This window comes from Peromyscus eremicus, chromosome X (assembly GCF_949786415.1).
Source record: "Peromyscus eremicus chromosome X, PerEre_H2_v1, whole genome shotgun sequence".
NCBI lineage: Eukaryota > Metazoa > Chordata > Mammalia > Rodentia > Cricetidae > Peromyscus > Peromyscus eremicus.
The window spans coordinates 4,055,915-4,128,003 of record NC_081439.1 but is presented as its reverse complement, the minus strand read 5'-3'; the positions used below and the strand labels follow the sequence as shown (position 1 = coordinate 4,128,003).

The window sequence follows — 72,089 nt, the reverse complement described above, 5'->3', positions numbered from 1 at the left end:
TTCTCTTGCAGTAAGTGATGATTAACACAGAACCCACTTTGATCAAGGTGTAGAGAACAAGAAACTGAAGAATATCCAGTCCTAAATAAAACATCTATATCACATCCCCTCCTCCCAAAGTTCAAAAATCATAGCAAAAGAGGGGAACAGAAAGATTGTAAGAGCCAGAGACAGTGGAGACCTATAAGGAAACAGTATTATCTGGACACAGAAGGGATTTGCATATATAAACTCACAAGTCGATGTATGAAATTGGTCCTCGTAGATACCTTGTGACTTAATGCCCTCATAAAACCCCAGATCAGAAAGTCTGACATACATTAAGATTTTCTCTTTGATAATAGGCAATATCTTCTCATCTTTCCAAAGGTAACAGGCATAGCTACATTTATACACAAATTAGGATGACCTTTTGAGATCTCAGATATCACAAACCTTTGTGAACCAAGTACAAAATCAAACTGTTACTTGTTCAATGAAGAATTCCTCTAAACCACAACCTTCAGTGACTACAAGGTCTCCATGACCACAAATATTCCATCTACATGGAGGAACCAAAGTGCTCCTATATTACTGTTGTTAGACATCCTGGCTGCTTCCAGTTTTTCACAAAGCTCATGATGCTGCTTCTCCTCCCCACCCCACCTCTTCCTTTCATTTTCTTCTCCTCCTCTTCTTTCTCTCCTCCCAACACCTTCTTCCCTGGCAGAAGTACAAAGTTCAGACTGGTGAGACAAAGACTCAAAGTCACTTAGGCCCCCAGCTATTACAGCAGTTCTATGTGAGATCATAATCCAAAAAGCAGCAGAAAGAATAGAATGGAATTAATGGACTAGCCAAGCCAGAGTTTCAATAATTAAACAGAAATAAGATAGTTCTATGTCTGCTTTACTGCACACCTACAGCTGTAAAAATTAGTTTTATGTCATGGTCATTTATCTAAGGCATTGATTATCTTTTGAAAATGACTATTACTTTAGGTTCACAGCAAACATAAAAGGAAGGTGCAGAGTTCCCACAGAGTCCTGTTCCTCCATGCAGTCATAGCCTTCTCTATTATCACTGTCTCCCACCAGAGTGGTCCATCTGTTACAACTAACAAACCTGCATGGACACATCAATGTTAACTCAAGTTCATAGTTTACATTAGAGTTCAGTCTTGGTACATTCTGTGTTATCATGCAAGTTTATAATGACATGAATTAATCATTACAATCTTATACATCATATTTCCACTATCTTTTAAAATCCTCTGTGCTCTGCTTTTTCATCTTTCCTCTATGGGAACCCCCAACAACCACTCATCATTTCACTGTCTCCATTTTCATGTGTCTTCATAGTCCCACCTTTTCTGGAATTTCAAAAAGTTAAATCATTTTATTTAATTTGAGTTGTTCATTTTTGTTTTTGTTTTTGAGACAGGAGTTTCAACAGAGAACTGTACTAATCTGTGGACACAGGGATACAAATTTAGAGAGAAGTTTGATTGTATATCCATTTAGCAAAATAGTGGCAGTAGATTCACCCCCAGAGCCTGTGAGGTCCCCAACCATGGTTTCTTGGCCAGACTTACAGAACCAAGCATGTGTTTCCTCCAATCAGAAAGTGGTTGGTTACCCCCATAATGTTTTAGGGTAGTTTGATACTACATTCATTTAGCAAAACAGTAGTAGTAGATTCACCCTTGGAAACTGGAGGTCCCCAAACATGAGCCTAGGCTGGCCTGGAACTTACTGTACATAGCCCACTGTGGCCTCAAATTCATGATCCTCCTGCTTCAGCCTCTCAAGAGCTGGGATTGCAAATGTGCAACACCATATCTGATACCAATATGTAGCCTTTTTATATTATCATCTTTTACTTAGTAACATGAATTTAGGACTTCTCCATTTATCTTTTTGTCTTGATAGCTCATTTCCTTTTGGTGCTAAATCATATTCTATTATGCAGTTGTAGAACCACTTATGTATCCATTCACCTACTGATGGATATCTTGGTTGCTTCCAAGTTTTAGAAGTTATGAATAAACTTGCTAAACTAGGCATTTACCTGTGCAGGCTTTCATATAAGTTTCTCAACTCTTTTGTTAAAAATCATGGAATTAAATTGCTGAATCATATGGTTAAAAAAAATATACTCATTCTGTTAGAAATTTCTAAACTATCTTTGGAAGTAGCTATACCATTTTACATTCCAAACATCAATGAATGCAAATTCCCCTTGCTTTGAATTCTTGCCAGCACTAAGCATTATCAGCATTCTGGATCTAGGAAATGTGATAAAAATGTACTGGTATCTCACTGTTGTTTTCATTTTTAATTGCCTACTGACAAGTCATGTGGAATATCTTTTCCTATATATTTATTTGTTAGTCTTAATTCCTTAAAACATTCTTTTCAATAATAGGGTCTTACCCTAATGTTCTGGTAGGCAACCAAGAGCACTGGAAATAGCCTGTATTGTTTCTTATATCTTTGGGAGAAGTCTCCAGGATACCTCTGCCCAACAACTTGAAAGATTGTATCCCATACGTGACACTGGGATTGTTATTTGGCAACCTATGGCTTCTGACAAGAGCATTAACTCCTGTTTGGGTAACTCCAGTAAATGTTTATGGTGTGTGTGTGTGTGTGTGTGTGTGTGTGTGTGTGTGAGAGAGAGAGAGAGAGAGAGAGAGAGAGAGAGAGAGAGAGAGAGAGAGAGAGAGACTTATTGAATAATAGATTTCCATATGGCTTTTTAAGACAACCTCGGGGTTTATTGTCCTTCCCCTCGACCTCTCTGCCCTGTCTGCCCATCCTTTTCCCATATCAACCTCCCTCTTTAGTCACAGGACATGGAATAATCAAGCTTGTATTGACCAGGAAGTTTCCTCCCTATTAGCCAGCTTTCACAGTACTAGAAGGTTCTGTAGAGGCTGCTGAGGAAAAAAAGTCATAAAAAGCCTTACCCTACTGTTAACTGAGTGAACTACAATAATGACTGGCATGAAAAAAATATGTCCATGAGTGCAATAGTGGCACAAACATTAGGGTGGTAACCAGTCACTTTCTGATTGAATTTAAAACCCACTCTACAGGATGGAATACATGCTTGGTTCTGTAAATCTGGCCCAGAACTCATTGTTAAAGAGCTAATATGCCCTAGGGGTAATCCTACTAGTATTATTTTGCTAAATGGTATCAAACTGACTTCTGAATTTGTATTCTTGTACCCATATGTTAGTACACCTTTAAGACCTCATGAGAGAAATTTCTTTTTGTGGTAAATAGCAGTTAACAGAGACACACTAATCAAATGCTCATAATAAGTGTCTGTGGAGTTTGAGGCCCTAAATGAAACATCTATATCACACCTCCTCTGCATCCAAGGCCCAAGCATCATCATGGAAGAGAGGGCAAAGATTTGTTAAGAGCCCTCAAGGTCAAGGAGGAGTCTTGCCAAACAGTATCTTCTGTACGTGACAAGACTGCTATACTTATAAACTCACAGCAGCTGTGCTTGCCTGCATGAAACCTTACAACATCAAGCCAATCAACATTCCTGCATGGACAAGGGTAATCTTCATAAGCCCCAACTTGTAACTGACAGTTGATGGCTTCTAAGGGAGGGAGAGTCAGTTTTCTTTATGAATATGGTCTCTGAAAAGTTGACTGCTCTCCAGTGAATGACCCTACACCCATGACTGTATGCATAACACAAATTTGACTCGGTGTCTTATTTTAAAAAGAGAGAAAGAGAGAGAGGATATAGAATTAGAAGGGGGTGGGGAAGCGGAGAGTAGATCTGGTAGCAATTAGGAGGAGAAATGGAGGTAAATGTGACCAAAATATATTGTATGAAATTCTCAAAGAATTGTTAAAAAAATATTATGCTAAATTTTAAAAGGTCATTTAAAAGACTGCTTTCCCAAAACTTGGTAGAGTCCTTTGATTTCTAGGAACTTTTTTCTCTCCTTGAGCAAACAGTAACCCTAGCATGGTGTCCACAGTCAGAGGCTCTGCTCATTGCAAATTTCCAATAAAGATAGAGCCAAAGGCAGCTGACTTGGGGAATTCTTTCCCCATCATGGTTTACTCTAAGGACAAGCAGCAGGCTGCATGCTTGTGCTGAATCCAAAAGCTACTAAAAGGAAAATTCTTGTATAATATTAGAGGGACCAGCCTTAATATTATACATCCCAGGGGCTCAGGAGAGAGGACTATTTTCGGGAAATAGAATCTCAGCACACCGAGCTCTATAGTCCACTTGCTTTAATTCCTCTGGCATAACATCCTTTATACACAGCTTCAGTTCTGTTCTCATGTCTAGCTCCTTTCTTGCCTGATTTCTCTCTATACTTATCTATTGCTCCCTCTAAGTTCTATCTTAATTCTCTCATCTTAATTCTGCCTCATCTAGGTCCTTTTCAGCTTGTTCTTACCCAGCTAGGACTTTCCCATCTGACTCTTCCTCGTCTTCCATCTCGTTCCTCTAGTACTCTCTTCTAGCCCTTCAATCTAGTTCTTCCCCATCTCAGTTTGTTCCTTTCAAGTTCTTACCCATCTAGTTCTTTCATTCTCTTTTCTCTTCTCCATCCTCCTTTCTCCACATTCTACCTAAGTCTCCCTGGAATCCAGTTATATCAAGCCCCTGGTTGAGCAAGGTCACCAGGCTTGAATTCTACAGGGTCATAAAGGCAGGTAAGACTTTTTCCTCTGGCAGTGACCACCAGGCTTTCTTTAACAATCCAAAATGGGAGTGGTAAAAGAGAAGGTCAACTGAGTGCTAATGACCGGTTAGCATATCACTGTTAGTCCTTAAAAGTGGCTAAGGGAGATATCTGATTCTAGAGAAAGCCTTTCCTGAAGCTGTTCTCCAAATATCTGGAATGTGTATTTCCAGAGAGTGATCAGTCCACACCGTTAGCCCTTCTTAGGGAAAAGTCAATTGGGAAAACTATGAAGGCACACATGATTTTCATAACAGAAGAGAGCTGATATATAACAAGTGAAGTAACACCAAAAGCTCCTTGAAATTTGGCTTCCTCTGGAGGAATTCCCTGATCCTTCCAGGTAGTGACTTTGCCATAACCAGCTGAGTTCTTATGATATGTTCCTACGACCTGCAGCAGAAAATGTTATCATTTCTTGCAAAATGTTTCACATGGAATTGAAGAAGTTAACATATCTTGGAATTTTATGCTTTTTCTGTGGAGAAAGATAGAATTCAGGGGTATCTTCAAGCTGGGCATGATAGCACATGTATATTGTCTGAGTATCATCTTTATCTACATGGTGAATTTCAAGCTAGTCTGGGATACATGAAATCCTGTATCAAAAAATAAATAAAAGATAATATCTTCATAGCTGATAGTCAAAATTCTGGATTTTAGAATTTATTTGATTTTTCTAAATGCCAATGTTTTAAAATTCCAGTTCAGAGGATCTCTGATGTTTTGGACATAGGTAAAATTAAGGACACTTCCTGTAGTGGATACCTATGCAAGATTCTCCACACCTTACCAAGCAAACAACACAAGTGTCACAGTAAATTCAGAAACCTGCTTCTCTTTTTCAGGTGAATGCTTCAGTCAAAACAGATTGCTTTTTTGGAATGGATGGAATTAGGTTGCCATTGGTTTTTTTCTCTTGGCTCTTCAGCCTAGAGATTCTCTCTCAAAGTCACAGACACATACTGAAATGGAAAAACAATTCTTCCAGATTCCCAGTTTCTTATTTTTCTGTTAATTCTTCCCAAAAGGTCTAGATAGAATTAAATGACTCCAAATTTCAGATGTCAAAGAAACAAAAGATTCTCTTATTCATTAGACTAAATACTAAAGAAATATTCAAGTGAATTGGTCAGTTTGTTTTTGAGGTTCACCTCTCTTGCTGTGATAACATACTCTGACTAAAAGCAGCTGAGAGGAGGAAAGCATTTAATTGGCTTACACTTCCAGGTCACAGTGTAGTATTGAGAGAAGTCAGAGCTTGAACTCAAGGCAGAAATCTGAGGGCAGGCCTGCTTATTATTCCACACCCCATTACCTCTAACTAGGAAACTCCCTCACAGCCAGGCAAGTACAACAAAAACCATGGAGAATGCTGTTTCTGTCCACACTCGCCGACCATGCTTAGACAGCCTTCTTATAGAGCCAGGGAGTAGTGCTGTCTACAGTGGACTGAGCCTTACTACATCAATTAATAACCCAGACAATCCCCCAAAGCCATGCTCAAAGGCCAAAGTGATCTTGTTAATCCCTCGATTGAGACTTCTTTTTCAAGTGACTCTAGGCTGAATCAAATTGACAGTTAAAACTAACTAGGACATTAGCCAATAACAGAAGAAACACTTAATTTCCTTCCAAAGGATTCTGCCACTGACTGAATTACTCAGTATCAGCTGTCAATTTATAATGAAGCCACAGTTAATATTTCTATGACTTCAGTTGTAAATGTCCCCCAAATCTCATGTGTTGAAGGTTTGCTCCCAAGTGCTATTGGGAAGTGGTTGAACCTTTAGGAGGTAGGGCCTAGTTAGAGGTAGGTCTTTGGGGGCATACTCTTGAAGTGTATGTTGGACTAGCTTCCTCTCGCTTTCTTCTCTCCCTCCCTCCCACCTTCTTTTTCTCTCTTCTGGTCACCATGAGGTGAGACTCTTTCTCCTACCTCACACTTCTGCCAAAACCAGTATCTCCTCCTTTTAAGTTACTTATCTTAGATATTTTAACACAGCAACAGAAAGTTGATTCAAACAAACTCTCGAGTCTAAGAGGGGAAAAGATAAAAAAATGAAACAAAATAAAAAAAAACCCACTAGAAACAAAAGAAGTTTCCAAAACAATGTAGCAGAAACTTAGAGTGGGGAAAGTGGTAATGAGCTTTTGATCAAGAAAACAAGAATAAGTGAATAAACACCAGGGAACAAAGTGTGTAAGGAAATCCAAATGCTTTCAATTTGCTCAGTGGAGTAGAAACACAACTGCCTTTGTGGGAACACTGAATTTACCCCCTGGACCTATAGAGAACCACTGCCCTAGCTTAGCAAGTCTGCTGCTCGCCTTCCTCTGTTGCTCTGACACAGAGTCCTCACAAACAGTGCTTGGTTGACTTTGACAGTTCCTATTGTTCCCACTGTTACAAGAGCCTCTCTGTTCAGGTTTTTCAGAAGGAAAGCACAGTCCATGTGCAGATAGTTTTAGCAGGAATTTATCAGAGTTGGAGTAAGCTCTACCAAAGTGGTTGAGGATGGGGGCATATAGCATCATAGTGGAATATGCAGTGTAGATTTTAAAGAAGTTTCATGGATCAGGTACCATAGTCACAGGGCAAGGAAACCTTGTTTCCCCTTCCCCAATCATGGTTGACCACATCTCCCTTTTAGAATTTTTCCCATATATGTTTATATATGCATATATATGGAAATATGTATTATATACATATATAGTTATATGTATATACATGTATATAAAATCATCCTTTTGGGACCATTTCAGAGACAATTGCAGACATAAGCTTCTTTACTTCTAAGTACTTCAGTGTGTGTTTTTGTAAAACAAAGATGTTCTCCTACATAAATGCAGTGTGAGCACCGTTGTCCCATTGGTTGACATTTCAACAATACTATTATTCAATCTCAACTTATTTAGAGTTAGACAATTCTTATGTGTATTATAGAAAAAAATTCTGGTCTGAGATCAAATCCATGGCTACACACAGCATTCAATTGTCCCATTACTTTAGTCACTCGTAATTTTGAATGCTTCCTTTCTCTTTCACAGTTTTGACATGCTGAAGGGTAAAGACCCATTATTTTGCAGACTGTCTCTCCATTTGGTTTGTCTGATGTTCCCTCCAATGGTGATTGAGGTGGTCCACTTTTGGCAGGACTGCTACAAATGTGATCAGCTGCATCCTTCCCTGTGCAGCATACCAGGAGGTTCACGGTGTCAGTTTATCCCATAACTGACAATATTACATTCTATCAGTTAGTTAAAGGGGCATATGCCTATCCATATGCCTCCTTGAGGTGACTCTCATATAAACAGAGCCCACACTCTTAACTGCTATGCTGTAGAAATACCTCTAGGTGATGGATAAATGAATACTGAGCCAGCCACAGAGGGCACCAAGAGTTATGAAGAGATTGTCACAAGGACCTTACAATATTATTTGGAAGATATGCATCCATCAAAAAACACATTTTATGGTTTCCATGGATATTTATATTTAGAGGAATGTGGGAGCAGATGTCACACTTGAGGTCTAAAGGGCTCACGGAGGAGGAAGATTTGAGAAGTTGTTTTTGTTAGGAAATTAGGACTATAGGTTTGATCTGAGTACTTCAGAGCTGGAACAAGCCATAATGAGGAGGTAGGAAGGGTGAGATGTAGTCTGGAAACTTTTGGAGGGCAAAAACAAGGCATCATTTTCTCATACGAGAGGACCTTTCTGAGGAGCTGCTGGCAGGATGGACAGGGCAGCCAAAAGGAAGCCAGAATTAGGGACTCAAGACCTCTTGGGAATCAGAAGGTGCAGTCAGATTCATGGGTAACCAAAGCCAGAGTAACTCAGAAGAATGTGACTAATTAAGCCCTAGCTTCCAAGCCCTGATTTCATTACGTATCAATAGCCTTGCCAGGCATGCTCTGAAGAAAGTGTTCATAGAAGTTCTAGATCCACCGACAATGGTATTTGGCATGATCAGCCATTCCCTGTGGGAAATCAAATGATTTAAGGTAGAAGAGAAAGGGGGTGTGGTTGGTAGAGGCTCGGGGGCTCTGTTCAGGAATTATTTATGGGGTCTTCACACAGGGATTTTATTCTGTGTGTGCATACCAAGATGATGAAGAGACAGTTTGGAAGTCTAGTTTTCATTTCACTGGCTACTTCTAAATTCAAATTAGAATCTTTTCAAAACACCATTTTCACTGCTTCTGTTGTAAGACTAGGAACTGGCACTTCTCTGAAGAGCCCTTTGCCTCTAATCTGGTTGAGAATTAAAGTGTTCTCATTAACTAGAAACCTCATTACAGTCTGCTCTAATCTGCAGCACAATCGGGGCACAGTGATTACCTTGAATTGTTGCACACACTTCCACCTACTTGTCTCTGTACTTTACGTTTCTATGAATATAATTCCATATCCTGCCATACCTAATCAATACCAAGTTAAATATAACTGTGTGCCCATAATTCCCTGAGTGAGATTGTTTGCATGGCAGACAATAAAATTTAGTACTGCTCTGGAGGCTGAAACAAACATGAAAACATATCCAAAAGAAATCACTGGCATTTTAATAGAATTGTAAGGCACTGAAATTTTTTACCAATTTTTTTTAAACACATTTTAAGGGTGATTTTTGCAGATTTAACAACGATGAGAACAACAAGATCTCTGTAAGGAAACAGTCATTCCCTAGAGGCTGTTGTTGCCAACTAACCACTTCACCAGGGACTTTTCTCTGGTAGGGAACTGATTTAAAAACAAAACTACAATGAGGTACATGCTTTTGTTTTATTTATTTATTATTTACTTTGGGGCCAAATATTGCTTTGGAAGCAATTCCCCAGAGAGTTTGATAGATTAAAGCAAAATCTCAGAATCAGCAGCCAGGCAGAAGGTATAAAGGCCTTCTACATGGTCTGTCCATCTGCACAGACATCCTTATTGCCTAGGAAATGGTTGTTGTTAGTGCTTAAACTGCTTCTGATATATTGTCATAGGAAACCATGTATCACTTTATTTCTGTCAGAGGATGTCTCAGCAGAGACTTTTTCTGGAGAATTCTTTGCATTCTGCCGCACTTACTAGTTGCTATAAAACATGTACATACTTTGGTTGGTATTTACATCAAATACATGGTTAATAATAACTTGGACTGAGAAATAACAATTTGTAATAAATTCATTCCTAACCTCATGCAATGGGACAATGATCTCAAAGAACTTGAGGAATGACAACCCTCCTCGTTTATTTCCAGTCTCTGGCTTTATATTACTATTTGGCAGTTCTGGAACTCCAGTCCATGGACATGAAGCCACTCCAGGCAAGTGTTCTGCCACTAAGCCATACTCTCAGTTCTCAGTCTCATTTAAAAACCAGTATGTGAGCTAGCGACCTCAAGAACATGCTTATTGAGAGTAGAGAAAACTGCTGCTCAAACTGAACCACCACACACATTCTGGCCCAGTAGGAGCCAAGCAAAGCACTCCCTCTCTCTCCACTGCCTGTAACCCCCTCTCCACACTTGCCTCTAGCTTACTCAAGTGGCAGGTAGGCAGGTATCAGATTCTAGCAGCTCTTATTCTTTTTGCCAGTGGACAGACTCATGACTTGTCAAAGTGCAGAATTAGTGTGGGTGGAGTGCTCAGCCTAAATGAGGCATCTAGATGACATTCTCTTCGGTCAACTCTGGGTAAACCTCACAGATGAGGGGATGGAAAGATAGTAAGAGCCAGGGATTGGGAAGGAGTGCTGCCTAACAATGTCTTCTGCATACTGTGAGACTATCTCACTCATAAACTCACAGCAAGTGCGGATGCCTGCACAAGATCAAGGAAGCCAACATTCCGGCATGGCTGCAGGAAGGATTCATGAGGCCCCACACCTAGAGGAGAAACTATTGGTAGTTGATGGCAACTGGAGTCAGCTCTCTTTAGGGGTGTGGCCCCTGGTAGGTTCACCATGTTCTAGCAGATGGCTTTCATACCCTGCACATTTAGGTAGCACTAATTTTGGACTCAGTGAGTTATTAAAAAAAAAAAAAAAGGACATGGAATGAGGATGTGGGAAGGGTCTGGGAAGAGTTAGAGAAGGGAAGTAGGAAATGGGTACAATCAAAATACATTGTAAAACATGTATGAAATTCTCAAAGAATGAATTTAAAAAAAAAACTGAAGCAATAACCATTTTGATCATCTTTAATAGAGAGTAAATAGAACAGGTTTTTATAAACCATCAGGCTATATAAGCCCCAGGTTAATGTTGGCCTCCTGCTGTGAGCGATTCAAAACTCATTGTCTAGAATGAGTGCCCTGCCATTACCACTGTTAGAAAGTAGCAATGCTAGTAAAATAACAATTGCTAAGAATTTTGTTTGCAGAGTTGCACTTGAATGAAACAAAAAGAAATAAAAAAGGAAGGACATGACTGCTCCAAAGGTATAGTAGAGAAGGTTTATTGTAGATAGTGCATAGCCAGAGGCAGGGACATCTGGGAGAGTCCAGAATGAGTGAACAAGGCCAGACTGAACTGGGTCATGTGAAGAGATCAGGGAGGGAAGAGGGGAAAGGGGAGAGGAGCCTTTGACTAACAGGGATGGCCGGGCCAAGGGACTGGCCAAAAGACTTACAGCAGAGCCAAAATGGCTGAATTACATAAGGGCTAGAGGAGCTTGGGGAAGGGAAGCCCAGCACAATACCTGGGCTGGAGCATTCAGAGCAGAGGGTAGGGTATGCCCCCCAGGAGTGCCCTGTAACAGGTAGAGACTGAGGGATGCTGGGAGAACCTGGCATCCAGTCCACTTTGATATGTTAATGGGAACCCCAGTTAGCCACTTGTCTTGGGTTTGAGACCTGACAGTACTATGGTTTAAATGTTAAATGTCCCCCATAGGTTCTAGGCTCATGCCTTTTAACACTTAGGTCCCAGCTGGTGGCACCAGGTTGGAAGGTTATGGAACATTTAGGAGGTGGATGCTCTCTAGAGAAAGTAGGCCTCTCAGGGCAGGTCATGAGGTTTTGTGTCTTGGCCTTGCTTCCTGTCATCTCTGTGCTTCCTGACTGTGGACACAATGTGACTGGCTACCTCAGACTCCTGACACCATGCCTTCTCCACCAGAATGCACTAAACCCCCTTTAGAGAGTACCTATAAGCCAAAATAATGGCATCCTCCCTAAGCTGCTCCTTGTCAGGGTTTTGGCCACAGCAGTAACTAATACAGCTGGCCATTCAGCAAGTTCATGGGGTAAGTTAAACCCTCATATAGATTCATCACTAAAGTCTTAACTGAAAAGAAAGGACATAAAAGAACAAAATGGAGGCAAAGAGACTGCCTTGTGGCTTTATTTGTTAATTTGTTTGGGGGCTTTGGTTTGTTTGTTAAGCTTTGTGCTGAACTTGAAGCTATTGTCTGTCCTTCTCCAGAACATTTGGCATGAAAACAACTGGGCTGGCAAGATGGCTCAGTAGGTAAAGGTGCATGTTGACAAGCCTCATAACCTGATGTTGATCTCCAGAAGCCTATGATACAAGGAGAGCTCCAACTCCTGTAAGCTGTCCTCTGACCTCCACCTGCATGCTACAGCATATACACAGGCATGTGCATGCACACACACACACACACACACACACACACACACACACACACGAGTAAATGTTTTTAAAGGATTAGCTCAATTCTAATAAATACTATATTTAAAAAGAAAGATGATAACAGTACATAGTAACAACATGAATTTAACCACCCAAATACCATGTTCTATATATAGTTCTCTTCCCAATCTAATAGCTCTAGTTCTTTTTTCATGGAAATCCTTCTAACCGATTTACTGGTTTGTCAAACAATTGAACCTATGGAATTATTTCACCCAAAATATACTTCATTGCTTTGGGTTTTGTCTAAAAAGCAGAAATCACAGACTGATATAAGTATCAAAGACAAGGAGTGCTGCTTCCAGCATGATAAGGTAAAGAGCTCTGAGGACCCTCCCTATAGAAACTGGAGTAACTGACTTTGCAGAGTCATCCTTCAAAGTCTCTGCCGAGCAAATAAAGAACATAAGCAAATAATGAAACATGCATTCCAAAATACCTTCTAAAACTGGGAAAGGACAGAGGATGTCTGTGTATTTGGACCAAGATCTGCCCCCATCTCCCATCCCAGTTCAAACTCCTGTGGCCAAATACATGGAGTCCCACTCTCCACAGCAACCAGACAGGGCTTAGCTTCCTGGGAGGGGCAGGATATGAATGTGTATTATTCTGTTTCTAACTACCTACTGCTGAAGATTAGGTCCTGATAAGTGCAGCCAAAAGGCAGGCTCTCTCTTTTCAGTAGCTCTTTGTGGTCTAGAGGTTCTGCCTTTGGGGGCAACAACACTGGGAATACTGGGACCATGATTCCTCTTTGTAGTCGACCACTTGTGCGTGTCTGTGTGCATGTGTGCATGCATGCAGAGAAAAATGGAGAAGACTTGAGGTTGCTGCTTTCCCATCTCAAGTACTCAGCTTCTAAAATGGGGATATCACTCAGAGGAGAAATTTTGCCCTGGGAGGACAGGCAGGAGACAAGCTGTAAATCAGATACTTGGAATCTCCGACTTCATTTCAAGCAGAGTGTGAGAAGTCTATTGGTAAAGAACTCTCCAAAACAGCAGAGGTTGTAATGCAAAGCAGTTGGGAAGCAATTGTTTGGTTCATTGGGAAATACAAACAAAACATCAGACTGGCTGGCTTGCTGCTGTGAACAGAGAAGGAACTAGCTGGGGGAAGAGGCAGCCTTCCTAGGGTCAGAACATGTTTCCAACACTGACTTCAAGCACCATGGCCAAACCAAACTTTTCTTCTTTCTTTCTTTCTTTCTTTTTTTTTAAGCAATAAAATAAAATAAAACATAAACAAAAACAAAAAACCCTTTTTATTCTTTTTATAATTCCACACATGCATATAGTATGTTTTGATAAAAATCTGTCCCCAGTTCCCTCCCCTTTACTTTCCTCCTTCTTCTCCTAGCATTATTTTTCCCTCCCAACTTCATACGTTCTTTTTAAAAAGTGCCTGCTGGGTCTACTTAGAGCTACCTGTATGTACACAGGTGTAGGGCTATCTACTGGAGCATGGATAGCGTCTCAGGGGCCATGCCCTGGAGAAAATTGACTCTCCACACTCCCTAGAAGCCATCAGTTGCCAATAGTTCCTCAGCTAGGGATACTGTTAGGATTCTGCCATGCTCCAGCTGCATGATTGCACATGCTCAGTTCAGGAGCTTGACAAGGGGTCTTGTGTCTTCGGTCATCAGTGTGCACTGAGGATTGCATACGCAGGTGCAGTCACACAATCTGCGCATGTGTGGCTTAGCTCTGTAAGCCCATCTGCGCCTTAAAGAGCCTTGACTCAGACCCCACCCTCTCTCTCTCTGTTCTATTTCCTCTTCCCCCCCACCATCTTTCTCTCTCTGCATGTGCTCCTTCCCCAGGCCTGGTTCTCTTCCTCCTAATAAAGCTCTGATACTGATACTGGGGTGTAGTGGGTAGTCATTCCAGCTTTGATCTGGAAGTTCCAACCCCCATTGAGACTTCGGCAACTGTCACGCCTACAAGGTGGGGCCAAGGGAGGCGCCTGGAGACCTGAGATCTGGATGGGCTGTGCTCTCACTCTGTCCCGGGACCTTGGACGGTGAAGGTGGGCCAAGCAGAGCTCCCGAGAACACTGCTGGACTGCCATACACCTTCCCCAGACCCCGTGACCTACCTATCTATCCCTTAACTTGTAAGGTACGCCATTAAATAAATCTCCTTTTAACTACGTGGAGTGGCCTTAATAATTTCACCAATACTGGGGTAGTCAGTCGTGGCCATGAACTTGTGGAGTGGTAACCAACACTGGTAACAACCAATGCTTATCATTCTTACAGATACAACTTTCATGAACACACACACACACACACACACACACACACACACACACACCCCGCAAGCAGAGTTTCTTGATGATGCTAGCCTATAGTCCCAGCACTTGGGGACAGGAGGATAACAAGTTCAATGTCAACACATCCTTAGCTATATGGTGGGTTTGAGGCCAGCCTGGACTATATGACACCCTGTCTCAAACAAAAGGAAAGAAAGAAACAAACATACAAATTATGGTCAAAAAACTTACATTTGATTGTATCTGTCTATCAACTTAAGCTTCAAGACATGGTTGATAACAATAAAGCAATTGGCTGGAAATCTCTGGAATTTAACAGATAAAAGCACTCAAGAAAAGAGAAAGAGGGGCCTGTAAAATTTCTATCACCTCAGGGTAACTTGACAGGCATGCCCCAAGCTTTGTGGGGGAGGAACAATGTCAGAGGCTTCACAAGAGGGAGTGGTCTTCACTAAAATAAGCCAGCCATTCACAGAGAAAAACAAAAGTCAAAGCCAGAACAAGAGCTCAAAAATAACAAGGAAGAAGGCTAGAGTTGAAGTTAGGGAACCAGTCACCGTGCTCCAAAAGTTGGGGGAGGGGGTAGTCAACTAAAAAGTCTACGTCCAGCAAAGTAAATTTACAGAGCTAAAAGTGAAACAAAAAGTGTTATCAAATAAATAAGAAGAGCAATGTTCTTCTATCAGACCCCATCTTAGTAGAATACTAGAAGCTCTTTTGGTAGAAAGCAAGTAACCTCAGCTGGTAATCCAAATTCATATAGGAAAAAAGGAAATAAAATAAGTACTGGCAAAAACAATTATGTAGTTATAAAACATAACATGAATGCATAATTCTTCACTTGATTTTAAAAACAGTTAAATAATGTGTGTTATGGGGAGTGCTCCAGTTTCTTCCTGTCTCAAGTCCAACAGCAGGCTGCAGTCTTTTGCTCCTAAGAGATATTCAGAGGAGACAAAGTAATAGATGAAGTAGTTAAGTGTTTAATTAGAGCAAACAAGAAAGCAAGAACACGTTCTTGGCCTAGGGAGGTTGCTCAGTGGTTAAAACACCGTTTATCCAAACCAAAGGACTAGAGCTTTGGATCCCCAGAAGCCAAGTAAATCAAGTAAATGAAGGGTGGGCATGGTAACCCACCTATAATCCCAGATTCAGAAGGCAGAGTTAGAGTATTGCTACATCAAGATAGCTAATGAGATTAATGTATCTGTGATCTCTGGGTTTAATTGAGAGACCTTGCCTCAAAAGATAAGGGCGGAAGAGCAATGAAGGAAGATTCTTGACCTCAACCTAGGCTTCCAACCCGAAGCTGGTTTCATTTGATTTCACTAGCGTGAACTATGATCATAATCTTCATATCTTGTTTTTGGGGGCCCTAAGCTAGCCATCTAAAGAGACCATCATCACCTATTATTATTTATTGAAACCAGACTTGCTGTAAGTTACTCCATATTGTGGATAACATTGGGTCTTCAGACTGTGGCTTGCCCTAAAGAGTCCACTATATAATCAAGTGTTTTTGTTTTTGTTTTTTACTTCATTTTGAAGCTAGAGGACAACTGCTCACCTGAGTGGATACATAAACAACATCATCTATCTATGTGGCCTCATCTATACAGTACAGACTGATAAATGACCTATCAAAATAAGCAAAACGAGCAAAGAGACTATCACCCTAAAAATGTATCAGGTGAGTTGAGACTCTTGTGGTACATGGGCATATTAAAATCATATCAGGGAAATAAGTCAAGTAACCTATTGGACACACTCAGCTGAGGAAAGGGTGCAGCCCTCTTATTGTGACTCCATGAAGAAGTGATCAAGCAATATTTTGATGGCAATGGCCCCCACTGACCTGTAATCTGACACCTGATTTATGCACTGTCTTAGATAGGGTTTCTATTGCTGTGATAAAATAGAATGGCCAAAAGCAACTAGGGGAGGTATGGTGGTTTGAATGAGAATGGCTTCCATAGACTCATTGGAAACTTCGTTCTAATTTAGTGGAACTGTTTGGAAAGGATTAGATATGGACTTGTTGGAGGACATGTGTCATTTGGGGTGGGCTTTGAGGTTTCAAAAGACTGGAACCATTCCCTGTGTGCCCTTGCTACCTCCTGTTGTGGTTTGAGATGTGAGCTCTCAATGTTCCTGCTGTTATGCTTTTACTCCTCTATCATGGACTCTAAACATCTGAAACCATAAGCCTAAATAAATACTGTCTTTTATAAGTTGCCTTTGTTATGATCATAGAAATAGAAAAGTACCTAAGACAATGAGGAAAGGCTTTATTTCAATTTATAGTTCTACATCACAGTCCATCATCCAAAGCAGTCACAGCAGGAACTCAAAGCAGGAACCTAGAGGCAAGAACTAAACCAAAAGCCATGAAGGAACACTTTTTATTGGCTAATTCACTCCACTATGGCTTGCTTAGTCTACTTTCTTATGCCATCTTAGGACCACCTGCCCAGGTGTGCCCAGGGGGCTCACAGTGATGTGAGCCCTCCCCCATCATTCATTAATCAAGAAAATGCTCTACAGACTTGCCTATGGCAATCTGGAGGAAGGCATATTTCTCAATTGAGGTTTCTCTTCCCAGGTAACTCTAGCATACATCAAATTGACAAAAAAAATTAACCAGGACATGCACCAAGGACTAAGGAGTGGAGAACTCCCTACTATCCCTGTGGCTTCAGCTCAGCTTAGCCCTTAGTGTTGATACAGCATATTCACCTGCCACCTACCTATCCTGTTCACCTGTCTGGACGTCCTGTTCCCATGCCTGCACCCAATCCTACCCTTTAACCTCTGCAGATGGACTCAACTCTGCAGCTTTTCTCTCAACTGTGATCCACTGTGATTTGCCTCTACAACAGCAGCTTCTTCCCTCTAAATGGTCTGGATTTCTTAAAGATTCTATGTACATTTCTATCAGGTTACTTCTATGACTACTTGAAATTCTGCTGTAGCCTCATCAACGTTTTTTAACCATTCTGCTACTCCCCTCCAAATACTTGGATGGATGGATAGATAGATAGATGCCCCGCCTGCAGGGCTTCAACAGGTTCTCGACCACCCTAAGGACGGAATGATAGAGACAGGAGATACAAGGAAATACACCAAGTCTAGATTCTGATCAAGGTGCAACTTTATTTTTCTCCAAAAGGGTTTATTTAGTTCCTGCAGGGTCGGGGGAGCAAGAAGCTGTCATCTGCATAAGGTGGGGCAAGCTAACAGGATGTTTGCATAGGATGTTTACAGGGTGAAAGGGTCAAGGGCTCTGCCTCAATGTCCTGTTGCTAGGCAACCTGATTGTAAGATGATCTAGTTCCCTGTCTTATGGGGGTCTGTATTTTTCCACTAACTAGAGATTCTATCCTTGTCCCTGACAGATAGATAGTTAAACAGACAGATAGATAGATAGATGATAGATTTTGTGTGATGTATACTACAAGAGTTAATAAGGTTGGCATCATCAGAGAGGCTTTATCCAGCAACTGATGGAAACAGATACATAGACCCACAGCCAAACATTAGGTGTAGCTCGGGAAATCCTACAGAAGAGGGGGAGGAAGGATTAGAGGAACCAGAGAGGTCAAGGACACCACAAGAAAACTCACAGAATCAACTAACCTGGGCTCATAGGGGCACACAGAGACTGAAATGACAATCAGGGAGCCTGTATAAGTCTGACCTAGGCCCTCTGCATGTGTGCTAAAGTTGTGTACCATGGTCTTCTTGTGAGACTCCTAACAGTTTGTGGGGGCCTGTCTCTGACTCCTTTGACTGCTTTTGGGATGTTTTTCCTCCAATCGTGTTGCCTTGTCCAGTCTTAATACAAGGGATGGTGCCTAGTCATACTGCAACTTGATATGCCATGTATGGTTGATATCTATAGAAGACCTGCCCTTTTCTGAAGAGAAACGGAGAAGTAGATGGGGGATGAGGGATGGGAGTGAGGGACTGGGAGGGGAGGAGGAACTAGAAACTGCAGTTGAAATGTAATACATGAGAGAAGAATAAATTAAAAATTAAAAAAAAGTAAGATTAGAACCAAAGAATCAGGTGGTGGTGGTGCACTCCCAGCACTCAGGAGGCAGAGTCAGGTGGATCTCTGTGAATTCGAGGCCAGCCTGGTCTACAAAGCAAGTTCCAGCACAGCCAGGGCTGTTACACAGAGTAATCCTGTCTCAAAAAAAATCACAAAAAAATGGAATAAAAGAACCTATGCCTACCTCAACCTCATTACCAAGGAAAGAGGGATTATATGACAAATTTAAACCACCAGACCTTGTGATTTTATTGTTATTGGGTATTTTCTGACATTGTAAAAAAATGTCAAGTACATTCATCTGCATTTCAGACATAACACATTTGTGACTCTATTAGGCAGTCTCTCCTGGAGCAAACCTTCTAACATATGTACACAACTGTGTTGTTATACATACAATATATAAAAATATGATATGTATGACAATAAGATCTGTACCAAACTAATGACATGGCTCTAGATGATGAGTTAGAATCCTTGAAATGAATGAAGAGATCTATAAACACCAAATAAGATGTGTCATAGAAGAAACACGATATATTTATTCTATGTTCTTCCTCTAGCTCCTTTAAAATATATGATAGCATATGAAATAATCTTGTAGCAGTGAAAAATCCTTTGGGAGTTATACTTGGCAAAGTTCTCTTTTGCTTCAGCTGCTTTTGCCCTTCTACAAGGTTATTTGTGCCTTTTGAAATGGCTATGTCCCTCTTGCCAACAATTCTGTATTCTGGAAGACCTGTACCTAAGTGATTAGATGTTAACTGTTAAATAATCTTTTTTTATATTTACAGAACATCTGGTGATGTTTAGATAACAGTAGCATGTGTAATGCCACTCCTCATTCATTAATCACCTGTATCTCTGACACAAAGCATGTGAACTGTTTTGAGGTTGAACTTGCAGAAGTAATATATCTCTAAAAAGAATTATGTGATCTCTCCCAGAGGTTGAGGTTCATTATATGATCTGAGTAGAGAAGAAAGAAAAAAAATCACCCTGTGTGGCAAAGGCATGTTGTCTTCCTGTTTTTATCTTCCTTTCCATCCCTGTGAAAATTCTTTGTGCTTGTGTGCCCCAGAATCTACCAAGATGGAAATTTAGGGACAGTTGACATCTCTACTCTTTCCAAGGTGCCAGTACTTGAATAAAACTGATTTCTTCCCACCAACTTTATATTCTTGAATATTGATTTTTCAGGCTGCAAACAGCCTAGAATTTAGTTTGATAGCAATATTTATGTCTATTTTGGGGATTATAACACATGTATGCATGTAATATGTGTAAAAATAATACCAAAGTGGGAATAGAGAATACAGTTTTCTGTAGCTTTCTGGAATTTAGTATAAATCTGAAATTAAGTTTGATAAGATATAAATGGTTGTTCTTGGTTACCTGATTACCTACCAGAACTAGGTGGTAAGACCCTATTGTTGTAGAATATTATTTTAAGATGTGTTACATTTGTTTATGCTGTAGACCATTTGTTTAATGATGCAAAGATATGTTGCATTCCTTTATGTTGCATTTGTTTAATTCTGCAAAATTATGTTACTTTGCCTGTCAAAAAATCTGATTGGTCTAATAAAGAACTGAATGGCCAGTAGCAAGACAGGAGAGAGGATAGGCAGGGCTGGCAGACAGAGAGAATAAATGGAAGGAGAAAAAGAGGAGAAAGAAAAGGAGGAAAGGAGGAGAGAAGGATGCTAGGGGCCAGCCATACAGCCACCCAGCCACCCAGCCACTCATCCACCCAGCCAGCCATGAAGTAGAAGTAAAAGTAAGATACACAGAAGTAAGAAAAGGTAAAACCCAGAGGCAAAAGGTAGATGGGATAATTTAAGTTAAGAAAAGGTGACTAGAAATAAGCCAAGCTAAAGCCTGGCATTTATAAGTAAGAATAAGTCTCTCTCTCTCTCTCTCTCTCTCTCTCTCTCTCTCTCTCTCTCTCTCCCCGTGTGTGTGTGTGTGTGTGTGTGTGTGTGTGTGTGTGTGTGTGATTTATTTGGGAGCTGGGTGGTGGGCCCCCAAAGAGCCAAAGAGTAAAAAACAACCAACTACATTTTGGCACCCACATGGGGTTCTCAAATTTTCATAGGGCCCCCCAAAAGAACAAAGAGCAAAAAGCAAAGGATTAAAACAACAACACCTATTACTAAATATATCCCACACTTTGGTTACAGGACATAGAGAAATCATGCTAGAACTGAACTAGGATCTTCCTCTCTGCTGGCTAGCTTTCATGAAGCCTGAAGTTGTTATTATTGGCATCTGGAGGAGAAAAGTCAGCTGTTAATCCTGCAAGCTATAATATCAACCTGCCAAGTAAGATATGTCCAGTGGTGCAATAGTAGCATGATTGTTACAGAGTAACCAACTGCTTTCATATTGGATTTGAGACCTGGTCTGCAGGAAGGAATGCACTATCTTGTCCTGTGTATCTGGTCAAAGGCACATGGCTGGGGAGGTCCTAGGCCCTAAGGATGAACCTACTACTTTTGTTTTACTGAATGGACATGTTGTCTAAGTACTTTCTAGATTTTTATGTTTACATCCATAGAATAGTGCTTCTCTCTGCCTTGAGCAGTGAACCTTTTTTTTATTTTTTTTTGTAGTGAACAGTGGTAATACAGAGACTCATGGCTGATAAAAGTGCTAGGAGTAAGTGACTTCTAAATACTCACCCTAAATTGAGTATCCTTATCACTCTCTCCAAGACTCAAGGGAGATCCTGGAAGAAAGGGCAGGAAGAATGTAAGAGCTGGATGATGGAGAGAAGGACTGTGGAATGCTGCTTCAGGACATGACCCATGCACTCATGAACTCACAGAGCTGCAGTTACATGAGACTTGCATAAGACAGGACTTGTCAACATTCAGTCATGGGTGGGAGCAAGGGCTCAAGGATCCCAGCCCCTCCCTAAACAGTTACTAGCAGTTGATGACCTTTGGTGAATGGGGATCATTGTCTTCAGTGTAGCCACCGGGGAATTACACATGGGCCAGTGAAGAGTTCTGTACCTACGCCCACATAGGTGAACCTGGTTAAACTCAGTGGGTCACAAAACCAAACCAAACAAAAAACATAACAGTGGGAGGGGGTCTTCTTGGGAGGAGGTGAGGTTGGCAGTGGTGGGAGAGGGATATGAGAAGGTAGGGTGATGAGTGTGGTAAGAATGTATTATATGCATATATGAAAGTGTCAAGGAAGAAATCAATTTTTCTTCAAATATGTAAATCAGGCCTGTGATATAGCTCATTAGACAGAGGCACTTGCTGCCAAACCTAATCACCTGAGTTCAATTCCCCAGAATCCATATAATGGAAAGAGAAAACCAATTCTAGCAAGTTGTCCCCTGACCTCCACACTCATGTGTCATGAATGCTCCCCACACCTACAATAAATAAATAATTTAATTCAAAATGCCATAAGAATATATATATAAATAGTAACCCATAAGGTAAACACTAAGGAAATAACAAAAATTAATTATATAGTGAAAAACCATTAAATAAATTAAAATATAACATAAAAAAAAAAGTTATTGAAGGCAAGAAAAGATAAAAATAGATGAACAAAAAAAGCAAGTATGGGTAAGAAAATTCAAATGGAAGAAAAATCTAGTTAATATCAATAATAACATTTATGACTGGGTGAAATAATCCAAAGACTGAAATTTTCAGACTAGAGTTTTAAAATTATCAGACACAAATATTTGCTTCCTGCAGGAAGTTTGCGGGTACCAGTTGAGGTCTATGCTACAGAACTGCTGGCCCACAGTCTTTCAAAGCTGGAGTGCCACCAGCTTTGACTACCAGCTCTGTGACTACCACGCCTCCCTGATCCTGGGCTACTTTGTTTCCTTGCATGCAGTGGAGCCTATCATCTTCAAGGAGCAGTTCCAGTTGGAGATAGGTGGACATATTACCTGGTTTCACATTAACTTGACACAAGCTAGAGTCATCAGAAAGGAAGGAGCCTCTCTGATGAGATGGAAATGCCTCCATGAGATCAGCTGTAAGGCATTTTCTCGATTATTGATCAATGGGGAGGTCCCAGCCCATGGTGGGTAATGCATCCCTGGGCTGGTGGTCCTGGGTTCTATAAGAAAACAAGCTGAGCAAGCCATGGGGAGCAAGCCAGTAAGCAACACCCCTCCATGGCCTCTGCAAGATCTCCTGCCTCCAGGTTCCTGCCCTGTTTGAGTTCCTGTCCTGACTTCCTTCGATGATAAACAGTGATGTGGAAGTATAAGCCAAATAAACCCTTTCCTCCTCAACTTGCTTTTTGATCATGGTATTTTGTTGCAGCAATAGAAACCCTAAGACAAGTTAGTACCAGTGTAGTTGAGTTTTGCTGTGACAGACCTGTCTATGCTTTGGGAGAATTGTGAAAGGACTTTGGAACTTTGGGCTTGAAAAGCCACGAAGTGTTGAGAACTCAGTGGGATGTCCTGTGGGAGCTTGGAAGATAACAATGTTAAGAGCGATGTAGAGGATTGAGGCCTGTCTTGTTAAATTTCACATGGAAGATTAAAGACTTTATCAGAGCTGATTGCTATTTTGATTTAAGATTCTGTGGTTCTGGTTAGCTGGGGCTGAAGAATCAGCTGTGATTAACAAAATACCAGAACTACTAAAGCAAAACCCTCACTGGGAAACTCAATGCTGGTAGGCTGGAGCTGAGAATTTAGAGGCAATTAAGAAGAGGCCAGCATCACTGAGGTGAAATCTTCTGGGAAGTATTTTCTGAGAATCAGCAAAACAGAAGCTGTGTCCCAGAGGTGGCCAAGGTTGTACCTCGTGCTGGCAGCTGGACTTGGTAATGTATAAGAATCACTTAGGTGGCTCTTATTTTGGAGGCAGGGAGGAGTCATGGAGAACAGCTGAGGCTTGGCACTGTGAGAGGCCAGGAAAGGCCATTGGTGAAGGTGCAGCCTCAATAGCAGTTGAAGGCCCAGGATTGAAGGGATCATGAAGGGAAGTTGAGGCTTGGCACCATGAGGAGAGCCTGAGAGAGGCTATTGGTGAAAGTGCAGCCTAGGGTCAGCAGAAGACTCCAGCAGCTTCAGAGATGCCAGTACCATGAGATGACCACCAAGAACAGCAGCAGCAGCAGAGTTCACCAGCTGGAGCCTAGAAGTCAAGCTGTGTGTGCTACAGAGGGCAGAGCTGGAGAAGCAACCCAAGCCCTTTGCAGGAGTACAGAAGATCGTGAGTGTATCCCAGACACTGGACAGTTGGAATTTGGTTTTGCTTTGATTTGATTGTGACTATACCCTGATTTTCCCTCTTGAAGTAAGAACATATTTTACTGGAGCCAACAGTTGAGAGACTTTGAATTTTAAAACACTTTGGATTTTAAAAGAGTGGCTATTTTAAAGTTATTTATGTTTTTAATGTGAGATATTGGGTATGAATAAAAAAGGAAGGGTTATGGCTTAATAGTGATGTTTGTGTGTCAAGTTAACAAAGGGTCAGTTGTACTGACTGGTTTTGTGTGTCAACTTGACACAAGCTAGAGTCATTAGAGAGGAAGGAGCCTCCGTTGAAGAAATGCCTCCATGAGTTCCAGCTATAAGGCATTTTCTCAATTAGTGATCAATGGGTGAGGACCCAGACCATTGTGGGTGGTGCCATCCCTGAGCTGATAGTCCTGAGTTCTATAAGAAAGAAGGTGGAGCAAGCCAGTAAGCAGCTCCCTCTGCATCAGCTCCTGCCTCCAGGTTCCTGCCCTGTTTGAGTTCCTATCCTGACTTCCTTTGATGATGAACAGCAATATGGAAGTGTAAGCCAAACAAACCCTTTCCTTACCAACTTGCTTTTGGGTCATGTTGTTTCATCACAACAATAGAAACTGTGGTGATATATTGTGTACCCTAATAAAGCTTGCCTGAGGATCAGGGGACAGAGCCAGCCACTAGATTAGACATAGAGGTCAGGTAGTCGTGGTACACACCTTTAATCCTAGCACTCGGGAGGCAGAGATCCATTAAAAGGCCACCCTGGACTCCATGAGATTGACTTAGTCTAGGAGAGAAAACAGAGCCAGGCAGTGGTGGCACATACCTTTAATCCCAGTACTTGAGATCTCATGCCTTTGCTTGAGAAGCACATATGCCTTTAATCCCAGGAAGTAATGTGGCAGGGTGGAGAAAGGTATATAAGGCGTGACGAGACCAGAACTAAAGGCTTTTTTTTTTTTTTTTTTTTTTGGCTGAGGCCTTTCAGGTGAGGATTCAGAGGCTTTCAGTCTGAGAATTGTGGAAATAGGATCGGCTTAGGAGTTGGTGAGGTGAGGTTGGCTGTGGCTTGCTCTGCTTCTCTGATTTTTCAGCTTTCACCCCAATATCTGATACCAGGGGTTTTTTTTTTTTTATTATAAGACCATTTAAGATTCAAACAACAGAAACTGTAACTAAGACAGTGGGCTTAGAACTTAATGGAATCTAAGCATAAATATTATTTTATTCAACTCATCCTTGGTTCTTGCAAGTTCCACAATGATCAAGAGAAAGATAATGGGCTTCAAACAAGCTGGGAGCAACTATATGAAGCTATTTCCAAAATCTGGCCTAGGTGGACATGCACAGAGACTCAGAACACATCATTATATTTGGCCCAGCACCAAGAAGGCACACATCACCTTCAGCTACAATGGCAACAACATGCCTATCAACATGGCTATTTGGTATATAGATGATGAACATGTACAAACTAACTGTATAGCTAGACAATACCTATGAGGTGAAAACTTTCAATGCCAAACGGTGTCAAGAATGATTGGAAAAGACTTTCTGAGCAGCCTTCTAAACATAAAGAATTCAGAAGTTACCAAGGTAGGAAGAATACAAGACTAGCTAAGATAGTTAATCCCACAGACCTGAGGTCTGGACAAATCTTGAACACAGCTCTGAGACTGATGCTAAAATGCCTGAGGACTGGAATGGTAAGGTGGATAGAGTGTTTCAGAACTCTGAGTATAAGAGCAAGTGGAAGCCACACGGGTAAACAACCTGATTACACAGACATGGTGGATATACCTAGAAATGTACAGCCCAAATACTGCCTCAATGCCAATATCTAGAAGTAGGGTATTGTACCATCTCTGACAGCTTTGTCACCAAAGGTCACAAAAGAATTTGACAACAAGACACAGGACATCATAAAGGCCACAGACAAAATCAGGGAGGAAAAAGAAGCAGAGGACATAGAGGATGAGGAGGATGAAGATGATGAGGAGGACAAGGGAAGAAAGTACATTGATCAAGCCAAGGACCAGCTAGAGGCGCCTACTTCCACAGCTTAGTTCCCAATGTTCCCACTACAGACCTAGCCATGACGGATAATGTCTTTTATGAGACTGGAGAAATTTCAGGAGTTATATCCAGGAGAGTTCAGATTTGGGGGGAATTGTGGTACCTTCCCCCACCCCAGTCTTTCAAACTGGTGCCTTGCCTTTGATTTTGTTTTCGTCCTTACTGTTGTGATCAGGCTATGCCCACTCTGAGTTTCTCTATATTGCATGAAACAGATTTTTCAGGCTGTACCCTAGGAGGTTCCCTTTTACAAGCAGCTGTCTCCCTTTTGAGGAAGAAGGACAAGAAGTCCCTAGGTAGGCCCAGAAGCTGTACCATCTATCAGATACCACTCATCCAGCATAGACTGATAAATGATTTATTCCTGGGAATAGAAGAAGACCCACTCTATTCATTTACTGGGTGAATTGAAATTGTGCAGCACGTGGGCATATTGAGGTCCTATAAGGAAAACTAGGCCCAAGAACTTACCAGATACACCAAACTAAGAAAAGGGTAAAACTCCTTTACCTGGATCCCATAAAGTGAAAGACACCTAACACTGTGTTAACATGGCTCCCACCCCTATCATCTGATATCTGTCATATGCATGAAGGACCAAGGACTCCCTGACTGGCCTACTCAACTGCTTTCCCACTAACCAGCTCTCTTGTCTGGACCTGGACCTGAATCCACTGTTTCCTGCTCTCAGACCTCAGTTCAGCCTTTAACTTCATAGCTGGAACAGCTTTACTCTCAAACCCTGACTCCAACAGCAGCTCCCTCCAGGCACCAATCTGGTCCACTGTCCTTACAGGCTCCTTCTCAGCCCATTTCTGAAACCTCTTGAACTTTGCTTCAGCCTCTTTAACTCATATCTATTCTGTACTCTTATACACATAGATATATTTACTGTGCTATGTGATGTAAGTGTTAGTAATTAAGATTGGAATAATGAACCTGCATTTGCCTCAGCCTAGCTACCAGAGTAGACAGATTATGTGACAAATTGTTGTCATTGAAACTGATAACCTTAGTGAATTTCTTTTTATCCAATAAATTCTGGCAGTATAGAAAGACACAAACCTGTTTGCCTATGGTTCAGGTTTTGCAGGCTCACAGAATTCACCTATGGTTTCTCTCTCTCTCTCTCTCTCTCTCTCTCTCTCTCTCTCTCTCTCTCTCTCTCTCTCTCTCTCTGTGTGTGTGTGTGTGTGTGTGTGTGTGTGTGTGTGTGTGTCTGTGTCTCTGTCTCTCTCTCTCACACACACATACATTTTCCCTCCCCTCCCCACCATTCCCTTTTCCATTTCATTCTCCTCCCCTCTTCCTTCCCCTCCCCCTCTCCTCCTTTCCCTCCTCTTCTCTTCCTCCTCTTCCTACTCATTTCCTTCTTTCTCCTTCATTCCCCTTTCCTCCTCCCCTCCTTTCTCTGTTCTCTTTCCTTCTCCCTCACCTTCTTGTCCTCTCTTCCTCCTTACCCTCCCTCCTTATTGCCTTCCTTCATCTTCCCCTTCTTTTTCTCATCCTCTTCTGTGGGGCTGGCCTGAAGCTAAGGGGTCGAAGCATGCCTAAAACCCTGGATTTTCTTATCCTGAGAGTGGCAGGAGTCTGTTTGCCCCCACCCCCTTGCCCAGGTGCCAGCAGACCCTAAGCAGTTAGGCTTCCTGTGTGCCCCAATGCACTTAGCAACTGATAAGCTCTCCAAGGCTACAGGGACTATTGGCTGCTTATCTGAAGGCTGAAACAGCTGGTCTGGGCTTCCTATGACCTTATAAAGTTCCTTCCTCTGACCTCCATTGCCTCTGAGTATGCAAATGAAGCACACACACCCCACCCCCACCCCCACCCCGAGGTTCTTGCCCCAATCAACGACATACCACCACATGGACCCAAGACGCCATTCTTCCTAGGATATAAATGTCCCTTGCCCCCTCCAAATAAATGAGCTGTCCACTGACACAGCTTCCGGGGTGTCTCCCCACCACCCCAGTTGTGCTCAAGGCCACTCAGGATCTGCCTTTGGCCCTGCCCATGCCCTGCATGTTTCCCTCCTGACCACGCCTGGACAAAGCCGGGGCTTGAACCTGGCACTCTCCCTCCTCCTCATTCTCCTCCTCCTCATTCTCCTCCTCATCATCCCTCTCCTCCCTTCTCTCTGCCCTCCTTCTCCAACTCCTTCCAACCTTTCTACTACTCCTCTTCTTCCTCTTTCTTGTCTTCATTCTGCTTTCCTTCTCTCCACCTTGCCCCCTTCTCATCCTCTTCCCTCTATTATTTCCTCTCCCCCATCTCCCTCCTCCTCCCCCACTTCTTCTTTCCCCCTTCTCCCCTTCCTTTCTCTATTCTTTTCCCTCCTCCTTCCTTCCTTTTCTTCTCTTCCTTCTCCCTTTCCTCCTGCCCCTTCTTCTCTTCCTCCTCCTGCCCTCTTCCTCCTCCTGCCCTCCTCCTTCCCCTCCTCCTCCCCCTCCTCCTGCCCTCCTTCTCTTTCTCCTTCTGTTCTTCCCGTTTTCTTCCTCTTCCCCCTCTTTCTCCTCCCTGTTCTCCTCACCTCCTCCCCTTCCTTCTTCCAACCTTTCTACTCTTCCTCTTCTGCCTCCTTTCCTTCTCCTCCCTGCCTTGCCTCTTTTATTTGTCCCCTTCCTCCACCTTCCTCTCTCCTCTATCCTTCTGCCTCTACTTTTCTTCCTCCTCCCTTCCTCTACCCCTTCCTTTCTATAGCCTTCTTCTCCTTTTTCTCCTTCTCTTCCTTCTCCCCTCCTCCACCTCATCTTCTCTTCCTCCTCTTCTCTCCTCCCCTCCTTTCCTTTCCTCTTCCTCCCTCTCCTCTTCTCTCATCTCTTCTTCCTCTCCCCTTCTCCTCCAACTTCTCCTGCTCCTCCTCTCCTCCCTTCTCTTTCTCCTCCTCGATCCTTCTCTTCCCTCACCTCTTCTTCCTCTCCCCTCCTCTGTCTTCTCTTCCTCCTCTTCCCCCTTTCCTTCTCCACCCCTCCTTTCCTTGTCCTTCTCCTTTCCCTCCTTCTCTTCATTCTCTTCCTCTTCTTCTCTTCCTACCCCTCCTCTCCTTCTCTAACTCCTCCTGCTCCTCTTCCTCTCTTCTCTTCCTCCCTTCTCTTAATACCCCTCCTTCTCTTCCTTCTCCCCTCTCCTCCCCATTTCCTTCTTCTTCCCTTTTCTTTTCCCACTCACCTACTTTTCCTCCTCCTTCTCCTCTTCTATCTTCTCCTCCTCCTCTTCCTCCTCCATTGCCTCTCCTTCCTTTTCTTCCTCCCCTCCTCTTCTTCTCCACCTATTCCTCTCCCCCTCCCCCTCCTCCCTCTTCTGCTCCCCTTCTCTAGCTCCCCCTCCTCCCTTTCTCTTTATACCCTTTCTTCCTTTTTCTTCTCAATCCCTCCTCCTCCTCTTCCTCTTTTGTTCACTTTTGAAACCCAGGACCTCCTTAGCTATATCTCCAATCTTTTTACATTTTAAAAGATTTTATATTTTTAATTATGTGTATGCATGTATTTGAGGTATATCCATTATGTTGAACCTTTGGCACTAGGAACGAGGGCATTATATGTAATATGAACACCTAGTAGAAACTCATGTGGATAGAAGCACCAACATTAGAGCAATGTTGTCAAATAAGCAACACAAATTCTTTTAGTGAACATTTATTTGTTGTTGAAATAGTGGTAAAGAAGCATTTAACATTTTTTATTTCTGTTCACAACAATAAGCAAACTGAAATATTAAGCCCTGTTATACATTGACAGTTTTAAAGGATATCAACTACACAATGAAAACAGCAAACACAGAAATGTTTACTGGTCCAGGTCATAACAGGGCGTGGTCAGCAGACCATCACAGGGCTTTGCAACAATACTCGGCAGAAGCCACTTTGTAATTACTGGCACTAAACAGAGAACTGGAATTCTCTGCTAGGTATTTAAGAAAATCGGGCAGATAGCTGCATACTAACCTAAGACTAGGCCTATTAAGGGATGAACCCGCCAATGCAGTCCCAATTTTCACAAATAATCTCAGGAGGTGTGGAGCCCCATAAACCTGAGACATTGGAGCATCAGGATAAGCAAGGTGGATTTCAGCATATTGGGGTTTTTCAAACTGGCAGAGCAGCTGGGTGCCCAGCATCCTGTTGAAATACTCTCTTATTCCAATCACAAGTTCATCAACGGAATATTCTCTATTATCAGCCCTTCCTTGTGATTTCACAAAAGTGACATACTCTGCGAGAATGGTATCTACATTCTTCTGAGCAGGGAGTTGGAATAACTGTTTCTGCTTGTTTACCAAGTCCCAGTCCTCAACAAGACATGATTTTAATTCTTTGGGCACATTCAATATAATCCCCCTTTTCATCTGCAGTGCCTGCTCCCGTTGAAAAGTGCTGACAGCCCCAGCCACATTCTGGTGAGGGATCTGGGGTACTTTGCTGGTACCACTGCCACTTCTGCTTTCTGGAGTATTCTGCATGTTCTTTTGTACTTGCACCTTAGGCATGGATCCTGAAGAGGGTTTCTCTATAGGAAAGCCTTTCCTCATGGAGTGATGACCTTTCTCCACAGAGCACCTATTCTCTACTGTGTTACCTTTCTCAAAAGTGCACCTGCTTTGAGAAGACTGACCTCTCTCTCCAGAATGAACTTTCTGGAAAGAGCAACCCTTCTGTTCCATGCGACCTTTCTCGGCTGAGAGCTGTCTCTCTGCAGGGCGACTTTTCTTAGAAAGATGACCTCTCTCCCCAGAGTGAACTTTCTCTACAGAGCGAAATCTCTTGGCAGGTAGGCCTTTCCCTGCAGGACGTCTTTTTTTGGGAGGGCAACTTCTCTCAGCAGACAGATGTTTCTCAGCATGACGGCTTTTCTTCGGAGGACGACCTCTTCCTGCGGAGCGATCTTTCCCTGCAGAGGGTAGCCTCTCTGCAGAGTCACCCTTCTGAGCTGAGTGACCCTCCTCTGCAGGGCAGCTTTTCTTTGAAGACCGAACTCTCCCTGCAAGGCGATTTTCACATGCAGAGGGTCCTCTCCTTGCTGAGTTACCCCTCTGAACTGAGTGACCTTCCTCTGCAGGGAGGCTTTTCTTCCGACGCTGACCTCTCCTTGTGGGGTGATCTTCACCTGCAGAGAGTTCCCACTCTACATAGTTACCCCTATCCACTGAATGACCATTCTCCGCAGGGTGGCTTTTGGTGAGGCGACCTCTCCCTATGGGACGATCTTTCCTTGCAAAGGATTCTTTCTTTGCATTCTTTCTTTCCACTGAGCTACCCTCCTCTGCACGGAGGCTTCTCTTCCAAGGCCGACCTCTCCCTGTGGGGTGATCTTTACCTGCAGAGAGTCCCCTCTCTGCATAGTTACCCCTCTCAGTTGAGTGACCATTCTCTGCAGGGTGGCTTTTCTTTGAAGGCTGACCTCTCCCTGCAGGGATATCTTCCCCTGCAAAGAGTCCTCTCTTTGCATAGTTAACCCTTTCCACTGAGCAATCCTCTATAGGGTGGCTTTTGTTGGGGTGACCTTTCCCTGTGCGGCAATCATTCCTGGCAGAGGGTCCTCTCTCTGCATAGTTACCCCTTTCCACCCAGCAACCCTCCTCTGCAGGGCGGCTTTTAGTGAGCTGACCTCTCCCTGTGTGGCGATCTTTCCCAGCAGAGGGTCCTCTCTTTGCAGAGTTACCCTTCTGGGATGAATGACCCTGCTCTACAGGGTGGCTTTTGATTGGGCAATCTCTCCCTGAAGAGTGATCTTCACCTGCAGAGGGACCTCTCCCTGCCAAGCTACTCCTTTCAACTGAGCAGCCCTCCCATGCAGAGAAGCTTTTGTTCCTAAGCCGACCTCTCCCTGTGGGGCGATCTTCACCTGTAGAGGGTCTTCTCTCCATAGAGTTACCCCATTCGACTGAGCGAGCCTCCCCTACAGAGCAGCTTTTGCTCCTAAGCCGACCTCTTCCTGTGGGGTGATCTTTACCTGTAGAAGGTCTGTTATTCACAGAGTTACCCCATTCGACTGAGCGAGCCTCCTCTGCAGGGCGGCTTTTCTTCCTAGGTCGACCTCTCCCTGTGGCGCGATCTTCATCTGTAGAGGGTCTTCTCTCCACAAAGTTACCCCATTCGATTGAGCGAGCCTCCTCTGCAGGGAGGCTTTTCTTCCTAGGTCGACCTCTCCCTGTGGGGTGATCTTCATCTGTAGAGGGTCTTCTCTCCACAGAGTTACCCCATTCGACTGAGCGAGCCTCCTCTGCAGGGCGGCTTTTCTTCTTAGGTCGACCTCTCCCTGTGGGGTGATCTTCACCTGTAGAGGGTCTTCTCTCCACAGAGTTACCCCATTTGACTGAGCGAGCCTCCTCTGCAGGGCGGCTTTTCTTCTTAGGTCGACCTCTCCCTGTGGGGTGATCTTCATCTGCAGAAGGTCTTCTCTCCACAGAGTTACCCCATTCGACTGAGCGAGCCTCCTCTGCAGGGCGGCTTTTCTTCCTAGGTCGACCTCTCCCTGTGGGGCGATCTTCACCTGTAGAGGGTCTTCTCTCCACAGAGTTACCCCATTCTACTAGGCGACCCTCCTCTGCAGGGCGGCTTTTCTTCCTAGGTCGACCTCTCCCTGTGGCGCGATCTTTACCTGTAGAGGGTCTTCTCTCCACAGAGTTACCCCATTCGACTGAGCGAGCCTCCTCTGCAGGGCGGCTTTTCTTCTTAGGTCGACCTCTCCCTGTGGGGTGATCTTCACGTGTAGAGGGTCTTTTCTCCACAGAGTTACCCCATTCTACTAGGCGACCCTCCTCTGCAGGGCGGCTTTTCTTCCTAGGTCGACCTCTCCCTGTGGCGCGATCTTCACCTGCAGAGGGTCTTTTCTCCACAGAGTTACCCCATTCGACTGAGCGAGCCTCCTCTGCAGGGCGGCTTTTCTTCTTAGGTCGACCTCTCCCTGTGGGGTGATCTTCATCTGCAGAAGGTCTTCTCTCCACAGAGTTACCCCATTCGACTGAGCGAGCCTCCTCTGCAGGGCGGCTTTTCTTCTTAGGTCGACCTCTCCCTGTGGGGTGATCTTCATCTGCAGAAGGTCTTCTCTCCACAGAGTTACCCCATTCGACTGAGCGAGCCTCCTCTGCAGGGCGGCTTTTCTTCCTAGGTCGACCTCTCCCTGTGGGGCGATCTTCACCTGCAGAGGGTCTTTTCTCCACAGAGTTACCCCATTCGACTGAGCGAGCCTCCTCTGCAGGGCGGCTTTTCTTCTTAGGTCGACCTCTCCCTGTGGGGTGATCTTCATCTGCAGAAGGTCTTCTCTCCACAGAGTTACCCCATTCGACTGAGCGAGCCTCCTCTGCAGGGCGGCTTTTCTTCTTAGGTCGACCTCTCCCTGTGGGGTGATCTTCACGTGTAGAGAGTCTTTTCTCCACAGAGTTACCCCATTCGACTGAGCGAGCCTCCTCTGCAGGGCGGCTTTTCTTCTTAGGTCGACCTCTCCCTGTGGGGTGATCTTCATCTGCAGAAGGTCTTCTCTCCACAGAGTTACCCCATTCGACTGAGCGAGCCTCCTCTGCAGGGCGGCTTTTCTTCTTAGGTCGACCTCTCCCTGTGGGGTGATCTTCATCTGCAGAAGGTCTTCTCTCCACAGAGTTACCCCATTCGACTGAGCGAGCCTCCTCTGCAGGGCGGCTTTTCTTCCTAGGTCGACCTCTCCCTGTGGGGCGATCTTCACCTGCAGAGGGTCTTTTCTCCACAGAGTTACCCCATTCGACTGAGCGAGCCTCCTCTGCAGGGCGGCTTTTCTTCCTAGGTCGACCTCTCCCTGTGGGGCGATCTTCACCTGTAGAGGGTCTTTTCTCCACAGAGTTACCCCATTCGACTGAGTGACTAGTCTCTGCAAGGAGGCTTTTCTTCCTAGGTCGACCTCTCCCTGTGGGGCGATCTTCACCTGTAGGGGGTCTTTTCTCCACAGAGTTACCCCATTCGACTGAGCGAGCCTCCTCTGCAGGGCGGCTTTTCTTCCTAGGTCGACCTCTCCCTGTGGGGCGATCTTCACCTGTAGAGGGTCTTCTCTCTGCAGAGTTACCCCATTCAACTAGGCGACCCTCCTCTGCAGAGCGGATTTTCTTCCTGAGCCGACCTCTCCCTGTGGGGCAATCTTCACGTGTAGAGGGTCTTTTCTCCACAGAGTTACCCCATTCGACTGAGCGAGCCTCCTCTGCAGGGTGACTTTTCTTCCTAGGTCGACCTCTCCCTGTGGGGCGATCTTCACGTGTAGAGGGTCTTCTCTCCACAGAGTTACCCCATTCAACTGAGCGACTATTCTCTGCAAGGCGGCTTTTGTAGCTAAGCTGACCTCTCCCTGTGGGGCGATCTTGACCTGCAGAGGGTCTTCTCTCTGCAGAGTTACCCCATTCGACTGAGTGACCCTCCTCTGCAGGGTGGCTATTGTTGGAGTGACCTCTCCCTGCAAGACGATCTTTCTCTGTAGACAGTTTTCTCTTCACAGAACAGCCTCTCTCTATCTGGTAATTTCTCTCTGCAGAGCTAAGTTTCTCAGCTGATGGATCTTTCTCTTCTGGGTGATAGTTCTCAGTAGAGGGACCTCTCCCATCCAAACAACCTTTCTCAGTAGGTGGACCCTTCTTAGTAGAAAGACCTTTTTTTGCAGGTTGACCTCTCTTGATAGGGCGGCCTCTCTCATCATAGGGACCTCTCTCAGGGAAACTATCTTCCTTTGCAGAATGACCTTTTTCTGTAGGACGACTTTTCTTGATAAGGCGACCTCTCTCTGCCAGAAGATCTTTCTCAGCAGAGAGATGCTTTTCGGATGAGCAACTTTTCTCAGAAAAGTGATGCCTCTTCCCAGAAAGGTGCCTCTCAGAGTGGTGCTTTGCGGCAGAGGAACTTTTCCGTGTAGTACGACCTTTTACATCAGAAGGGTGATTCTTGACACGGGAACTCTTCTCTGTAGCACGACATTTTTCAGCACCGCGATGTTTTTCCGCTGACAGAAGCTTCTCAGCCAAGGGGCTCTTAACGATAGTGCAGCGCTTCTCAGCAATGTGATACTCTTCAGTGGAGGGATTTTTTTCTGTTGTGCAGGTTTGCTCATCAGAGCGACTTCTCCGGTGACTTCTTGTGGCAGGGCGGCCCCGTGGTCTTCCTGGAAGAGCTGGTTGAAGACTCCTCAGCTCCGTGGATTTCTGTCTGGAGGAGAGATTTCTCACCTTTCTCACCTGCCTATAGCTTGGCCTCGGCTTCACAAAGTCATCTCCTTCAGCAAAATGCTGGTCAGGAACATGAGGTCCTTTCTTTCTGGAACTCATTAAAGCAATCTTCTTGCTTTATCTTCAAAGAACTAATGAATTCCCAGATTTTCTGGGATTATCTGGAAAAATGGACTGGGAATACAGCCCAGAAGTCTGTAGTCTGAATTAGTTCTATAACCAGGATCAAATTTCCTGATTGTTAATCAAATTTAGCTCTTTTAAAGGACTGTGGAGGAGCGGCAGTGAAAAGCCTGCTGCTTGTCCAACCGCCAGCACAAAGTCAGGTTTCTCTGGCAACTATCTGTACACAAACGTCATCTTGGGGGCGGGATTATGCCTGTCAACCAATCAGTAGTCTTATGTAAATTGTACTATGTTCCATAGCCAAATGATTGGACTACCACTCTGATGTCATAGTAATGGCGCGTGGGGGGAGCCTTCCTTTTCTTTACTTTTTTTAAAAAGACCAGGTTGTCCTTAAGCTCACAAAGATCCCCCAAGCTTCTGCCTCCTCACTGCTGACATTAAAGGCATGCATACCCTACTTATCTTTCTTGATCAGTGCGACTTCCTTCCTCTGACTCTTTCTATCTGCCTAAATCACTTGGTTCTTACTCTTCAATCCTGAGTGCAAGGGTGTGGAGAAACTCTAGACTTGTGGTCCCTGCAGCCCAGAGGGAGAAAAAAAAGGAGTGTCATCTCCAGCCTCTCATCACTGAAAAAGAATAGGTGTAGATGTAATTCTAAACGGTCTTATTAAATAAGAAACACAGAGCCAAATAAAGGGTTAAAAGCCCAGAGATTGAGCAGTGGCCAAGAGCTAGGACCACCTTATCTTACCACTCGCTGCTGTCCTTCCCCTGAGAGAGAGACCTTCTTCCTGTGTCCTGTCTTTTTATTGCCTTTCTGTTCTGCCTTCTCATTGGTTCTAAAACCAACCACATGACTTCCTCGTCACTGCCTGTCTATACAGACCTCCAGGTCTCTATGGTTAGTACTGAGATTAAAGGTTCAGGTCACCACTTGACTGTGTCCTTGAACACACAGAGATTCTGCCTGCCATGTGATCGGATTAAGGGAATGTGCCACCACTGCCAAACTTCTGATAAATCGTTTGCTCTTAGCTCTGATCCCCAAGCAACTTTATTTATTAACGTACAAATAAAATCACATTTCAGCACTAATAAAATATCACCATAAATAGGTCTCTTTCCATTCTCCCTTTCTCCATTGCCTCCAGGATTGGGCCACTTCTGAGTGTGACAATGAGTTCATTTCCATTCACCCTGAGAATGTAAGAATAATAAATTTATGTATTAAACTATGTGTCTCAAAAAATATACAGATAGACTGAAAGTTTTAAAAAAATGAGAAAAGATACAAGATATAAATTGCAACCCTAAGAAAGCTAGAGTGGCAATATACGTATCAGACAAAACACACTTTAAAACAAAACATTACAGGATAAACAATGCTTTCTAATGATGAAAGGATTTAACTATCAGGAGCTATCACAATTATGAACATGTAATCATCTAAGAACAGAAAACAAAATGCATGAAGCAAAAAGTCACAGAAATACAATAGACCATTCAAAAATACTAACTGGAGATTTCAATTACTACTTTCAGTAACAGAACAATAGAGAAAAGTTAACAATGAGATAAAAAACTTGAACAACACTAAGAACCAAATAGTCCTACAAATACATCTACACAACAATCCACTCAAGAGTAGCAGAATAGACATGCTTCTCAAGTGCATGTAGAACATTCTCAATGTTAGATCATACTCTGGCAAGAAGAAAAAGAAAATAAAGGTAAAGAATCAAGTATGCTCTTTAACCACAATGAAATGGAGTTAGAAATCAATAATAAGGAAATTATGAAAATAAAAATCTATGAAAATTAAATAGTATAACAATGTGTAAAAGAAGAAATAAAAAAGGGAAGTTAAAAAACGCACACCTGGTAGAGAAGACCTACAATCCCAGCCACTAGACAGCTAAAGCAGGAGAATTGAAAGTTCAACTACAGAGGAAATACATTGGAAGTTACAAATGTAAATGAAGACAAAATATATGAATATCTATAAGACATTACTAAATTAGTGTTTAGGGAAATTTTTAAATGATGAGTGCCTGTTTAAAAGAAAAAAACAACAAGAAAAGGGGGCTAGAGAGATGGTGCAGCAGTTACAAGCCCTTGCTGTGTTGGGACCAGCCAACTTGTCAAACAGCACCTGAATAGGGGAGTAAGGATTAAGAAAGAAAGAGACAGAAGATAGAATTGGGAGGGCTCTCAGTGAATACTGCAGCAGCCTCAAATTTATTTCTTATAGTCTTTTTATACCCAAAGCAAGGGGGGCAAAAGACTTCTTTACCATGATTCAAGAAACCAACAAGAGTAAACACCTCATGAATTCTCAAAACATCAAGCAACCACTCCTTTAGCCAAACATCCTGTTATTTGGCCTTGAGGAGCAAAAACAAGCTTGAACTCTCTGGCCTTAAGTCAAGATGGAATTAAGCCATAAGCTGGAGTCACTGTGGGCTCCCACATTGCTGTTCTTGCAAAGGACCCTAGTTTGGTTCCCACAAGCCACATCCAGTAGTCAAAACCATTAGCAATTATAGGTTCAAGGGATATAATGCCCTGTGGACTCTTCAAGAACCCATATATATACACTCATACATACAAAGATCACACACACACACACACACACACACACACACACACACACACACACACATTTTTAAAATCTTTTTTAAAAAGTATTAGCTCAATAACCTGACCTTTTGTCTAAAGAAACTGGAAAAAAGTAAGTAAACCTGAAACAAGAAAAAAGTATAAAATAATGGAGATTTGAGTGGAAATTAATAAATATAGACTAGAAAAACAGTATATAAAATCAATTATCCCACTTCCATAATGGTGGGAAACATGGTGCTAGGTAGTCAGGCACATGCCTGAGAACTTACATTGTGATCCACTTGGCCTTGCATTGGCTTTTGAACAAGGCCACAACTTCCTAATCCTTTTCAGATAGCTCCACTAACTAGGAACCAAGCATTCAAACAGATTAGCCTACAGGGGACATTCTCATTCAAATCACCACAAAACAAATTAGCTTTTGGTTAGATTGAGCAAGAAAATTTACTGAGAAAAGTAGAGAATGTTCCAGTTACCAGAATTGGAAATAATCCATAAGATGGAATGGCAGCATGGTTGAGCCCCATCCCACATAAAACTCCTAACTCCCTTACACCTTTCTCAAGGCTCTGGTTTATCACCACATTTAGAACTAGAATGTCTACCTTTTCTGCTGGGCCTCTGAACTTGTATCTTCATAGAACTGTTTTGCCTTACACAGTTTTGCCTTATGTTTTGGGCCTACTTATGTTTCTGCCCCTCCAAACCTGGAAAATCCTGCTTGTATCTTTCACAGCTAAGAGGTAAAAGCACTTCAGGTTGTGAGCTCCCATATGCAGACACACACCAACTGGTTATGGATATATAGATCACTGGGTTCAGTCTTACAGAGGTTAAATATCTTTTGGGTATAGATAATACTGAACAAATTGTTTCATGCTGTTCTACTCTACTGAGAAGGCAGATCTGGAGTTGGATTTTGGCCGATTTGCTTTAGACCCAGGCATGTTTGTTTACAAGTTTCCTCAAAAGTCTCTGTCCTGGGTCAGGCTGTCAACTTAACCTCCATGACAGGGAAAAGGAGAGCAAAAGAGAACAACACAGGAAAATATACTATGTGCTTAAAAACAGCTAAAAAGTAAACTACTCACAATAAGGATTGCTGTTGCTTATCACATACTCCATTTTTTGGTTTTGTTTAACTCTAAATATGCCCCTCCTTTTCCTTGGTTTTGTTTACTATCTTTAAAGCTTTTATTGAAACTTTAACTTTCTGTATTTTAGGATTTATAAACTCATTGAGTATGATTTTTAAAATCTATGTATAGATAATTTTATTTTGCAATAACTACATACCATGTATATAACTTGGATTCAACTATTGTTTAGGAAAAGATTGTATGCCTGATGGGCTCACCTTGGAGTACCATGTGGCTTGCTGCCGTCTTAGCTAATGACCTATGTTCACCTTGGATTACATAACAACCATGTGGCTTGCCACCATCTTGGCAGCCATGTGACTCAGACACCATCTTTACTAGGATTAAAGGAAGGGCATGCCATGTGACTTCACCACCATTGTGGAGGGAGAGACCAATTTTTATATCCCATCACATTGTATTCTGTATATGTTGTCAATATTAAGTCTAAAGCAAGTAAAAAAAAAAAGGAAAAAAACAAGTTTGAAGTAAACTTAAAGTTTAATGTAAAATAATATTCAAAATCTTGTATATAAATTGGTTATAAAAGACTGAATAATTGAATAAAATGGGTTAAATTTCAATATATTTGCATTGCAGGAAACCCCTAAGCTCAAGTGGTTCCCTTGGATAGAGCACAAGTTCTCTTGGGTAAGCTGGGGTAAGCTTTTTACTATAGTAAGCTGCATGCTAGCCTCTTTTCAGGACAAGGATGCATGGGAAATAAGACCTGCCAGAAGTCTGCTGCTTCTGCCTCTAGCTGCGTAGGCCTGACCATCTCTAGCCATGTAAGCCAAACCAGAAAAAAAAAATCCTCTTTATCTTAAAGGTAAATTACTCCTCACGTCTCACACAACAGGGCAGATAGATTCTCTTACCCAGTGGAGGATCTCAGAGTCTACACCCACATCCTAAATGTCTCAAACAACAGAGAGACAAATAGCATTTGTCTCTGCCCTCAATGTCTCCTGTGGTGACATAAGAGGGTGCTGTGAACAGGCAAACCTTGTAACTAAGCCTTCACCCAACTGGTATGGGACCTGCTAGTTCAATTGGCCATGCCTTTACCCTGGCATCAATTCTTTCTCTTATTAAAAGCTAATTACAGGGTAAAATCTAATTACTTAACTACCCTTGTTCCCTTATTACAGGAGGATACTAGACATTCTGTCATCAAACTCACAGCTTTGGAAAATTGTACAAAATATCTAAGAGGTATCATTGACAGCTGGTTTTATATCTGTAGAGTCAACAAATGATTCTATTAAGTGATGTCTCAAACCTTTAGATTAGGAGAAGATGACTTAAATGAAGGAGGTTCTCTCCAACCTGAGCTCACTTGTGGTGCTTTGAGAAAATAATCTAGTCTCTATGCAGACAGAGAGCTCCAGGGCCAATGCCTATGCTCTCACCTTGAAGCCTACAAGGAGTATAAGGCCTTTGCCAATGGTGCTTGTGGGAAACATCCTAAGAAATTCCAGAAGCCAAAAGTTCATTTAATTTGGCTATCTTGCCTTACAAATTATGCCTCTAAACAACCATTTATTTTTATAAAATGATATTAAGAAACATGCTTACTGCTGTCATAATGTGGTGACCTAGAGATTTGTCCATCAGCAGGAGGAGTAAAGAGTTGGCTTTAGCCTTCTTTGTCAAATTAGTCCATGTTACATTATTTATTACAGATTTGACATGACTGGCTGCTTTCATCTTTCATCTGTTGGTTGAGGGTATGGAATGAAAACATTGTAGAGAATTTTTTTTTTTAAATATTTATTTATTTATTATGTATACAGTGTTCTGTCTGCACAACAGAAGAGGGCACCAGATCTCATTATGGATGGTTGTGAGCCACCATGTGGTTGCTGGGAATTGAACTCAAGACCTCTGGAAGAGCAGCCAGTGCTCTTAACCTCTGAGCCATCTCTCCAGCCCTGTAGAGAATTTTTTAAAGGCTCTGTTAATAGGGTTAATTTTAGAAAACTTTGTAAAGTGAATCATTTACTCTAGACAAAGCCATCACTGTCTCTGAGACTATACTTTTTTAATTGGAAATTATTTCTTGGGATAGAATACAACTCAGAATTAAATTGTCTCTTTATACAGTCTGACAATATAAAATATATTTACTATATAGTCTTGGAAGATAGGTACAACAATTTGATGCTAACAAAAATATATATTAAGTCATGTATTCAAATTCTGGATATGGTCATTTAAGGTAATGGACCCAATTTTTAAAATTTCACCTTATCAAATTGTTTCTAACCAAAAATTTGTTTTACTTAAAATACTCTGGTTTTGTTCATTAAATAATAGGTGGTATTGTTAATATTTTAATAAAATATACAAAGTTCATCATATGTGGAAGCAAGGAATACCACTTAGACACTTTCTGTTCAGATTCATTCCTTGGATGCTGACTTTAACTGACTTCTTTTTCAAAGCTTCCAGGTGCTTGTCCCTTATGCAGGAGTCTGATGTAAACAAACAGCTAATTACAGTCACCTTATCCTTCTATAGAGCTCTGGTACATGGTCCAGCCAGTTGTACAATTGCACTTAACTTATGTTAATCTTGATGTAAGAGTTTTTCTCCTGTGATGTTCCCCACAAAGTTGTACAGTTATTACTTCCTGACTGGTGTTCTGGATCTTTGCCAACTGTCAAGTTTCCTCACGGCCCCTTGGATGGACCCTCTGAGTCACTCTATCTGCTGCTCCCCTCATTACCCTTCTGTCAGCCTTGAAGCAGTTACCAAGAGATCAGCCGCCCCCCAAACCCCTAAAATCAGTCCGGGTTACCTCTAAAAGGGGACTAATGGGCCATGTGCCATCAACTCACCCCTCTTCTTGCCACTCTGGATGTTATTTGAAGCCTTCTTTGCATCAATTAACCTCTCTGTCTCACCAGCTCAAATCAGCTTAACATCCTTCAGGACCAGATCAACTTCTTGACTGCTACAGTACTCCAAGATTAAAAAGGACTAGATCTGACCACTGTGATGAAACTTGTGCCATCTCCACAAATGATGCTGCTTCTGTCCACATCAACAAATCCTAACTGGTTTGAGATGGAGCCTAGAGACAGGGACCAGACAAAAATTCCTTCTAGTTCCCTCCTACTCTGGCTCCTCTCCTGGATCACTCTTTCCTCTTTATTATCCTCATACCTATGTTGTTTCCTTGTCTTTTAAATGTTTTATTTACTGAATGTTTACTTACTTCACCCTAAACCCAAATAAAATGTTCCATAAAAGCTCTCCCAATAGCTCTCACCCTACAACAGCTCCATTTGTTCCTTATACGTGTGCAAAAAAAACAAAAAAAACAAAAAACAAAAAAACAAAAAAACAAACAAAAAAAAAAACCGTTTAGAGTCTACAGAGAAACTCTGGCTAAAAGGGACCTTCATCCCAGGCCAGATACAATCCTTTACATTATTAGTCTCCTAGTTTCTCCTGTTCCTTTCCTTTGAGGCTCTGTAAGTCCCTGCTACTTCTGCTGCCTCATTTTGATTCAACAGCCCTGGCAATGGGACCAGTCACTGTCACTCTGAATTCTATGCTTTTTCTCACCAGCTCACTCTGTCTCTCCAACCTCCATTCCTCCCTATCCCCCAACCTTCCTGAAAAATCTCAGTTTTACTCTGTAACCAACTCATCTGCTTACAACCCACTAATAGTTATTTCCCAAGTCTCTTCAGGAATAAAGTACAGCAATCACCTAATCCATCACAGCTGATCAAATTAAGACTCTCCCACAGCTATATGACAGAGTGCCCTCTCCTCAATGGACCCAGAACTATCCCCTCCAACAAAGACCCTTCTTAGCAGAAAACAACTATAACACCCCTGCCCAGCATTTTTTTATCTTCTCAAAATTAGCAATGGTAGTTTTCTGCTGAAGGACTATACTTCCCAGCTTCCCTTGCCATCTTTCCATACTCATAAGGGGCCATATCCCATCTTCCTCTGTAGGCATTTTGGCCATTTACACACACACACATGAGTGACAAAATGCTCCCTTGCCTAACATCAGACCAATCATTTCTTTCCACCTTCTCTCCCTCTATAGCTACCTTTAAATAATCTAAATAATGGAGGAGGTATGTCACTAGAGAGATGGCTTGGACATTTAAAAAGCCAACAGCTAGGCTCAGTCTCCCCCTCTTCCTGTCTGCAACTTTCAGATCAGATATGAATTCTCAGCTACTGCCCCAGTGCCATGCCTTCCTGCCCACTGCCATGCTCCCCACCATGATAATTATGGACTAACCCTCTGAAACTGTAAGCAAGCCCCCAGTTAAATGCTTTCTTTAATATGTCTTTTCACAGTAATAGTACAGTAACTAAGTTGGTAACAGGGCGTGGGGTATTGTTATAATAGGCCTGACCATACTACTCTTTTTTACTTTAGGACTTTGGATTTGGTAAGAGTTTGGATTCTGTAAGCAGGGCTTAATGGGCCATCCTAGTAGGACCTTGGAAGACAGTATACTATGGAAAACAATGTGGACCATGGAGACCCACCTCGAGAGGTTTCAGGGGTGATGAATACTAGAGACAGTTCTTGTGATATTTTAGCAAAGAATGTGGCTGTTTTCTGTAGCAGGCTTTCTTGGATTGCCAGCCCCCAAATTATGACATGGAGACTTATTATTAGTTATGAATGCTCAACCTTATCTTATGCTTGTCCCACTAGCTCTTATAACTTAACTTAACCTGTTTCTCTTCATCTATGTTTTGCCTTGGGACTTTTATCTTTCATTCTGTATGTCCTACTTTTCCTGCTTCCTCCATGTCTGGCTGGCTGGTGGCTGCCAGCCTGGCTGGCCCCTGATGTCTCCCTCTCTTTCTTCCCTCATTCTCTCTTGAGCCAGGATTCCTCCTCCTACTTATTCTCTCTGTCTGACAGCCTTGTCTATCCCCCTACCTCCTAGCTATTGGCTATTCAGCTTTTTATTAGACCAATCAGGTACCTTAGGCAGGCCAGGTAAAACAAATGAAACACATACATAGGATAGGGTAATAAGGTAGATTACTGTATCTGCTTGTAAACTAAATCAGTAACTATCAGCTTTAGATAATTTGCATTGGTTGGACTGCAAACTCTTCAGGACAGTTCCAAGATGGCTAGCTGAGATGGTCCATCATACTACACTTTTAGCCAGAACTTCAAATAAGCTTTACCCATAACTCGGAGACTGACTATGAATATTACAGCCAGTTCCTATGAGACATAACCATTGTTTTAGTTTTCACAGGATCCCACAGAGATACTGTCTCACCCCCCAGACAGCAGGAAACAATTGCCTCGAGTCTCAGAAGAGATGTTGAACTTTTAAACAGTGTTGAAACTATAAAAGACTATAGGGACTTTTGAAGTTGGACTAAATGTATTTTGTATTTTGATGTGGCTAAAAGCCTGTGGGGGGCAGGGAGTGAATTGTGATTGAGTAAAATGTCTACCATAAGCACATATATTTAAATGTTTGGCTCCTGAATGGTGGACTGTTTAGAAAGTATTAAGAGGTATGGTCTTATTGGAGGAGTTGTTTCACTGGGGTGGGTTTGAGGTTTAAAAAGTCAACCGCTAGGCTCAGTCTCTGTCTTAGTTAGGGTTTCTATTGCTGTGATGAAACACCATGAACAAAAAGCAAATTGGGGAGGAAAAGGTTTATTTCAGCTTACAGTTCCACATCACAATCCACTATTGAAGGAAGTCAGGACAGGAACTCAAATAGGGCAGGATCTGATGCAGAGGCCATAGATGGATGCTGCTTGCTGGCTTGCTCCACCTCCTTTCTTTTCTCTTCTTTTCTTTTTTAAAAAAGATTTACTTATTTATTATGTATACAGAAGAGGGCACCAGATCTCATTACAAATGGTTGTGAGCCACCATGTGGTTGCTGGGAATTGAACTCAGGACCTCTGGAAGAGCAGTCAGTGCTCTTAACCTCTGAGCCATCTCTCCAGCCCTCAACCTCCTTCCTTACAGAACCCAGGACTAGCAGCCCGGGGATGGCACCACCCACCATGGGCTGGGCTCTCCCGTATTGATCACTAATTGAGAAAATGCCTTACAGCTGGATTTTATAGAGACATTTCCTCAACTGAGACTCCTTCCTCTCTGATGACTCTAGCTTGTATCAAGCTGATACACAAAAGCAGCCAGTACAACCTCTCTCCCCGCTTCTAACTCTCTCCCTCTCTCTCTCTTTCTCTCTCTGCCTGCAACTTTTGGATCAGATGTGAGCTCTCAGCTACTGCTCCAGTGCCATGCCTGCCTGCCCATTGCCATGCTTCCTATCATGGTGATCATGGACTAACCCTCTGAATATGTAAGTAAGCCCCCAGTTAAATGTTTTCTTTCATAAGCTGCCTTAGTCATGATGTCTCTTCACAACAATAGAACAGTAACTAAGACACTGTATGCTAATAAGTTAGACAACCTAGGTAAAAATGGAAACAAAAATTTATGAAGATACAAACTATCAAAGTAGACTTAAATATAAAGATGCCTTATGAAATCCCACTAGTTTGTAAGTTAATTGAAAATAGTATTTTGAAGGCATTTTAATTGAAGTACCCTACATTAGTGAACATAGCTACTCCTAGATGACATGTGTTATTAATAAAATTCTCAATACCAGATACAGGTTACTTCCCTATGAGATATTGCTCAAAGATCCAGAGGCTCCCAAAACAATACAGGTTATTCCTTTTGCTGTTGATTGCCAACCATAACTAGATTTCAAGACAATATTGGTGAAGAAACCACATATTTTGGTTACAGGACACAAAGAAATAAATCTTGGACTGACCAGAAAAGTTTCCCTCTGTTTGTAATGCTGGAAGGTACTATGCAAGCTGATGGGGAGAAAAAAATAATCAGTGGTGTTACCCAGGACTGAACCCTGCATGCTGCAGTACTATCTACCAGGAAAGATGTGCCCACTGGTATAATAATGACAAAACTGTTTATGAGACTTACCAACTGTTCTCTTGATTAGAATGGAGGCTTACTCCACAGGAGGAATTTCATGACTGGTACTATATAAATGTGGTCAAAATCTATAGCCAGGGAAGTCATAAAGACCTAAGGAAGACTCTACTGATGCTGTTTATCTAAACAACCATGTTATCAAGCTGACTTCTAAATGTTTACATTTATGTCCATAGATTTGTGCTGCTCCTAATCTTGGTCAGGGAAGCTTCTTATTGCTATGGTACTGTTTAATGAAGAGACATATTACCATTCAAAGTGCTGAGAATAAGTGCCTAGCAATACTAAGGTGCAAATGGGATATCTATATCAACCCTTCTTGAAAAGGCTCCGAAAACACCACAGAAGAGGAGGAAGAAAGAGTGTAAGAAATAGAGAATGGAGAACTGTGCTGTGAAATGCTGTCCTTTGGACATGACATGGTTGTTGAATACATAAAGTCACAGCAGACATGGTTACTGATACAAGACCCACACAAGATCAAGAGTTAAAATTTCCAGCTTGGAGAAGAGATGGACTCTCAAGACCCAACCCCAGCTGAAGTGCTATTGGCAGTTGTTTTCATGGGGAGGGAGAGTTACCTTTATTTACAAGTATGGCCACTGGAAGGTTGCTCATGCTTGAGTGTATGACCCCATACCCATGTGTGTATGGTCAACTAATTGCACTCAATATATTAAAATATTAAGTAAATAAGTAATTATTAAAAAAGAGGACATGATGGAGCCTGTGATGTCTGTGGTCTGTGGTGCCACCAAAGGCCACATGGATGCCCAGTGTCTAGGCTGCATCCTGTGGCCATGTTGGTGTCCAAAGGCCATGCTGCCACTGGAGCCATGGTGTTGTCTGGGCCAGGGCTGCTGCCGAGGGCCATGTCTGGGTCAATGGCCCTACCATAGCCAAGGTCTATGTTGATATCTGTGGCTCATGATACCATCAAAGGTAATGCCAATGCCAGAGGTCTGGACCACCACCTGGGGCCATGCTAATCTGACTAGCAAGTGCTGCCACCTGGGGCCATGGTGACATCTGAGCCTGGGCTGCTGCCAGGAACCCTGTCTGGTTCTATGGCCCTACAGCAACCAGGATATGGACTGATGTTCATGCCTTGTGTTACCACAGGGGGGTTATAGGGACCATACGTGTTAAAATCTGAGGGTGGTGCTAAGCCAGCCCTGTCCCTGGGATAGCTGTCCCTGCCCCTCACTGGACACTGCAGCAGGAGAGCTGGCACCACCCCCATGGGAGAACTGACCCCAGAACTTGGGAGAGATGGCCCCACCCTCACCATAGGTATGAGAGAGCTGGCCCTGATGGCATGGCCCTAGGAGAGCTGGCTCTATCCCTCACCTGAGGGTCTGGTCCCAATGGCCCAGACCGACCACCTCAACTACCACCCAGACCCACAACCTGGGCCTTGGATGGACCCACCCTAACATCTGCCTCATCTATGACCTGCTGGAGTGTGTGAAGGGACTGATCCTGCAGAACAATATCCACAGGTTCTCCATGTCTCAGAACAACAACAGGATATCCAAGAGGAGTTTCAGTGAGGGCAAAGTAATGACGGTATACCAGAAATCATAGGCCTTGAACCAGACCAATGACTCATTGCAATGAACATTTTGCAGGTGGGGCTGATTGGATAAAGGAGTGTACTGTGTGACACACCACAGCTCCCAATGCCGCTAGGATGAATGAAGAAGTTTTGGAAAGATGGAGGAGTGAGGTGGATTTTTTTGTTTGTTTATTTGTTTTGTTTTTTTAATTAATTTGGGGGGCATGTTGCAGAGGTGGAGGCAGATATGGAGGGGCTGGGAAGTGAGTGGGATTGGGGTGCATGATGTGAAATTTCCAAATAATCAATAAAGAATTATGTTTAAAATAAAAAAGAGGGCATGAAATTAGGAAAAATATGCAAATTGAGTGCCCTGAGGAGAATTGGAAAGGGAATGAGGGGTAGATATGATCAAGATACATTATATGCATTCATGAAATTTTGGAGAATAAAAATAATATAAAATATCTAGAGACTCTGTGTTAGTTAGTTTTTGTACACTTAACACAAACTAGAGTCACCTAGAAAGAACCTCAATTAAGGAATTGCCCCATCAGATTGACCTATGGGCAAGTGTGTAGGGCTTTTTCTGATCAATGATTAATGTGGGAGGGCCCAGCCCATTGTGAATGATACCTCCTCTGGAAGGTGGTCTTAGGTTGTGTAAGAAAGTAAACTGAGGAAACAATGGGGTACAAGCCAGTAAACAGCATTTCTCCATGCTTCTGCTTCTGCTTCTGCTTCTGCTTCTGCTTCTGCTTCTGCTTCTGCTTCTGCTTCTGCTTCTGCTTCTGCTTCTGCTTCTGCTTCCGCTTCTGCTTGAGTTCCTGCTCTGACTTCCCTCAGTAATAGACTGTGATTGGGATATGTGAGAGAAATAAATGCTCACTCCCAATCTAACTTGCTTTTCTTCAGTGTTTTATCACAGTGACAGAAAATTATTAGGACAGACCCAAACCTAGTAAGGAGATTGAATCTAGAATCAAAAGTCTCCCAACAAAGAAAAGCCCAGGATCAGATGGCTTCACTGTTGAATTCTATGTCATTTTTAGAATAATTAACATCAATATTTCACAAACTCTCCCAACAAAGCAGAAGATGAGGGAGTAATTCCTAAGTTATTACCCCAATATCAAAGCCAGAAAAAGGCACTGCAAGAAAAAAAATAGTGCAGACCAAATATGTTACAGATCTCAATGCTGAAAAATCTCAACAAAAGACTAGCAAACCAATCCAACAACAAATGAAAAGAATTCTAACTCTAACTAAATAGGAATAATCACAAAAATGTAAGGTTTATTTGATATATGAAAAGCAATTCATATAATGTCATATTAATAACAAAAATGCATGATCATTTCAATAAACACAGAAACAACATTTGACAAAAATGCAACACCCTTTCATAAATGCGAAACACTAGGCAAACTAGAGAGGACCTTCTTCAATCTCATAAGAGGTGTCTATATATATAAAAGCCTGTGGCTAACATTCTATTTGATGGGCAAAAGAAAGACAACAATATAAGAAACAAGATGAGGATGCCCTCCCTAGCTACTTCTAAGCAGCACTATACTAAAGGTTCTAGCCAGGAGTGGTAGACAAGAAAGAAAAAACAATAGCATTTACCTTGAATGAGAAAAAGGTAAAATCATCACTTTTTGCAGACATCTTTGATACAAAAATCCTAGGGAATTCACTATGTAACTGTATAACTAATAAATGAGTCCAGCTAGCTTGTAGGATGCAAGATCAATATACAAAAATCAATTGCACTTTTCTACACTAGAATGAACAGCCTGATATGAAATTAAGAAAATAATTTCATTCAAAATACCAACAAAAGAAAAAGGCTTATGGATAAATTTAACAAAAAAAATATAAAACTCATATTGTACAATTATAAAACACTGTGGAAAAAATTAAAGAGAATCTAAATAATGGGAAAACATCTTATGCCATGGATAAACAGAATTAATACTGTTATGCTGGCCATAGTCTGCAAATTGATATCTATGTTCAACACAATTCCTAGAAGAACATAGCAGGTTTCTTTTAGAAACTGACAAACTAATTCTAAAATTTGTGTTGTATTGCAATAGAGTCAGAATAGTCAAAACAGTCTTGAAAAAGAACAAACTTGTAGGACTCATATTTCCATACTTCAATATTTATTATTCAGCAATACTTAAAAGAGTATATATAGTGCTAGTATGAAAATGAATATATAGGTCAACGGAATAGGCTACAGGTCCAGAAATAAGCCTATGTGGTGTCTATGGCAAACTGCTCTTTTTTAAATAGGCATTCCAAGGTCATTTAGTTATGAGAGAATAGTCTGTCCAAAGAATTGTGTTAGGACAACTGGATATCAACATGACAAAATATTAAGACCAATTAGAATTTGTGCAACACATATCTATAGTGTGTTCATTCAAAATTGTGTGAAGTTGGAAGCAAAGCTAATGTCTATCAACTGATGATTGAATAAACCAAATTTAATATAGCCATTGTGGAGGTTTAAAAGAAAATTACCCCCACAGGAAATGGCACTGTTAGGAGGTGTGGCTTTGTTTGAGTGTGTGTGGCCTTGTTGGAGGAAGTGTGTCATTATGAGGACAGGCTTGAGATCTCCTATGCTCTAACTATGTTCAGTGTGTGGCACAGAGACTCCTTCTATTGCCTGTGGATCAAGATGTAAAATTCTCAACTCTTTCTCCAGCACTATGTCTGCCTGCACGCCACCATGTCCCACCATGATGATAATGGACTAAACTTCTGAAACTATAATGGAGCCACCTCAATTAAATGTTTTCTTTTAGAAGGGTTACCACGGTCATGGTGTCTCTTCACAGCAACAGAACCCCTAACTAAAACAGAAGTTGGTACCAGGGACTGGGGTATTGCTATGATAGGCCAGACCATGTTTTTGTTTGGAGGAATATGGACTTTGGAACTATGGATTAGAAAGCAACTTGTGAAAAGGGATTAAAAAGCTCAGAGCCAGGTGTGGTGGTGCACACTTTTAATCTTAGCACTTCAAGGCAGAGGAAGGTGGATCTCTAATTTCTGAGGCCAGCCTGGTCTACAGAGCAAGTTTCAGGATAGCCAAGTTTAGGCAGTGAAGGTAACCGTCGAAAACAGAAAGCTGGTGAAGATGTAATTGAACAAGGGGGCCATGTTCCAACTCCAGCTAGCAGCAGGACTTGGCAGCTGTGGACACATGCTTCTGACTTTAGAGTCAAGGACAGAAGAAGGGGGTTATGGAATCTTCCTCTACTACTAAGGAAAGCAGATGAGTCCAGACATGTGTCAGGGATGTCCCTGAAGGGAGGTCTAGACAGGCCAATTTGTGAAGCTGTGAAGGTGAAGCCTGAATTGCCTTGGAGACTCCAAGATGTTGGAGATGCCAGAGCCTTAGGTTACTTGCTGAAGAGAGCTGTGAACAAGGAGTGAAACCAGCCCAAGAGAAAGAAGTGTGTTGCAGTCAACAAAGCTGAAAGGAGTTGGAGATCTTGAGCATTTTGACATCAGACAGGGGGATGCAAAGTTTGGAGTTTGCCCAGTTGGTTTTTGGCCTTGCTTTGGTCCAGTATTTCCTCAGTATTCTCCCTTTCCTCCATTTTGGAATGATAATATATACCCTGTGCTATTATATGTTGGAAGCATGTGATCTCCTTTTTTATTTTGATTTTACAGGTGATTACAGTTAAGAGATTGCATCAATCTCAGAAGAGACTTTGAACTTTGGACTTTTAACCATTGTTGAGACTGTGATAGACTATGGGAACTTCTGAAGTTGGACTAAATGCATTTTGCATCATGTTATGGCTACAAGTCTATGGGGACCAGGGAGTGGAATGTGGTAGTTTGAATAGGTATGCTCCTTCCATCAATAGACTCAGGTATTTGAATGCTTGGCCCATAGGGAGTGGCACTAATGGGAGGTGTGGCCTTGTTGGAGTAGGTGTGGCCTTGTTAAAAGAACTGTATCACTGTTGGGGTGGGCTTTGAGGTCCCCTATGCTCAAGCTATTCTGAGTGTCACAGACCACTTCCTGTTGTCTGCAAGATGTAGGACTCTCAGCTTCTTCTCCAACACCATGTCTGCCCACACACTGCCATGTCCCACTGATGATAATGGACTGAATCTCTGAAAATGTAAGGTAACCCCAATTAAATGTTTTCCTTTTTAAGAATTGCCGTAGTGATGGTGTCTCTTCACAGCAATAGAAACCCTAAGGCATCCATATAGTAGGATATTATTAAGACGTGAAAAAGAATGGGGTTCTCATATATGATGCAACATGAATCTACTTGAAAAGGTTATGCTAAGGCAAAGGTGGCAGCTGTAACAGATAACATATAATGGGTTTGGAGATCCTCTCTGCTACCACCCGCATACATAGGTAGTTTTTCCTCACCACATGCCTACATGACCCTGTTTAATCTACATGCTTGGGCTTGGGCTCTGGCTCATGCACAGGTCTCTGTCAACAACACTCATCCTTTTCCTTACCTGTCTGGACTGCAGTGCTATGCTTTTCTGCTCCTTTTTCAGGTCCATTGTGGACAAAGATATAGTCCTGGAACTCAACAATGACCTAAGCATCTGTTGAATCCTCCACTCTGTGCAGTAGTACCTCAATATCAAACTAACTGACAGTGTCACTGACCCTAAGAAACATTGTCACATGTTATCAGTGAAGAGCTATTTAATCCTGGGCTCAGGTGTCTGCTCCCTGCAGAGGCCAGTAAACAAGTCGGACACATGGTTGTTATAGGATGCATCAAGCAAGAAGGGAAGCCTTGTACTACAAACAGTGGTGCCCCACTTCCCGTTGGTGACATAACTTCATGGACTAGCTAAGGACTCCCCTGCCCATTACCTAAGGTGTGTTCTGTTACTGATGATGCCCTGTTTTCCTTTTTAATTGACTGGATAAGAGAAAAAAATAGAAGCAGCTGTCCTCTGTTAGAAACAGGTTGTTAAAGAAAGCTGGGTACCTGTAAATCTTTCTCAATCCCCAAAACCTGCTGATCTCACTCATTCCCTGGGGATGGTAGGAGTTTCCTGGATCTTCCCAAGGTAGTATATGACACATTTGGGGGATAGAAAGAGTAATAGTTTATTTTCTTGGGAGGGGGGTGCAATGTGAGATGGGGTCTCTGTAGATACCTCTGGCTATCCTGAAACTCATTCTGTAGAGCAGATTTGCCTCAAACTCACAAGGATCCACCTACCTCTGCCTCCCAAGTACTGGGATTAAAGACATGGGTGGGCCACCACTCTCAGCAGTAATTGTTCTTAAAGTAGGAGTTAGAGAGGTGAGCAACAAGTAAAGAGTATACAGTTTGTTTTTATCCCCCTCCCTTCCTCCTTCCCTCCCTCCTTTCCTCTCTCCCTCCTTCCTTACCCTCTCCAAGGTCTGTAGACAGACTGGCCTCTTTCTCCAGCTCTTGAGTGTTGGAAGGCATGCACCACCATGCCCAGACAATATTTTCTTTTGAGGTAAATTTGACTGTGATGTTATTAGTGAACATACAGAAGAGCCCTCTGGTGTGGGACAAAAGAAACCAATAAAAAGGGACCATTGTCTTCAAGATTCTAATTCTCTTCATGCTTACTCTTGATTTCTCAGAATCCTTTCTTACATGTTATGTCCTCTTTAAATCCAAACTTTCCATTTTGATAAAAAATAAGTTTTTTCCAATAGCAATCTCTGAAGTCCCCAGAAGGAAGATGGGGCCCCAACAACAACAACTCTACCCAATCCAGAATGATGCCATGGTAATCATCATCATACTACACTTCTTGCCAGAATTTCAGACAATCTTACCCATTACTCTAAGACTTGCTGCGGAACCTACAATTAGTCTAACTGAGATCTAACTATCTGAGCTTTCTCACAGTACCCAACAAAGATAACATCACCCCCTAAACAGCAGGAAGCAATTCTAAGAAAACGACGCCCCTTCTCCCTAAGGTTTCATATTTCTCAGGGTTATGGATGATGGTTATAGGGTTGGGGGTAGAAGAAGATATTAGAATCAGCATTCTCATTAAAAAAAAGAAAAAATGGAAAAGAAGAAATGGAGTGGATAGGTATAAGATATTATGGTAGATTATTGTATGTACTAGTAAACAAATTTAGTAAAATAGCAGCCTTAGATAATTTGCACTGTAATTTGCACTGTTATGGATTCTTATATGTTGATACAAATGTAAATTATTTTTATATTCCTGTTTAAGATAATTTGTATATTGACACAAATATAGAACTATATTTCTTATAATGTACATATATTTCTACTTTTATTTGAAATATTTGTATATTGATGCAAATGTAAATTTATATCTGTCATACTTCATGTATGTTCTACTTCTGTTTAGGATATTCTGTATATTGATATATATTTAAGATTATTGTCATATTGCATATTGCACTATATATTCCTACCTCTGTTATAAATATCTTGTGTATTGTCACAATTTTGAAGTCATCGTTCTTTACCATACATTTGTTTATAGACTGTTTACCTTGTTTACATGAAACCTTAGTCCTTAGGTTATTTCGGTAGATAAGACTTATAGATTTATAGTCACCTATGCTTGTCATCTCTATAGTTACATTAGTTAGGTTATCCAGATTTACAGATACATAGGTCCGATAGACAGTTAATCTTCAAACACTTCATAGACCTAGAGAATATGGCATTTAAATAACTTAGAATTCTGTTTATGTGAGACACAATTGCTCCTGGCAGCACCAATTTGATCCCAAGAGAATGTTGAGCTTCTAAGACATTTCCATTTGGAAGTTTATCTTCTTGGCACAAAATGGCCTACTGGGCTAAGAACTGCCCTTGCCTCGACTGCTGACAGTATGAATGTAATGCTGTCCTTTCTGGACAAGTGGGACACCAGGAAAGCGACCACTGTCCTCTGCCAAGACAGGGTAAGATGGTCTTTCAGAATTCCTACTTCTGAAAATGGTCTGTCAGATACTCTAGGCCTGTAGCCAATTTGAATGTACCAACAATGCTGAAAAACATTAGGTGACTGTCCAGGCTGCCAGCTGTCTCAGTCTACTCTTGCAAGATTCCCGAAAGTTGCTTGCATCCATCTACCATTTCTCAGGTACCATTATATTCCTTCTCAGGTCTTTGATGGGATTGAAGACTAGCAGTTATAGTTACAACTTAGTATATATATATATATATATATATATATATATTCTCTTAGATAGAACATATTAAGTATTAGATTCAGGTTCTTTAGGATAGGACACCTTTTGGAATGATCTTTGTAACATACCATTTACCTACGCTCTAGACTTCTCTGGATTTTAGTATGTGTTTCTTGCTTGATATTGTTTGCATTGATTGTAGTTCCATCTTATCTAGGTCATTATCCCTCATTACTCCTGGACAATATTTGATAACCATTCCTTTGTATATAATCTTGTATTAAGTTAGAACCTTCTTATTTAGACAAAAAGGGGGAGATGTAGTGGGTAGCCATTCCAGCTTTGGTCTGGAGGTTCCAACCCCCATTGAGGCTTCGGTAACTATCACGCCTACAAGGCGGGGCCAAGGGAGGGCCCTGAAGGCCCAAGATCGGGATGTGCCACGCTCTCCTGTTTCCTGGACCTGGACGATAGAGGTAGATCAAGGGGAGTTCTCCAGAGAATATTGCCAGACTGCGCTGCGTCTTTTCCAGAACCCGCCACCTACCTATCCCTTCATTTGTAAGTTACCCACTAAATAAATCTTCCTTTTAACTACATGGAGTAGCCTTAATAATTTCACCAATTACCCCCACAAAAAAAAAATTGGCACTCTGGGAAAACTGGATGGTCTGAAGCTGGCATAAATTTACTCGTCCTGGAGAGCTACAGCACATAAACTAGGAAGTCATCAGTTTGAAGGTGCTCTGGAAACTGGGTTAAGACCAGATACTCTTACCATCTTCCTATGTTACTTTTGTCTCTGGAAAATACATCATTTGTTCATTCACCAAACTTTTGTGGAATTTTAGTTTTCTATAAAATACTTTATTTGGGATGGTGGTAATAAATAGATGTTGTTGGTTGTTTTTTACTCTTTTGGGGGTCCCACCAGCCAGCTCCCAAATAAATCACCCACAGAGGCTTATTCTTAATTATGAATGCCTGGCTTTAGCTTGGCTTGTTTCTAGCCAGCTTTTCTTAACTTAAATGATCCTGTCTAAGAGACAGTTGTGTAGCTGGGTCTGTTTGAGGGGCCCTTGGCAGTGGGATCAGGATCTATCCCTGGTGCATAAGCTGGCTTTCTGGATCCAATTACCTATGGTGGGATACCTTGCTCACCCTTGATGCAGGGGGGAAGGGGCTTGGTCCTACTTCAACTGAATGTACCAGGCTTTGCTGTCCCCCCCCCATGGGAGGACTTACCCTTTTGGAGAAGGGGATGGGGGATAGGTTAGAGGGGAAGTGGGGGGGAGCAAGTGAGAGGAGGAATAAGAGGGGGATCTGTGGTTGGTATGTAAAATGAATAAAAAAATTTAAATAAAAAAAACTTTAAAAAGATTATCCCATCTACCTTTTGCCTCTGAGCTTTTTCTTACTCTATTCTTGTATACATTTTTTTTTTGTTTCTTACTCTGTGGCTTGCTGTGTAGCTGGGTGGCTGGCCCCTGGAGTCCTCCTCCTTCTCTGGCTACTTCTTCCTTTTTTCCTCCCAGATTTCTCCTTCTATTTATCCTCTCTGCCTGACAACCCTGCCTATCCTTTCTCCTGCCTTGCTATTGGCTGTTCAGATCTGTATTAGACCATCAGGTGTTTTAGATAGGCACAGTAACATTGCTTCACAGAGTTGAACAAATGCAACATAAACAAAAGTAATACACCTTAAAACAATATTCTACAATACATAGACAAATGGGGCTCTGGAAACTCCCTGGCAGGTAGATGGGCACATAAGTAACCTCCATAAGAGCCAAGAACTAGATCTTAGATTTTATAAATAAGGTCATATGAAAGTCACCTTCTGAATAAAAACATCAACATAAAATAGATGAACTTAGCCAAGTGGAAAAGATACCTAACAGATGGTTTCTAACCATGTTCTACATTGATATACTTAGAAGTCCCATGAGACAAAGGCCAGCCTGAAGATGGAGAGGCTGTGTTCCAGAATCAGGCTTTGTTCTCATCATCAGGAAACCTTTTCCATGAGAATTAGCCAGAATGGGCTTTCTACAACCCTGTCTTTGGCTCCTGTTCTACCAGGGACTTCTTGTCTTCTGAATTGTCATTTACTGTCTTTTGGCTCTGCTATCTGATTTTGGTCACATTACCAGCAACTCCTTGGCTTCTGGAAGTGGGCTTTGCCACCTTACACAGATTTTTGCAGCCACCCACTCCCTAATTGAACTTGTGTCTGCCCCTCACAGCCCCTCCAGGTCTTTCTCTGTCCTCTGGTGCATGTGGCACAATGAGGAAGCTTGCTCATGTAAGCAGTCCTTAAACTGCAGTCAACCACCCAATTATTTGCTCTAAGATTAATGATATCTCTACAGCAAGATAGTCTACATGTTGTGCGAAAATAAACATGACTACAGCTCCACAGAGTAACCAGAGTGGTACTAATTTCACCTCTGGCCCATGTGCCCTGGAAATTTGGGCAAACATGGGAATGGTCCTGTCAGGCAGCTCTAGCTGTTCTAACCATCTGACCCTTGTGGTCTGATTCTTGTGTTCACCAAGTAATTCATTATTCAATTGTAGTCACTTAGCCTCCTAGGTAATCTTTTCTCCAAGGCAAAGTAGCATTGTTCAATTCATGTTCTAACTCAGCACTCTACCTCTGAGCTACACCTCCAGTCTGCTGTTCCATTGCTTGCCATAATTTAATAAATAAGTGTCTAGCCTTTAGTGATTTTGTAGTCCCTGAATCTTAGTCTCTGGGCCTAACACTAGCTAAATAAAATTCCTCCTCCTAGATTCTTTCAAGCAAATCCCCTTGCCTGTGAGGCTCCATTGGAAAAACCTACTGGCCAACCTTTCTGAAGATTCTATCAAATGTGATCAACTGTCATTTCATTAAAAAAAATCTTCTTTACTAGAGTTCAAATGAAATGCCAAGAGAGGTAGACCCCAGAGTGATTAGTATGCCTTCATGTAAAGGGAATTCAGAGTCAAAAAGATATCACAGAGGAAGTATGTGAGCCTTTAAAGGGTTTTTATTTAGTTTGAAAATCCTTTTTCTAATTATAAAAGTCATATGGGTTTAATGTTGGAAACTTTGGGGAACATAGAAACATAGAAAAGTATAATTAGGAGAAAACGATAAAAATCTAGAAAGCTGAAGAAACCAGGAAGAATCTTGACAAGATGTTCTTTCCTGAAGTCTTGCAATCAGGGTTTTGGACATTGGCTGTACACGGTCACTTGCACCCAGACATGACATTCATTGACATATTAAAGTGGGCTAACTCAGCATTCAGGCAAACACTTAAGCTTTGGATTTATGATATTCTAGATTCACACCTTTAACCACAGTTTTTCTCAAGTTTTAGTCCATACATATATGCTTGCATCAGAACCACCTCAGGCAACTTTGAAAATGAAAATTCCTGGGACCCCCTGAACACCTATTGAATGAAAATCTCCAGGTGTAGGATGAACAGTCTACATCTGGATATACTCCTTGGGTGATTCTTATGCATACTGGAGTTTGAGAACCACTGGAAGAAAGCTACTGGGGATGGTGAAAATAGATGGTATGAATGTGGTTATCTTAAAGCCTGTCTAAAGAAATCTGGATAATTGTGGATGGGTAGTGGGAATGCACACTGGTACTAGAAAATGGTAGGACCCGGCTATTGAGATGGCTCTGCCAATAAAGGCAACTGCCACCAAGCCTGATGACTTGAATCTGATCCTTGGGACCTGTATGATAGAAAGAGAGAACCAACTCCCAGAGGTTGTTCTCTGACCTATGTGTATGCTATGGTGGGCAGACACATGTACGGGTGGACAGACAGACAGAAAGAAAGATACACACACACACACACACACACACACACACACACACTTGTACATACAAAAATTAAATGAAAATGTAACAAAAATAATTTTTAAATAGTAAGGCTGACAGTTCATTTAAAAATTTAATATGAAATTAGCATATGATCTTGTAATCCTATTTCTAGACATATACATAAGAACTAAAATCCAAGTTCTGAAGAAATATTTGTACAACCATGTTCATAGTAGCATTATCTACAATATCTGAAAGGTGCAAACAAGCCTAAGTCAGTGAGGTGGCTCAGAGGATAAAGGAACTTGCTGCACAAACCTGAGGACCTGATCCTGATCCACAGATGTCACAGGCAAATGAAAGAACTGAGTCCCAAAAGTTGTTACAAAGGAGAGAACAGCAAGTTCAGAAAAGAAACTGATGCAAGACTTATTTTTCAGAATGAATTTTATTAGAAGAGAGGGCCTTTTAACTACTGTTGTCTCAAAGGCCAAAGATGATCCATTCTTGAAATGGGAAAATAATTAGGAGATATACAGTGTCATACCAAAGACAACATAGTGGAAATTTGAAGGGAGAATGAGCTTTTTCTTTAAAATCTGAGAGGGGCTGCATTAGGAGAGATAGGGCCCTGGAACAGAAGAGGGGCCTTCAAGTCCAGATATAGGCTACATTAAGAGAGCAAGTCATCATGTATATAGCATGATAAGACATGTAAAGGAAAACCTCCAAATACATGATCAAAGAATATTTCTGACTCTTACAATTTACAGAAAGGGTGGGAAGGCTTCAAACCATGTGATATAGCCTCTTCTGGCCTATGTGACCCCTGACATGAAGGCTTCTGCTAGGTAGACCATAATTCAAAGTTACTTTGGTCCCTGGCAGCAGAGGGGGCAGGCTGGGTTTTCTTCTCCTCCCTAGCAGGCCTCTATGCTCTAACAGTTACCTGTCTTCTTTGTGTCAAGAGATAGACTACATGGGGGTGGGGATAAATTCTGGGAGAGACAGAGCCAGGTAGTAAATCTATGCTCTAACAATTATCCTCTGATCTCCACACACCACAGCCACACTCACACAACAGAGAGAGAGAGAGAGAGAGAGAGAGAGAGAGAGAGAGAGAGAGAGAGAGAGAGAGAGAGAGGCAGAGACAGAGAGAAATGGGAAAAAAACAGAACAAAACAATAAAAATTAATTTTTAAAAAAACAAATACTCACCAATAGGTGAATAAACAAAATGTGGTGTACACACACAGCCTTAAGAATGAACATGAGTTGAGTGATTGTTACTCAAGATTAGAAGGAGTAGAGGGCTAAGGAGGAAGGATATAGGCTGGCCAAGAGTTATCAAGTTACAATGACATAGGAGTAAAAAATTAATTCTAGTGTGCTATTTCATAGTGGGGTTATACCAGTACCAATAATGTATTGTACATTTCAGAAACACTGTAAAAAAAAGATTCTGAATGTTGTCTCATGAAGAAATGATGTCTTTGAGAAGATAGTTACATTTAACTTAGTTTAAGCATGACACAATGTTTACAAGTTCCAAAATAAAATATGACACAGTACTATACACAATTAATGATTTTTCTCTGAAAATAAATATTAATTAAAAATTCAACACTTGCCTAACATCAGCAGATGGTAAGAGTTGCATGAGGTAATAAACTCTCCCTCCCCAAGTGTGGCAGGTAAGTTTGCATGGTGTTAAAGCAGTGCTCTCAACCTGTGGGTTGTGTCCCCTTGGATCTCAGATCAGATATCCTGAATATCAGATGTTTACATTACAACTCATAACAGTAGCAAAATTACAGTTATGAAGTAGCAAAGAAATGATTTTATGGTTGGGGTTCACCACAACCACAACATGAGGAACTGTATTAAAAGGGTCACAGTACTAGGAAGGTTGAGAACCACTGTGTTAAAGGAACCTTGCTGTGATCAAGTTTCTGCTAGTCAATATTTATTGATTGATTGATTGGTTTTTTTTTTGGGGGGGGGAGTTCGAGACAAGGTTTCTCCACGTAGTTTTGGTGCCTGTCCTAGATCTCACTCTGTAGACCAGGCTGGCCTCGAATTCACAGTCTGTCTCTGCCTCCCGAGTGCTGGGATTAAAGGTGTGTGCCACCACTGCCCAGCTCAACATTTTGAATTAAAATTACCATAGTGAAAACCTTTTTGCACAAGGTAATGGGGCTTTAAGTGAAATCAGCCAAGAGGCAGATCCAATCACTCGCTCTCCAGTTTATAAAACAGACTATTCAATGAGAAAAAGACTGATGACCCTATAGAAAAAAGTCAGCATAATATTTGAAAACTTTGCTCAAGTTCTTTTTTGATAAAAGAAGTGCAAACTCTGAGAGATCATTTGTTCCCTCTCAAATTAGTAAAGATGAAAAGTGTGGAACCTTTGAGATAGCTCAGGATACTTGCTCCCAAGCCTGTTGATCCACAATACATAGTGTCTACATGGTGGAAGAGCTGACCCCTGAGAAGAGAAGACTAACCTCTAACCTATACACACACACACACACACACACACACACACACACACTACAGCAAACCTACTCATACATGCTCACATGAGCTCGAGCACACAGAGAAAAATAATTTTTTAAAGACATGTGATAGGCAGCAGTCCTATATGTTGTTGCTGAAAAAAGGTTTTATATGAATGGGTATTGTAATTTTTTAAAATAATTTTATTGGGGCCAGTGATATGGCTCAATAGGTAAAGGCACTTGCTACCAAGACAGACAACCTGAGTTCAATTCCCAGAACTTACATGTGGAAGGAAAGAACCAGCTCTCATAAGATGTCTTCTGACCACCACAGGCACAGTGACTTCTGTGCCGTCCTTCTCTGCCCACACACAAATAAATGTAATAAATTTATTATTGTTATCATTATTATCAGTAGTAGTAGTAGTAGTAGTAGTAGTAGTAGTAGTAGTAGTAGTAGTGTGTGAAGTGCCATGGCATATATGGAGGCCAGAGGACAAGATTGAGAAGTTAGGTTGTCTCCTTTCTACTTTATATAGGTTCCAGGGATTGAACTCAGGTTGTTAGGCTTAAACAGTAAATGCTTCTACCTGATGAGCCATTTGACAAAAGATAGTTTTTTGAAGAAAGTTCGTCAATGTTATCAGCAATTTTACATTTAGGAATTCTTTATTATATAATAAAGATTGTTGTAGCACTGTTTATAATGTCAAATTACTGGGAACAATTCAAATGTCCATCACTAGGCTACTGGTTAAATGCACTTTTTTATTTCTATATGATAGAACAGTGTTCAGCTACAAAAAAAGCTGCATCTGTACAAATTAATACAAAAAGGATTTCAAAGTCTTATTTACACAGTTGGGCAAAATAAAAACCTACCATTTACCTTGCAGAAACTGTTCTAAACTGTTCACAACTATTAATCATTCCAAATAGTTATAATGATAAATATTAGTTTATGCATATTTCACTCTACCTCAAAGTGCACACACACCTATGAAACTAGAAATTCTTTTACTTTGTCTGAAAGGAACTAAAAAATGGCTCTTGTTAGGTAGCAACCACAGAAGGAAGCACCCACATTCAATTCCAAACACGGACTATAACCATCTCTCAAAATATCTTGCACCCAGCCTCACTTGGTGGTTTCTGTTTCCTATTTCCTTCTGGTGTGATTAAAAGCATTCATTTGGTTTACAAATATAGGTTTGGTTAGCAAAAAGTTACCAGTGCCCCTTTTTGGTCCAACTCAGTCAGGAATAGTAGCCCTGAACTCAAAGCAGAACTGGAAATCAGGGAAAGAATACTCTCTTTTCCATGTTGAAACCTTAACTAGTAGTTATATAAGACTACAAGTATGTCTTCAACTCAAAATCCATAGATTTTGAAAGACAATAGTCCCAGGGTAGCATTGGTTACTACCTATCCCTATTTTCTCTCTTCTACTGTGAAATGGGACAATTATCCTACACAAAGGGGGCAAATTTGAATGATTTGCAAGCAACTTAGAATACATTTTTGACACATGTAGCCTGATTTAGCAAAAAGCTTAGGAAGGCTTGGGTCATTCTTGTTTTTGAAATTCAATAACCATAATATAATCTCATTGCCATGATTGTTTTTCAAATGCTTTATGGATTTCTGAAACTTGTGATTATTTTTCAAATATAAGAGGTTTGTAAGTTACATAGCGTAGTTCTTTTAACAAAATAATACAAATCAATTTTGCTTTTAAGCCAAAGTGTCTTTCCAAAGTTGTTAAACCATATTCCCCTTCCTGCTGTCAGCACTGGGAAGATCAAATACCTGAGATTCATATAAGAAGATTTGGCTTATGGAAGTATTAACACTACATTGTCCCTTGAAATAAATGAATGCACAAAAGAAATGGATTATGTGTAATATAGTAGTCATGATTTCCTAAATATATTATGTGTGTGTTTATATCTGTATTTACATACTCCTGAAGGAAATGCACAAAAATTTTAATAGTTGTTATGTGATCTCTAGAGTTCAGATTTCTTCATGAGTTTTTGCTTATGTGTGTAAACTTAATCTTTTTCTTTATTTCCCAATGGTCTACAGTGAGTCTCTAATTCCTGTGTAACTAAATGAAAAATGAATGCATGTTATTGAAAACTAAAGAAAAATGACTCTGTCCTGGAATCAGTTTGCTTTGGGATCTTTGGTATCTGTATTAGTTACTTTTATATTGCTGTGATGAAATACCATGATCAAGGCACTTACAGAAGAGAAAGTTTATTTTAGCTTATATTTCCAAAAGGACAAGTTCATAATGGTAGGGAAGCATGGCAGCAAGTGAAAAAAAGAGGAGAAGAAGAGGAGGAGAAGGAAAAGGGTAGAGGGAGGAAGAGGGAAGGAAGAGGAGAGAAAGAGAAACCTCTTCTTGCATCTATTTGTGCTGTTAAATAACTGTTGTTGCTGTTTTACTCTTCACAAGGCCACCAAGGGACCAAGGAAAACATGCATATCATTCCCAGATGATTTGCCACTCTACTAGAGTCTAGGACAATTTCTGGGACTGAAACTCACAAGTTTATTCTTATCTTCACTTCAAAGCCCCTGATTAAATGGCCCATGTTAGGTTAATATCTCTACTTGTCTCTTCATCTCCAAAGCCCCTAACCTCTGTATTTATCCACTAATAAGGAAAGCTCTATCAAGTACCATGTTTTATAGATGTTAAGCACTAATTCAAAAAATATTACTGTCTATACTTATAAATTGCCAAGTTCATGATTAGCCTTGAGTAATCTGGTTTTCATTTGGCCTATGATAGGATGAAAATAGCTTTCCAAAGACATCCCACACTAACCCTTAGATATATAAACATGCTATATGCTATGGCAAAGGAACTTGGCAAATGTCATCAAATCCATGAACCTTAAGATAAAGTGAAAATTCCACATCCTAATCACAGAAGGCCTTAAAGTAGAGAGTTCACTGTACTATGTTAGAAAAGGGTCTGGTGCCTCACAAAAATGACCATACAATCCAAAGTATTTTGTCAGGACAGAACAGTTTACTTCTGCAGGATATGCAGCCATGCCAAATCATCCAGGCAAGCACACCCTTCATGGATCCCAGGATTTTTATTACTAATGGAGAGGGCTCCTATAACTCACCCAAGCTGTCAGAATTTAGCCTTACAATCTTATATGGTTGACTAACTTAAAGTGAACATGGTTGATGAGTGAAATACAACTTTTGAGAACAGGGTGGAACCCTAAACACAGAGTGAAACAGTGAGTGTGTACTTTGATCTTAGAAAATTGCTGAATGTGGAAAGGATTTTTTTTTTTGTCACATGGCATCTTTACAAATTTCTTTAAAGATGGAATTTTTGTCTCATTTAACCCTTTGATAGAAAAGACAGTACATTTCCCAGCTGGAAATGGAACACAAGTGCAGCGGCAGAAGTCAGAGAAATCAAGCATGGGAGGGGCTTGATCTACCATTGCTAGTGATGTTACAGGGAACATTCAAGAGGGAATGCAGCCAACTACTGGAAGTAAAATCCAGATCCCAACTGACAGCCAGCAAGGAACCAACAATCTTCATCCTACAATCATAAGAATCTAAATTTGGCCAATGATCTCAATGAGGCTCAACATGGATTCTTTCCAAGACTCTCTACAAAGTTCCTGCCAAACCTTGAGTTTTGAGTTATACTGATAGCCAAACCTAGGACCTACTTCTTAAGCCATATGTTATCTGTATCCAAATGTTTTACCTACAGGGCTTAAAACCAATAAATGAAGGTTGAGTCACTAAATCTGTGGTATTTTAATGACAGCAACAGAAATGTGTGGCCTATAATCGAAATCTGCCTTGGAAGCCTGGCACAGTGGCACTTGCCTCTAATTCTAGCATTTGGGAGTTCATCCTCTGCTACATAGTGAGCTGGAAGCCAGCCTGGGCTACATGAGATCCTGTCTCAGAAATAACCAAAAAAAGAAAAAGAGAGAAATATACCCTGGAGAAGTAAGGTTAGGTTCATTTGAAAGCTTAACTATTAGGTTGAGACTGGAACTGTCTATTGCCCAGAAATATTGCTATGTAAATCATATTATCATTGTAATTAGCTCCTAAATCTCCAAAAGAAGATATTGCATTACTACAAACCAGCTCAAATAAGGCTCAACACTATTTAAATTCCTTATTTGTCTTTGGATCATTCCTTTAGAGGACTTGGCGCATTTTAGATTTAACAGTAGAAATAATTCAAAAAGAAGGGGGGATAGGTAGCCTTAAAGTGGTTAAAAACAGACTCTAAGCTGTGCTATATGTTGTCATCTTTATGAGTGAAATGGTAAGAATATGTACAGCTACTTTAAAAAGATAAGGTATTCAGAAACAGGACTCTACTTAAGATTCCAATCTCATTATCCAACCTGGCATTTTTCTTGTTCCCCATTTTAAAAAGTCACAGCCTATTGAAATGCATTTGAGCCAGACAGAAATGGAGAGACAGAACTGTTAGAAGGTTCCCAGAAACCAGAAGCAGCCCCAGTCCCGCAGGCAGCCAAATTCAGGGGTCAATACATTGACGGTTTCTATCCTTTTAAATCACCATATTCTGTTTCAGGCTTTGATGTGGTCAGAGAATAGAAGCCGCAAAGAAATACATCATGGGCTCCCTAATGATGTGCAGTGAGGTCTGTGGGTGGCCCAAACCCACTGAGATGCTTCTTTATTAGTAGTAATAATTGCTTATCCCATTAGATGGTTGCCTAACAGATACAAGATCATTTGGGGAATAAAAATGTTTTGAACACTGACACACAAAAGCATATTTTTATGTCTGACTTTTAAGATGTTTCTTGTATCAGTTCTCTCCTTCCTGGTACCATAATCCCATGGATTGAACTCAGGCTGTCAGGCTTGGAGGCAAGTGCTTTTACCAGCTGAGCCATCTCACCAGCCCTTTAAACTTTTTAAAAGAATATATGTGCCAAATAAATAATCATATAGAGAGATATAGGTATCTGGCGCAAACTCTCCTCTTACCAGTACATGTGCTTGCCATGGCATTTGAATTCTCTCTCTCTCTCTCTCTCTCTCTCTCTCTCTCTCTCTCTCTCTCTCTCTCTCTCTCACACACACACACACACACACGCATTAAATAATTTAAATTTTTTTAATTAACTGTGTGGGGCTGGGGGTTGCTTGTCAAGCAAGCAGCTCTACTTCTTGAGCCATCTCACCAGCCAGAACATATATTCTTGAGAGAGAGAGAGAATATGGCCAAATGAATAATCAGATTTCTAAGTTTATTTAAAATAGTGGCATTATTTATTGGTTTTTCACTGTAATTATAATGCTTACCATGAAATAATTTTTTAAAATTTTTAAAAAAGATGTATGTAGCCAGGCCTGGTGGTACATGCCTTTAATCCCAGTACTTGAGAGGCAGAGAAAGGTGGACCTCTGAGTTTGAGGTCAGCCTGGTCTATAGAGTGAGTTCCAGGACAGCCAGGGCTGTATAGAAACCTTATCTCAAAAAACAAACAAACAAAAAAGAATATATATGCAATAGCCAAATGTATAATCAGATTTTTAAATTTATTTAAAATAGTAAATTGTCTTTATTGTTTTGGTACTCCATTTTATCTTTGTACCTCCTCCTTTTTTTCTTCCTCCTTTTTGATTTTTTTTTTTAAATGAGTCTCAAGTGTCCTAGGCTGGCCTAGAATTCCCTACATAGTGGAGAACTTTGAATTCCTGATTTTCCTGCTTTCATCTCCTAAGTGCTAGAATTATAGGCCCATCTGCACTACTTTGGATTCCTATTATTGCCTCTAGGTATTGAAATATTTGTAAGTAGCAACTTCAAAGGTCTATTGCATGAAAGGGGAAAATAGTACTTTCACCATGTTGTTTTAGTCAGTGTTCTATTGCTGTGAAGAGACACCATGACTATACCAATTCTTGTAAAGGAAAACATTTAGTTGGAGCTGGCTTACAGTTTCAGAGGTAAACCTAACTAAACTAAAGTCCATTATCATCATGGTGGGGAGCATGGCTGTACACAGGCAGACATGGTGCTGGAGAAGTAGCTGAGAGTTCTACATCCTGATCCACAGGCAGCAGGAACAGAGAGGCTCTGGGCTTGGCATGAGCTTTTGAAACCTCAAAGTCTACCCCCAGTGACACATTTCCTCCAATAAGACTAAACTGCCTAATCTTTCACATAGTGCCATTCCCTGGCAACCAAGCTTTCAAATTTATGAGCTTATAGGGGCCATTCTTATTTAAAATACCACACCATGGAAAACATGGAGATCATTTTCTTAACTAAGTAATCTACAGAAACATTATAAATGATAGTACAAACTGCCCCCTGGCATCACAAGCTAAGAACACAGTATTGCTTCTTTGGTGTTTCTGCCAAAAATGCAAACCATTAATCTAAGATTGGAGAACTGTATGTATCCAAACTTACAGATATGACATGAAAGATAAAAAAAACTGCAGAAATTTTCCCATGGTTTAAAAGTCAAAAGAAGAGTAGATTGTTAACTGATTTATGATTAGATCCTAGCTCAACTAGTAAATGTTGACTTCAGACTATATACTAGATCACAACATTATATCACTATTACATTTTCTGAATTTGATAATTGTAGCACTTGAGAGGTGGAAGCAGGAAAATCAGGAATTCAAGTACATCCTCAACTACGTAGTGAATTCTGGACCACCCTGAACTATATAAGGCCTCACCTCAAAGATAGAGCTGGAAGAAGATAAGATAGAAGGGAGGGGAAAGGATGAGAAGAGAAAGGAAGAGACAAGAAAAGAGAAGAGGAGGGGAGGAGAGGAGAGAGATCTTTACTGCTTTAGAGGTCATTTTAAAAAGAACTATAAGTAAAATGTTACTAACTGGTAAACCTGGGTAATGATTTACTTAAGATCTTGTACTATATTTTCTACATCTTTTTTTAAATTGTGTGTGTGTGTGTGTGTGTGTGTGTGTGTGTGTGTGCAGACATGTAGTAACAAGAGGACAACCTCAAGTGTCAGTCTTCACTTTCTGCCTTATGTGAGCCAGGGTCTCTTATTATTTGCTACTGTTTATACCAGAATGGCTAGCCCAGAGGCTTCTATGCATTCCCCTATGTCTGCATCCCATCCTACCATTGGAGTGCTGGGATTATATGGCATTCACTATCACATCCATCCTTACATGGATGCTGGGGTCCAAACTCAGGTCCTCATGCTCGTACAGAAAGTGCTTTATTTATTGAATTGTCTCCCCACACCCCTTGTATTGAATTTTCTAACTAAGAATCATCTGTAAATTCAAACTATTTTAAAGTAGAAATAAAAAACCAACATAAAAGCCAGCCATGATGGCTCACACTTACTATACCCAGCACTTGAAAGGCTAAGGCAGATAGACTGCCATGTGCTCCATGCCAGCCTGGGCTATAATATGAGACACAGTCTCAAAATTCCTAATTAATTAATTAATTAATTGCAATTGTACTAATTTTGAGGTTCTAACTCTGCCTTAGAATAGGCAACAATTGATTTAATTCAACTATATTATATAACCCTTTTGGTTAAGTTCATTCATAAACATTGACCATAAGTAAACATTACTCATTATCAATGTACTTATTTCCTGACCAACAGACATTATGCAAGGAAACATTGCTAGTAGGATCAATCACACCCAGAAATCAGTTGACTGGAGACTTGTACTTGTTCAGAGCAACCTAGAGAGACTGAGACAAAATGATAGTATTACACTATATTCCAATGCCAGTATGACTTTTAAATGGAACTGACCTAGAAAGAATGTGTATACATGGAGACTTATACCTGACAACTGCCCAGAAATTACCTTATGTCACACTTTCCCCTAAAAAGCTTGGGTAAGGACTGGAAAAATGGTTCAGTAGTTAAGAATGCATACTACTCTTGCAGAGAACCTGAGTTTGGTTCCCAGTACCCATGATGGGTAGCTCAAAATGGCCTGTAACTCTGGCTCCAGGGGATTTGATACCCTTTTCTGGTCTCTGCTAGCATACAAACACAGATGGCATACACTCACACAGACATACACTCATATGCATAATTAAAAATAAATGTTAAAAAAAAAGACAAAAGAAACATGTCAGGGACCAAACATGGACCATGGAAAAGTACTAGCTAGGCCAGAGAACAAGCCCCTGCCCTAAACCAGATGCCCCCAAAGATAAAGAACAGGTCAAGTAGGTCAGGTAGCATAGCAACAGAACAATGGGCCCTGACCAGTGACCTTACCACCTAGCACAACATCCTCACGACTTGCATGTCCCCCTTCACCTGCACCCCTTCCCTCCTTCCTGCCCCCTCCCATGCTATATAAGCCTTGCTGAGGAGAATAAAATTTGCAGCTTGATCAGAACACACTGTCTTGCTGTCGTCCTTTCGTGTCTCCCCCGTCCCTTTCATTCTCTCCCACAGGTGGGTCGCCCCCGTTGACACCCCGCCGGCCAGGGCAACTGGCGCCCAATGTGGTGGCTCAACCCTCGCCTTGTTGGGAGTTGAACGTCCTTCTCCAGGAAAGTCCAGACGTCTGGTGGAGATATTTTTGCTGATCGTCCGTTGAGACCGCCCGACTCGACGCCCTTTCTTGACGATCTGGAGAAGAGCGGGAAGGACGAGGTTAGTCTAAACTTAGACTTAACCATGGGACGGGGAAGTTCTTCCCATAATCTTTTCCTTAAGGGCATTAAAGAGGCCCTCAAGACACGAGGGATAAGGGTTCGTTAAAAAAAAAAAAAAAAAAAAAAAAAAAAAAAAAAAAAAAAAAAAAAAACTCAACAAATTCTTTATTCACTTAGAGGACTGTTGTCCCTGGTTTCCCCAAGAAGGGATGATGGATGTTAATGATATCCTAAAGGTTTATAAAAAAAAAAGTAAAAAAAGATTTAGGAGACCCCTAGAAGCTGCCAACCTTATGAAATTCATTTACCGTCAGACTATGATAAGCGGCAGAGATTCTAACCCCTCCTTTTTAGGGAGAAACCTGTCTTTACTTCATTCAGGGTCTTACAAGGAGGTTACACAATATTATCACACTACCAGACCTCCTGAGTGTGTAAACTAGAGTTAATGAAGTTCACTATTTTCTCCATAGCAGCAGTGTCCTGCTACAAACAGTTTTTTTTTGTGCTAAAACTAAATGAATCTAAGGACCAACTTGAGCTTAAACTTCTAATTTGCTAACTAGGAGCTTACTCCAGCAGCCATCATTTAAATAACAATGCAAGCGCCACAGCCAGAGCCGGTTTAAAAACTAATGACAACTCCCAGCTCTCCTAAAAAAGTGTCTTTTTCTCTCTCTTTCCTCTTTCTGGGTTGACTTTTAAGTTCTTGGTAATTTACAAAAATCTTGGCCAAGTACAAGAACTTCAGTTAACTCATTGCAAAAACAGGTCCTGCTTAGGGGACGCCCTGCTACGACCTGTATGGATTCATCAGACCCCCAAAGACATTTTGGGGGTTGGAATCCTAAACATCTGCCTTCTTCCCTCTGAACCTAACTATCTGCTATCTGCATCTCAGCTCACTTCTGCCTTTGAGTCATCTCCACCCCTCTCCTCACCTTGCCATTTCTGGTGGCTATCTGGCTTGATACAGACTGGGTGCAGCTTGATCAAAAAAACAAACAAACAAACAAACAAACAAAAAACCTCCTTTGTTTTACTGTGCTTATCTCATTTCATGATACACCTTAAAGGATTTATTAAATTGTTACTCTCCTTATATACTGTATTTTAAATAAGAGTTCCTGTTTCTATATTAAAACAACTTAATATTTTTAAGGCTAAAGCTGACAGGTATAAAACCTAAGTTCTAAGTTTATAAAGACAACTAACTTATAAATTGTTAAATAAGTTTACTTTAGTTAAAGACAATTAAGAAATAAAACTTATTAACTGATTGGCCAACCTAAACTGTAAACTGTTAAGGATAAGTTGTACTTAAGCTATAAGCTATTAGAGATAATTATTAGGATACAAATTAAGGGTTAATCATCATAAATGATCAAATCTTCTAATGTATACAAAATCATATTTATATACATGCTGAGTATGCTAAATTTCATATAATCAATTCATTACTTAGCCCCCTAGCATTTAACATGTTTAAGCTTTGGACAAAACTGTCATACCCCTTATTGCCAGGGTTTTGTCCAAACTATGCATTGAGATCATTTAGATTATATCCCCATTTACCAGGCCTAAAAGATAATTTGCCTTGCTATCCAAATTCATAGAAAAGGTAGCTTGCCAAACAGATTTCAAAATAAACTTTGACTGTTCCTTTGTTTAAAGGAATTCACCACATTGGCTGCTCTCAGTAATCAATCACCTATATCTCCTGATAAATTAAATACAAAAATGCTTTTAGATGTAAAGTTTTTATAGGATATAAAGGATTAGTTATAAAGAATGTTTAAGAACATTAAGAAATAATTTATTACATATGTAATGCAAGTAATTGGGATAGAGAAATATAACATATAAACATCTAGATATGTTATAAATGATACATAAATCTCAATAAGTAACCTAAAGATATTGAGGATGTATGCCTAAGTTAGATCTATGGATAAGGTTTTTATTGAGGTCTGAGATAGATATATAGGCTTTAAAATTAAATTTATGTATACCTTAATACAAAAGTCTATGGACCTCCTCAGAAGGGACACTGGGGCTAATTATAGGCCGTAGCTCCTCGGCTGTACAAGGTTGCCCTAGGGATGTGCGATTCTGACTTTACTGGAGAGGTTAAGATCATTGTACAATTCAGATTCATACAGGGCAGCGCCTAAGGGAGCTGCTGGTGTGGATTCTAGTGATATGGCCTTCTGGGTTCAGGAAATTAAATATTCCAAACAACTAAACA

The 72,089-nt window shown here is 41.3% G+C and overlaps 1 protein-coding gene and 1 pseudogene across 1 annotated transcript; one reads left to right on the top strand and one right to left on the bottom strand.

The window, feature by feature from the left end:
- Nucleotides 1-29,621: 29,621 nt before the first annotated feature.
- LOC131899655 (uncharacterized) lies at nucleotides 29,622-35,275 on the bottom strand. Its single transcript, XM_059251147.1, has one exon. The coding sequence runs from the start codon at nucleotides 35,273-35,275 to the stop codon at nucleotides 29,828-29,830; it is 5,448 nt and encodes a 1,815-aa protein (XP_059107130.1). The 3' UTR covers nucleotides 29,622-29,827.
- Nucleotides 35,276-52,169: 16,894 nt separating this feature from the next.
- On the top strand, nucleotides 52,170-52,484 carry LOC131899654 (U6 snRNA-associated Sm-like protein LSm2; annotated as a pseudogene).
- The last annotated feature ends 19,605 nt before the right edge of the window (nucleotides 52,485-72,089 follow it).

Excerpts from the sequence above, each read along its gene's own strand:
- LOC131899655 (XM_059251147.1), bottom strand. The coding sequence starts at position 35,275 with ATGAGTTCCAGAAAGAAAGGACCTCATGTTCCTGACCAGCATTTTGCT.